The sequence below is a fragment of the Pollicipes pollicipes genome, unplaced genomic scaffold (genome assembly GCF_011947565.3).
Source record: "Pollicipes pollicipes isolate AB1234 unplaced genomic scaffold, Ppol_2.1 Scaffold_6138;HRSCAF=7277_pilon_pilon_pilon, whole genome shotgun sequence".
NCBI classification, from domain to species: domain Eukaryota; kingdom Metazoa; phylum Arthropoda; class Thecostraca; order Pollicipedomorpha; family Pollicipedidae; genus Pollicipes; species Pollicipes pollicipes.
The window spans coordinates 2,278,755-2,338,544 of record NW_023596818.1 but is presented as its reverse complement, the minus strand read 5'-3'; the positions used below and the strand labels follow the sequence as shown (position 1 = coordinate 2,338,544).

General features: G+C 57.2%; 3 protein-coding genes across 4 annotated transcripts; 2 read left to right on the top strand and 1 right to left on the bottom strand.

Annotated features, from left to right (window-relative positions):
- The first annotated feature begins 26,519 nt into the window (after positions 1 to 26,519).
- LOC119106053 (cytosolic carboxypeptidase 1-like) lies at positions 26,520 to 40,738 on the top strand. Its single transcript, XM_037229650.1, has 15 exons — positions 26,520 to 26,562; positions 29,310 to 29,525; positions 30,057 to 30,112; positions 30,509 to 30,576; positions 31,017 to 31,139; positions 32,151 to 32,253; positions 33,970 to 34,126; positions 35,602 to 35,708; positions 36,136 to 36,243; positions 37,553 to 37,591; positions 38,045 to 38,220; positions 38,455 to 38,542; positions 38,867 to 39,043; positions 39,504 to 39,679; positions 40,615 to 40,738. Exons 1-15 carry the CDS (start codon positions 26,520 to 26,522, stop codon positions 40,736 to 40,738), a joined length of 1,761 nt encoding a protein of 586 aa, XP_037085545.1.
- Positions 30,453 to 40,766, top strand: LOC119106485 (cytosolic carboxypeptidase 4). 2 transcript variants are annotated; one of them, XM_037230139.1, is made up of 14 exons: positions 30,453 to 30,576; positions 31,017 to 31,139; positions 32,151 to 32,267; positions 32,575 to 32,692; positions 33,970 to 34,126; positions 35,602 to 35,735; positions 36,136 to 36,243; positions 37,553 to 37,681; positions 38,045 to 38,220; positions 38,455 to 38,542; positions 38,867 to 39,043; positions 39,504 to 39,668; positions 40,218 to 40,336; positions 40,615 to 40,766. In XM_037230139.1, the coding sequence occupies exons 3-14, from the start codon at positions 32,182 to 32,184 to the stop codon at positions 40,736 to 40,738; spliced, it is 1,581 nt and encodes a 526-aa protein (XP_037086034.1). In that variant the 5' UTR covers positions 30,453 to 30,576; positions 31,017 to 31,139; positions 32,151 to 32,181; the 3' UTR covers positions 40,739 to 40,766. The 2 variants fall into 2 exon arrangements, with proteins under 2 accessions (XP_037086034.1, XP_037086035.1); XM_037230140.1 differs by having other exon boundaries at positions 30,455 to 30,576; positions 31,030 to 31,139.
- Positions 40,767 to 43,046: 2,280 nt separating this feature from the next.
- On the bottom strand, positions 43,047 to 53,724 carry LOC119106052 (ADAMTS-like protein 4). Its single transcript, XM_037229649.1, has 13 exons — positions 53,716 to 53,724; positions 50,097 to 50,301; positions 49,457 to 49,620; positions 48,870 to 48,980; positions 48,238 to 48,283; positions 47,729 to 47,858; positions 47,015 to 47,210; positions 46,264 to 46,302; positions 45,406 to 45,552; positions 44,845 to 44,934; positions 44,555 to 44,558; positions 43,742 to 43,942; positions 43,047 to 43,162 (listed from the first exon to the last, which is right to left on the bottom strand). Exons 1-13 carry the CDS (start codon positions 53,722 to 53,724, stop codon positions 43,047 to 43,049), a joined length of 1,458 nt encoding a protein of 485 aa, XP_037085544.1.
- Between the last annotated feature and the right edge of the window lie 6,066 nt (positions 53,725 to 59,790).

Genomic DNA, 59,790 nt, shown 5'->3' with positions numbered 1-59,790 from the left:
TCAACCTGTCTGGCGCACTGCCGTGAGACATGCGTACGTTACTATGGTGATGGCGACCGCAATGCAGCGATGTTTAAGTGCTCTTGTGAAGTCCACTTCTGCTTTGGCTCGATCTCGGCCGAGCGAAGGCGCTCCTGGGGAGGTTGGCGGATCGGTATTAGAGTGCACCCCGTGTGTTTTGGCGTTGGTTGGTTCCTTCAACGGTCACGTTGTTGCTCAATAACTCTTTGGAAGTGTGGAATTGAACTCGTGTCCAGAAAAGAAACGGCAACAGCAGGCATTGGAGATGTTTCTAAGCGTTTATCGTCACTCACCGTGACATCTCTTGAGCACGTGGCGCAGAGTCAGGCGCGCGCTGGGATGACGCAGACGTGGTACGGTAGTGTTGGTGGGGCGGGCCGTTTTCTCAGGCTGACCTGACCTGACCTGGCTGGCGCTGTTGCAGACGGCGTCGGACACGCAGAGCCTGGTGCACCTCACGGCCATCCTGCACGAGTGCCTCAAGGACAAAGGTAACACACGGACCCGGGAGCCGATCAGGCTGTAGATACCGACCAAGGTGTCGTGACCCTCGCTCCCCGTGGGAGGGACGAGGCTGTTGCCGTCCTCCCTTGAGGAAAGAGGGATGCGGTCGATGCCTGTCTTCCTTAGAGGGACGCGGCACCAGGCCGATCACCCGCGCCGGGAAGCTGGACGCCTCTTCGCAGTTTGTGCCACGGCAGTCGCTTGCTGCCGTGAGCCGACCGCTTGGCTGCTTGCATGTTGAACACGCGGTCTGGCTGAAGTCGCGCGGACAAGGCTGGGGCGCGAACTGCGCCGACCCGTGCATCTGTCCGTCGTCGGGCGTTATTTATGACGAATGCTCGGCTGCCCCGCTCAAAACATTAAATCGTAAACGGCGCTCAGGCAGATAAATCCGTCAGGGCAGATTGCCGTCCTGGCACGACGGCCGGCCGTTCGTTAGCAGCGCCATCTGTCGGGCCGGTCTCCCTGCCAGGCAGGTGCCGGCTGCAGCGGTGTCGACGCCGCTACGAGCTGCGCCGCCGCCGCCGGTGTCGTGTCGGAAACCGACGGAAGGCGGGCCCTCCGCCGCCGGCGGGTGCCGTCCCTGTCAGCGGCTCGAGATGCGGCTGTTTACGGCGGCGATTGGAGCGGACCCCAACGGCGATTAGTCGACGGAGAGTTATGCGTGCTTTGGTCGGGTGTTAGCGCCAGCTGCTGGGTGCGGTGTGATTTGTTTCAGGCCGTCTGTAACCTCGCCTCTCGCGATGGTACGCGAGCGCACCGCGTGCGCTTCTTCGCCATAGATTTTATCCTTCACACCGCAGTGACGTGACGTATTGGGGAAGTCCTGCTGCCGTGCTCTGCCGCCCTTGACGGCTGAGGAGCCCTCTGGGACGTATGCTGCGCTCGCTCCGCCGGGAGGCTCGGGTGCGGCGGTGTTTCGACCACTCGGCGCCGCCGGTCGCGTGCCAGGCACGGCCGCGAACACGCCGGGGAGTGCCGCGGCGGAGGGCGCGTCGCACGCACCGTCCCGGTCACGGGGCACGCCAGGCGGGGGAGGATGGGACGGGTTCGCCCCTTGATTGAACTGGAGCCAACGCCTCAGTCGGCCCGCGCGCCAGGATGGCTGAGTTTGCGCGGATTCTCGCCGGGTTTGTGATGTCTGCAGCACCTGAGTAAATCTCGAAAATCGTTCGGCGGCGATCAAAGTGACGAGAGCCTGGTGGGGCTTTTGTTTCTCTGATCTTTCGCTTGGCTCTTGCGCCAAAATATGCAAAGCTGCCATGGTTGGCACGGAGGGCGTCAATATTGACTAGATTCAACCCTATCCGTAAGAAAAGCGTGCCAACTGGTCTATAGTCGAGGACGCTGTGATGTAACGCATTAGGGGTAAAAACTCACGTCATGAATACACCGAGAGGACGCGTGTTCAGCGGCAGAGAGTGCTGCGGTCGACACCCGCTCGGTGAGTTGGGAGGTATCAGGTGTGGATGGGAGATTGACAACGGCCTGCAGATGGGCTGTCGCGTTTGGTGTAGGAGTTGCCGGCATGAAAAACAGAGATGCGTGTCAGTAGCATGCGGCGTTTCGCGAGCCGTATGCGTGTGAGTGTCTGTTCCGTCTACCTGCCGCCCGCCGTGCCCTGGCCGGGCCGGCCGAGCGGGCAGCAGTGACGGAGCGGACCGACTGCCGGCGACACCGCTGATCGACAGATGTCCATGATCGTCGGGTGACAGCGTACGCAGCGCCTTCATACGCCTCTGTGCACTGGCGTCTCGCAGGGCTCTGAATAGCGTTTGGTGCAGGACTGTGTTAATTTAAAGTTTGGACGCCTTCCATCGCTTTCGGAGAAGCAGCTGCCTCTGGGTGCCAAAGTTTCTGATGACTCTCCGGGCTTACCAGGATTTGGAGTTGAACAGCGCTTGTGGTGGATATCCATTGGACAGATTGTTGGAGGGGTTTGGGCCAATCAAGGTGAATAGCGATGAAGATGTTCCAGATGCGTGAATTGTGACAGTTGAGCCTGGAAAGCGACCCCAATGTTTGGACCTTCATGGAATGCCGTCTATAGCCTTAGGCATGCGTGTCGTTCCTTTTGGGTGTAACAACAGCAGAACGTCCTTGGAGAATGGAAGTTCGTTCACGTGCGGCGAAGTGCTCTCAAAATATCTGAAGCTGCTCTGTAGCATTCTTAACTTCACCGAAATAACCCCAGGCATAGTATAGTGTCCACTCAAGCTGTGTCCGACAGTGCTGTATCTGAGGTGTTTGTGTGTGACCCTCTGTCCCCTGTCTGACAGAGTGTTGTGGGGAGGTGTGCCGCTGTCTGTCGGAGGGTACCGAGGTGCTGGTGTCTGACCCTCCGTCCCCTGTCTGACAGAGTGCTGTGGGGAGGTGTGCCGCCGTCTGTCGGAGGCTGGCGGTACCGAGGTGCTGGTGTCTGACCCTCCTACGCCTGTCTGACAGAGTGCTGTGGGGAGGTGTGCCGCCGTCTGTCGGAGGCCGGTGGTACCGAGGTGCTGGTGTCGATGCTGCGCACGCTGGGGCCGGCCAGCCAGCAACACCAGACTGTGGCCGACGCCTACACCATACTGGCCAAGATTGGAAAGAAAGGTATCTTAAGTTCTCCACTAATGCACCAAATGCATTGCATTTTACATCTGTTTACATTCAGATCTCCTTTGTACGTACCTTACATTTAACGTCTACGCCAATTACCGATGGTGTAAGCTTTTATGATCTCTGTCACTTAAGTGAGAAACCTGGGATTGGGTCTCCTCTGTGGGAGAGAAATTTGGGATTAGTTTTTTTTCTCGAGGAATCTAGTTTGTCCGTGCTTCTGCCAGTGTGCTGCGACAATTTTATCCAAATTTGGTGGGTCTCCAAAAGATCGCACGGGTTTCGCAACAGATCGTATGACTCCGAAATGTGTTATCGAGTGTTTTCATATCAGTAACCAGTAACATGTTTTTGCTGGGCACTGCCCGTGCCAGCTGCGAAAGCGTGCTACAACTGGCGTATTCCTTGGGAGTGTCCCCGTGCAGCCCGCTCTGACCGCCGCGTGCTCTCCTCCCCTCGCCCCCTTCCCCCCCCCCCCCCCCCCCCCCCCCCATACTGACCGTCGCGTGTCGCCCGCGCCGTTGCCAGACGCGCGCTTCGCCGTCCGGTTCCGCCTCTGCGGTGGCCTGAAAGTGCTGCAGCGCGGCCTGCAGGAGGGCGCCGCCCGCTGCCGCGTGAGCGCGCCGCTGCTGCAGGCGCTCAGGCTGGTCGCTGCCAACGGTGGGTGGCCGGCTGCCGAGGGCGAGTGGCCGGACCGGCGGCCGGACCGGCGGCCGGACCGGCGGCCGGACCGGCGGCCGGACCGGCGGCCGGTCCAGCGGCCGAACGGCGGCCGGCTCAAGGGGCCAGGCCGTCTGCCGGTGACGCTGGGTGGCGCTCTGTCGGCACCCAGCCCGCCACAATCTCCCGGCCGACTGGGGACGGCTGGGGACCGCTGACCCAAGGGACGGTTGGAAACGACTACTGTGTTCGCTCGGCTACCGAACTTGTAGCGAAGCGTTGGGCCATGGGTCCCGAGCGCCGGTCATTAACGCGTTTGGTTGAAGAAAGCGGCTGAGACGCTTGCAACTTGGATTTTGATGCTGTGTATGGGCGGACGTAAAGATAGAAACAATAATGCGAATCAAGTGGCATTCCTTTCCTCTTCACCAGCGTGAGCGTGTTCCATCTCCGATCTCTCTGACCCGTACATGATCTCTGGCCTGTGTCCACAGACCAGAACTCAGCGGTGCTGGGCCGCGGCGATTCTGTGGAGGCGTTATGTCGCCTGGTGCCTCACCTCTGGAACATGTCCGGTCTGAAGCAACAGCTCGCGCTCGAGTGTCTGGCCAAACTGGTCAAGAATAGTGAGTACCGCGCCCTCGAGTGTTTGGCCGAAACTGGTCAAGGACAGCGAGTACCGCGCCCCCGGGTGTCTTGCCAAATTGGTCAAGAACAGTGAGTACCGCGCCCTCGAGTGTCTGACCAAACTGGTCAAGAACAGTGAGTACCGCGCCCTCGAGTGTTTGGCCAAACTGGTCAAGAATAGCGAGTACCGCGCCCTCGAGCCTGCTCCCGAACGGGTCAGCAACAGCGCGGGTTGTTTACCCTGGGGGTATGGTCAGTGAGGTCAGTAGCAGGGAGTGCCGTATCCACGATCAGGTGACCAAAGTCGTCCAGAACAGTAAGTGGTCCTGCCGCGGCCTGCAGGTCAAACTCGTCTGAAACAGTATCGTACACTCGGGTGTATAGCTTAAATTCTCGTGAACACTGGGACTGTACTCTTTAGGTTATGTTCAGAATCGTCGTGAACATAAGCCATCGCACAGCCCTACTGATGCCGTGGCAGGCGAGACTACTGGGCAACGGAACCCGTCGGAACACGTGCCCAACTCACTCCAGGCCACGGGGTAGTTTGGCAAGGGAAGGGGTTAGCAGGTAAGGTACTCGTAAAATACAGGAAATCGGTTTTCCGCATTTGGCCTACTTTCTTTTCAAAGTTGGGGGGCTGCAGCCCCTCCCCAAGTGAATAGGTACACCTCTGCCCTAGGCATGCACCCCGGCCCAGTGATCACAGTCGCTATCACCAAATGCACAGTGAGCCGTGATTGTACCAGCCGCTCAGCCTGCCTGTGGAGCCCAGCCTGCCCCCGAGCGGCGCGCCCGTCAGTACGGCCGCCACCCCGGCGGCGGTGGCGGACCGGCGGCCTGCTGCCGAGCCGGCCCGCCCGCGGCTCCGCGTGTGACGGCGGTGGTGGCGGACTGTCGGCCCGCTGCCGAGCCGGTCCGCCCGCGGCTCCGCGTGTGACGGCGGCGGTGGCAGACTGGCGGCCCGCTGCCGAGCCGGCCCGCCCGCGGCTCCGCGTGTGACGGCGGCGGTGGCGGACTGGCGACCCGCTGCCGAGCCGGCCCGCCCGCGGCTCCGCGTGTGGCGGCGGCCGGGGCGGAGACGCCGGGCGCCGCTCATTAGCCGGGGTTAGGGCGTGTGACGCCGCGGTGAGGGCGGCGGCGGTCCCGCCTGGCGGCAGCCGCTTGGCCCGCGGCCGCGGCGCTGTTTACATTGCCGCCGGCTTTAGGCTGCGGTCGGGTGAGAGGGGGGCCGCGGCGCCGTCAGGTGTCCCCCTCCATCCTCGCCGGCGTTTAATGTTTCTTGGTGACGCCGCTTCTGGCGGAAACTTCGCTTAGCAACTTCCAGAGGCTAAATATACCGCCCCAGGCACGCTGGGGAGCCTCAAGATTTGCGCAGTGTCCCTGTAGTGCCAAGTGCGAATCGCCCAAGTTTCCATTCTCCTAGCTCTCGTTTGTTTGAATTTTGACATCAGGCTTGAGAAGTCGCCACTTGTAGGTGACGGAAACATGGAGTACCCGTTCGTCTCGTGGTAAGCTAGTTCAGTTCACGAACGGCCTCGGAGCAGGTGCCTGGCGAGTTTCTCGGCGTGTCGTGTATTCCGAACGTCACCGTAGACCCTGTCGAGTCACCATGCCAGATACAAGCACTGTCAGGCTCTGCCCGTCCAGTGATGTAAAGTGCAGGTGGTAACCGGCCGTCACTGAGATGCACGGTCGGAGAGAAGCCCCAGGACGTTTGTGTTGAATAAAATCTGACCGAGCATCAGATAATGCAGGAATGCACTACCCGGGCGGGTTATCTGTCTGGGCAGTGACCGCTCTATTCCATGGCAAATACAAGAACGCGGATTCGAATACCCCATGACAAAATCGTGGCTGTTATAGGCCGTTCTCGTGTCACTTTGTCGAGGGTGCAGGTGATGGTTCAAACAAACGCGCGGGGGCACGAGCTTTGGACACATCCCGAGGCAACGAGTGCGGATTCCTCGATAGAGGTCGCCTCAGCACGCACGTGAATCTCACGCCAAGCAGACAGGCCGTGCCAGAGGGTGGCGCGCTGTACTGAGCGGCGATTCGACGACAGATGCGTCCCTTCCCCATCTCGGCTCTAGACCTACGGACGTGTCGGCTCCCGTCCCGTGCCCCCCCCCCCTCCCCCCGTCGTGTATGGCTCTCGGACCTCGGTAGGTCCCCCGGTGGCTTGTCCGTCACCAGCGCCCTCCGTGGCAGGGACGAACCGGCGCCGCCTGCTGAAGGAGAGCGTGCTGCCGCGCCTCCTGCTCCTGCTGCAGCCGCGCAACAAGCTGGAGAAGAAGACGCAGTACAACGTGCAGCGCGCCGCGCTGGGCGTCGTTTTCGTCCTGGCCGAGCTCAGTGAGTACCGAACGGACGGCGATGCCGGGGCGGCGTTGCGGACGCTTGAAGCACCGATCGCGCCTGGGCGCACCGGGCCGACTTCATGTACCGGCGACGACTGACCGCGGCGGGGCGGTCCGGCCACCCGCCACCTGCACCGACCAACGGCACCGCAGTCTCGGTCAGACCGGCGCTCGGCGGCGTCGCTGGGCGTCGAGCTGTGCCGATGCAGTCGCCGTCGGCTGGCTCCACGTGAGCTGCGCTCCGTACTGGACTGCCGGCGTCTCGGTCAGGGCCGCGCTCCGCACCGGACTGCCGCAGTCTCGGTCAGAGCCGCGCTCGGCGGTGGAGCTGGGCGCCGGGCCGCGACGGTGTCGTCGCAGTCGGCTGGCTCCACGTAAGCCGCGCTCCGCACCGGACTGTCGCAGTGTCGGTTAGAGCCGCGTTCGGCGGCGGTGTTGGGCGTTGATCCGTGCCGATGTCTTCGCCGTCGGCTGGCTCCACGTGAGCCGCGTTCCGCACCGGACTGCCGGCGCCACGGCCGCGACGCCTACCGAAGCGCCGATCAGTTCGGGAGATGTGCCAGTACTGATTTGGGAGTTTTCATGAGTGGCGTGTCGCACATATAGGGTTGACCCTGACCTTTGGTTGTAGTCGTAACCTCGCACTGTATCCACAGATTTCGTGTTTTCCGCTTTTCTTGGGTACCTGAAGTTCAGCACGTCTTGTAAGCTACGGTCGGTACATGAGGGTTCACAGCGAAACGACGCATGCCAGGATGCGTTAACTGGGAACAAATTGCCGTGTGCCTCCGGGTCTTCTCCGATCACGGAGTGGGCATGGCTTCAGTGTTTTTGGCGTGGGCTGAATGTAACCTTCGCGACCGGTGGACGTAGAATAGACTCGACTAGAAGACTAAGTAGACAGTAGAATTGTGACAGCACCCGACATGGCTCCAGCCTGTCGCTAAAGCGTGAGATATAGCGGGTCCGTAGCCGTCAGTCTACGCTGCACAGCCGCCACTCAGCCTCATGTCAGGCCGCAGTCGGCTGTCTTGGAGAGATCTCGCCATTCATGGCAATATAGCACCTGCCCATATCTGACGGGGCGTCCTGAGGCTTGGATAGGATGATTTATCACTTGGCTTAGCGGCCAAGCAGCGTCTTAAGTTTCGATACTAAAACAGCTCTGATTGCATGTGTGTGACATCCCTGTATTTCCTGACGTCATTTGCCAACGCGCTTCCCTGCGCCATGTCTACATTTGGCTAAAATATAAAGCTCGAGTCGGCATCATAAATAACTGCGCAGGAAAAACGCGCTTTCAGGACACTCAAACAAACACAAGTACACTCGGCGTGGCAGAACAGATTGATGCATCTCGTTTGGCACATAAGAATCATACTAGGTCTGGCCGAGATGTTGTTTAAACCATGCCTTAAAGGCCCGCGGTAGACTAAGTCTAATCTCAGGAGGCCATGAGTTCATGCCGCTGCAGATCGATGTCTGAATCGCCGTCTGCCCGAACCCGTGCGGTCTGGAGACGGACTAAGGCCTCTGTCCTGCTGCGCGTGACCTCCTCTGTCCTGGCCTTGTGTCGCCAACTGTTCGACTATGGCTCTGCGCTCACCAGATATGTTAAAGCTGGTTTCAGTAGGTAAGGCATGTGGTGCGCCGCAAGGTGACGGGCAGACAGTCACTTGAACATGCGAAGCACATCGCTTATGCGGTCGTGTTTTCGCCATCCTGTGGTGACCCATACACAGACATTGACAAGCTTTTGAAGACGTTCCTTGGGTCTGGCGTTGCAGCTACCATGGATGCTTATGCCGTACCCGAATACTGAGAGTGCCAGCGCTTTTAGTAGGGACTATTTCTTCCTCGAAGCGGTGTTAATCTGCCGGGGTCTTTTTTTGTGCGGGCTCCTGCTTTGAGCAGCCTTTCTTTGCGCCACCTGATAAATGCTCCTCGTGCATGGCATGTGCAAAAAAGAGGGATGACATTAACCACCGTTTGTTTTATACTGTTTTACGTGTTTTATACTCAGAGCCTAGAATTATTTGTTGCTGTGGCACCATGGCTGGCGTTTGCAAATATACGCGTCGAGACCAAAACGAAAAATGCAGAAACTGGACACCTACTTGATAAATAGCTGCGATTGCAAAAGCTGGTTTATGGTTTGAATGCGGGTGCACAAAAAGCGTCATTTTTATATTCCGACATTTTCTGGGCGAGAGTGAGATCTCAAAGGTCAGCATGCAGCGTGACGCATCGATATTGCCTTAGGGCTGTTTGTTCTCTTCGGTTGAATTCAGATCTTTCAGCCCAGATGACCCATTTCATTCTGTGATAAATGGGTAACCTCAGGGGTGCGAGAAAATTATAGTCAGGAGACCAACGAGAAAAAATACGGAAAAGGGCGATGATATGCCGACAGCTTTGGATGACAAGCTGCCAAGTAGATCAGTACGACGGACGAACTAAAAAAGCTGTCATGTTCACATGGATAAAACAGGTAAAACGGACCGAAAGACAATCTACTCCAGATCTTTTTGCGACATTTGTGCGACCAGAGTCTCACAGCGTGTCGTGAACTCGCGTATTTGTCGCGACGGGAAATCATGCGGACACCGTAACACCTGGACAGTAGGGAGGACTTAGGTCGCTGTTCTTATAAAGTGGAGACTTGGGAATGAGTTTGGCGTGTTCGATTCAGAGTGAGTTGCGACCAAACAGTTTGTTCGTGAGATCTCGGTGCGAAACGGAAGCCATAGTTTCCTGTCCGGCTTTATTTCTTGGAGCTGCGCTGTAGTGCTGTTAATGCATAGCTGTCGCCAAAACTGTCGAATAGATGTGCGAGTGAAATATTTGACGGCGGTGTGGTCTATGGCAATGCCGCTGATGTGGTGGTATGTCAGGGCTGCGTCAGCTTTTTGGGTAAATACGCTCACCCATTGCCCGTTGTTCATTTGTGGCCCGGAATCGCCATGTGTGGTATGTGGACACCTTGCACGCATGGGTGATGGTGTGCGCGCATATCGCGAACAAGGAGATGTCCGATGAGAATGAACGGGTGGCCGTAACCATGGCTGTCCCAGGAGACGGTTGCGCGCCGCTTGCGATGCTCTTTCTGTTTGACGTGCTGGAGAGCAAGAAGCATCGCGTATAGTTTGGCTGTCGGAACAGATTCCCTGTTGGGATGGTATCACAGCTGGGAATGGTGCTTAGCATGGGTGACTGCACAGCCAGTGAGATTGTCTATCTTGTAAACTTTTTGTGTTGAATTGCTGAAAATTCTGAGCCGTCGTTAAAGTAGCTGGAATCCATGTATTTTGTTTGGAAAGAAAAGAGAATAATATTGAGCAGATCATGTTGGACCCAAGAGGTTATCAGTAGACGGTTTGGTGGGCTGAATGTAAGCCAAACAGCCGGCTGATCAGGCTGCTCTGATGCGCGGCCAGTGCCGCTGGAGCAGCTCCGTGTCGCGGTTGACCGCCGGCTCGGACGCCGCACATGCTAACACGGGAGGTGATGGTCAGTCCTGATCGGCGCTCTGGAGCGCGACCAGTGCCGCTGGAGCAGCTCCGTGTCGCGGTTGACCGCCGGCTCAGACGCCGCACATGTTAACACGGGAGGTGATGGTCAGTCATTAGCGACGCTCTGATGCATTGATGACGTCATGGATCGGCGCTCTGATGCGTTGATGACGTCATGCTGAGTGTTAAGTAAGACGACTAGAGGCGTACACGGGATTTTTTCTTTCGTTTTTTGCCATGGAGGAGTGTTGACAGAGCTCGAAGATCTCACGCGCTGAAAACACAGTTTAACACTTGTAAAGCTGTCGGAAATTTGCGGACATCTTCATGCATGTAATAAAGTTGAAAATAGTGAGCGACGGGTCTCCCCATGTGTTGTCATTTATTCGCAGATACATTCATGCATGCAATGCGTTTTAAAAGGGGAGGCGCATCCCACGGGGGCCACTATGTTCAAATGTTGAAAACTCCGCGGGACGGGTGTGTTGGTGGATAGGCGCCGCAAAATATGCTTCATTCGTCGCTTGTACAGGGAAGTAACATGTAATCCAATCTATACGGCGCGTGCGGGAGATGTTCGAGGCACTCACACTGCTACCCGTGTACACATGTGAATAGCATCAAGGGCTTCAAGCGAAATTTTGTTTGCGCCCGCATGTGCTGCGGAGTCTCCGTCTAGAATGAGTGGAACAGGGGATTGAAGCTGACTTTCAATGCGACGACCAGCGCTGCAATCCGAACCAGCGATGCGTCAAAGCAGAATCAATCTTCGGAGACGTTTGGGACGGATGCGTTCAGCGTGTTTTTGCCTCGATGATCTGAAGCTCAGAAAAACATTAAGGGATTTGCAGGACCAGGCGAAAGGAATATTGCAGTGATCGAGACCGAAATGGAAGGAGACGACCCGGAGGCGTGCGTCTGCAGCCGACTAAAGCCGTCGCCGAGTTTTGAGAACAAATTTAAGACAGCGATGAGATCAGGTCCCTCTCTTCCCCGTTTGAAGCGTCTCTCAGACGTGACATTCAGTGGTCGTGTTCGACGGTAGAGCACCAAATGACGTTGCCATCAGCGAATAATAAGAACGAGCTGGCGGTGAGAGGGTGTCAAAATGTTCGTCGATAATGAATGGGATAAAACGGGAGAGACGGCTCCTTCGGAGACATTAGGCCTTACGTTTTTTTTATAGCAGAAACCATTGGTATGCGTTTAACGGGAAAAGGTGACGCGGCTAAGAGCCGATAGCGCCTTGCGTAAGGTGACCTTTGAACCCAGCATTGTAAAGTGCGAATATGAGTTGTGGGTTCACAGGTCATGCCGTACGCTCAGCTGACGCCCAAGGTCGCTGCCGTAGCGTGATAAGAGAGGCTGAAGGTCGACGGGTGTCAGTCTCGGACATCGTGACGTAATTGATAGTGTCACGATTTCAACGGAAACTACTGTGGTTTTGTGATGAAGGTCATTTGTGATGTCATGCCGTTGACAGACGCCTGGCAGGCACACCCTCTTAAAGTTTGTCCAAACAGCTTGTAAGGGTGGTGGGGCGGCGGCTGCCAGGGCTTTGTGTATGTTTCCCCGCTTTGGAGAGGGGAGCCATGACAGTCTGCCGCCATGAAACCAAAAAGAAATACGGGTCGACCATAGTTTATTAAGAGCCTTTAAGATAGAGTTATTTGTACATTTAGGCAAGAGATGAAAGAAGAGCAGTGCTTCTGGTGCCGGCCCAGTAAGGTATCACCGGCAGAACGAACCGGCTGCCGCAGAGTGGGGGCTGAGATATGCACCTTTTGGGAAACAGCGCCTCATTGTCTATAGTCCACACCCGGCTGTATGCATTAAAATCACCGGGGACTATGTACAAATGTAACTGTGAATTGAGAGGATCGAAATGGCTGTGAGCTTGTCTGTACCAGTGTCAATATATGTATCGGGCACTCACCATGTCCCATCCCCCGTCCGACGGGGCGCAAAGAATATATCACAGCTCGTATAGTGGTATTTAAGCGATGGCGTGTGCTTGAGGTCATCGCAGACAAAATATAGTTTCGTCGTGGCTGCGGTCACCTCCCGCGTAGTCAGGACGATAAAGCAGTTCCGTGTGTTAGAATTTAGGGTCGCGAGGAAGAAGCCGAGCCTCCTGCACTGCGATGTTTATCAGAGCTAGAACACAAACACCGAGCGCCCGTCACCTTCTGCGTTACGTCTCTCCATCCCGGGAGGCGTGGGTGCGAAGCTGGCGCGAGAACGAGCCCAAAAGAACAAACAATAAATGGCGCTGAGTAACGGAGGAAATGGACGACCTTGGCGGTCCCTGGCTTCTTGGCTGGACCCGGCCGTAACAGGCGGCAGGCCCCGGCCAGAAACACGCAGAAAGGTCATCTTACACGTAAGAGGGGGCGATAGCGGGAGGTAGAGCACGCCGGGGATCAAGGTCAGGCTCATCTGCCGCTGCGCCGATAGGGCTGGACACCAAAAGGCTAGGCTCAGGCGGCTGTGCAACACTAAGTAAAACTCATCAAAATGTACAGTTTGCGGTGTAGACACCTGTCGACTGAATCTTTGGATGTAATTCGTCAGGTACAATTTATATCAAGTAGAAGAAGCAGCATTCTTAACGGCTTTTGGTGTTTTTGGCAGAAACAGTGATGCATGCGTAGGACTTTCTTCACCTGTTGCCGCTTTCCCAAACGTAAAGCCGACAGCTCTGACGGCTGTGGCTTACTGTTTTACGGCTCTACAAAGAGCCCGCCCGTTCCGGTCCGTTGGGTAGGCCGAAAGTAAAATGGCCTCAGGGCTAAAAAAAAGTGCATCTCAGGTGGTTCGTTCGCGATGTAGCTAATAATTTTACCTGGTATGTGCTCTGAAACTAAAGCCTACACAACAGTTTGGAATAGCCATGTGTGACAGCTCAGAAGAATTCAGCGAACACCTGGTCGTCGGGTGCGGCTGCTGAACTCAACATTGGATCTGCGCGCTGTATTGACTCGGAATCATTCCTTGAAGTAGTTCTTGTATTTTGGTCGAGATTCTCATGATTCATTCATCCAGACAACATTGTGTATCTTTTGTATTTATTGAGACCAGTCCACGGGCAGTACAACGCTTCTCGTCTCCCCTGTTGACGATCCCTCCCACAGAGTATATTTCAGTGACGGTCAAAGCGCACGACCGCCTGTACCGTCGTCCCGGCTGGGCAGTTGGCCGGGATCTCCGGCAGGCCCTCCAGATTATACCGGGTTCACCAGTGGCTCTGTCATGCCCTCACCCGGCTCGGCAGGGGCTCCCCACCGCGGCGCCACACCCTTCAGAGTCTCAATCGCGTGCGCAGGGCCTCTCAGAGTTCGGAGGCTGCGTTTGACTTATCGAGCACTCAATTACACCCTCTCTGATTGGGTTCCTCGGCCTCTCCATCTGCGACGAATCACCCCGATGCCGTCGGAGGCTCCGTCGCGCCTGCACTGATTTCCTCAGGCGATGTTCCGAGGTGGCACCTGTTGACTGGAGGCTTCGTCGCCGTCCCGCGAGTCTCTCAGGGGATCCACCGTGTTTGCACCTATCCCGATGGCGGTGGACGCGCGGTGGCGGGGTGACGGCCGCCCGGCCGCCATCCGTCCGCGCTGTCGGGCCGGGCCGCTCGTGAGCAGCCTCGCTCCAGCGGCCGAGCCTCCCAGGCGGCCGCGGGCCCCCGCCGCCGCGGTCAGCCGCTCTTTGGCAGGCCGAGCGGCAGCCGCGCTCCTAGCAGCCACACCGGCAGCAGCGGCAGCTGCCGCCGCTGCAGCAGTCTCCGCGGGAGCAGCACTTGCCGTCCTTGCAGCAGCAGCCTCCCTTCTTGGAAGAGCACTTGCAGTCGGTGCATGTGCAGCGACCACCCTCCTGGCAGGAGCAGCTTCTTCCGCTAGAGCAGTCGCACCTGCAGCAGTTGCAGTCTCCGTTGTTGCAGCAGTCTCCGCGAGAGCAGCACTTGCCGTCCTTGCAGCAGCAGTCTTCCTTCTTGGAGGAGCACTTGCAGTCGCACCTGCTGCAGTCACAGTCTCCGTTGTTGCAGCAGTTTCCGCGAGAGCAGCACTTGCCGTCCTTGCAGCAGCAGTCTTCCTTCTTGGAGGAGCACTTGCAGTCGCACCTGCTGCAGTCACAGTCTCCGTTGTTGCAGCAGTTTCCGCGAGAGCAGCACTTGCCGTCCTTGCAGCAGCAGTCTTCCTTCTTGGAGGAGCACTTGCAGTCGCACCTGCTGCAGTCACAGTCTCCGTTGTTGCAGCAGTTTCCGCGAGAGCAGCACTTGCCGTCCTTGCAGCAGCAGTCTTCCTTCTTGGAGGAGCACTTGCAGTCGCACCTGCTGCAGTCACAGTCTCCGTTGTTGCAGCAGTTTCCGCGAGAGCAGCACTTGCCGTCCTTGCAGCAGCAGTCTTCCTTCTTGGAGGAGCACTTGCAGTCGCACCTGCTGCAGTCACAGTCTCCGTTGTTGCAGCAGTTTCCGCGAGAGCAGCACTTGCCGTCCTTGCAGCAGCAGTCTTCCTTCTTGGAGGAGCACTTGCAGTCGCACCTGCAGCAGTTACAGTCTCCGTTGTTGCAGCAGTTTCCGCGAGAGCAGCACTTGCCGTCCTTGCAGCAGCAGTCTTCCTTCTTGGAGGAGCACTTGCAGTCGCACCTGCAGCAGTTGCAGTCTCCGTTGTTGCAGCAGTTTCCGCGAGAGCAGCACTTGCCGTCCTTGCAGCAGCAGTCTTCCTTCTTGGAGGAGCACTTGCAGTCGCACCTGCTGCAGTCACAGTCTCCGTTGTTGCAGCAGTTTCCGCGAGAGCAGCACTTGCCGTCCTTGCAGCAGCAGTCTTCCTTCTTGGAGGAGCACTTGCAGTCGCACCTGCAGCAGCTGCAGTCTCCGTTGTTGCAGCAGTTTCCGCGAGAGCAGCACTTGCCGTCCTTGCAGCAGCAGTCTTCCTTCTTGGAAGAGCACTTGCAGTCGGTGCATGTGCAGCGACCACCCTCCTGGCAGGAGCAGCTTCTTCCGCTAGAGCAGTCGCACCTGCAGCAGTTGCAGTCTCCGTTGTTGCAGCAGTTTCCGCGAGAGCAGCACTTGCCGTCCTTGCAGCAGCAGTCTTCCTTCTTGGAGGAGCACTTGCAGTCGCACCTGCTGCAGTTACAGTCTCCGTTGTTGCAGCAGTTTCCGCGAGAGCAGCACTTGCCGTCCTTGCAGCAGCAGTCTTCCTTCTTGGAGGAGCAATTGCAGTCGCACCTGCAGCAGTTGCAGTCTCCGTTGTTGCAGCAGTTTCCGCGAGAGCAGCACTTGCCGTCCTTGCAGCAGCAGCCTTCCTTCTTGGAGGAGCACTTGCAATCGCACCTGCTGCAGTTGCAGTCTCCGTTGTTGCAGCAGTTTCCGCGAGAGCAGCAGGTCCCCTCCTTGCAGCAGTTGTCTCCCTTGTTGTTGCAGTTGCAGTTGCGGCATTTACAACGGCCATCCCTGCAGCAGTCTCCACTGGCGCAGCAGGTCCCCTCCTTGCAGCAGTTGTCTCCCTTGTTGTTGCAGTTGCAGTTGCGGCATTTGCAACGGCCATCCCTGCAGCAGTCTCCACTGGCGCAGCAGGTTCCCTCCTTGCAGCAGTTGTCTCCCTTGTTGTTGCAGTTGCAGTTGCGGCATTTGCAACGGCCATCCCTGCAGCAGTCTCCACTGGCGCAGCAGGCTCCCTCCTTGCAGCAGTTGTCTCCCTTGTTGTTGCAGTTGCGGCAGTTGCAACGACCATCCTTGCAGCAGTCTCCACGAGGACAGCAGGTCCCCTCCCTGCAGCAGTTGCCTACCCTGCTGCCGCAGGCTTCTCCAGCCTTGCAGCATTCCTGATCTGGAACGGAAGAGGTGGATGAGTGGGGCGCTCGTCGGGTGCACGCGGGCCGCCGGCTACCCGGCTTCTGTTTGTTATAAGTTCAGGACAGTGCCATGGTACTCTCGCGAAATGTATTACTTTGCGAAGAAACGTTCCGGCGGAGGTTGTGGTTTCTGGGGTTATAAGTTTCCAGATTTAAATATGTTTCTGGAAGAGAATGGGACCGCCAAAAGGTTTTCTATTCTTGTTTGCTTGGTTTAGAACACTTTTCTTGGCAGACCTTCGTGGACAAAGGTGCTTTCATATTTGGGAACACCATAATTAGTGTTCGTTCATTATAAGGACCTGCTTTCCCATAAATGTATGCATTAAAGACAAAGCTTTGCATAATTATTGCACCTTGAGAGCGAGTGTCTGTGAAAATGCAAAAGAGAAATGTTGTATAAATCAGATGGAGGCGGAGGGACCTCATGTTGGACCTCATGAAAATAGGAGGTAACCGCGTGCAGCGAAACAACATTGCACTCGGCAAGACCTTGTGAACATGGGTGCCACTTGCAGTAAACTAAGGGAGTCCAATCACCAAATGTTCTGTGACTTTACAAAAACGCCCTCACCAAGACTGAGCTGAGATTCATATCTTTGAGCTGCCGCCGTATGGCAGGTCAACGCAAAAGGCGAGATGTAATTAAATTACGCGAAGAATGGTAGACTGATCATGTTATCAGTTCTTAAAAAGTAGCCACATAGCTCGATGCAACATTCCGCATTTTTGTACACATTCGTGTGACAAAAGCTAGTGTTCCCATAAAAGCGTCAAGCCGCCCAAGAACATCGATTTTGTTCAAGATTTTCGGCAACCCTGCTTCACTCAGCCTGCCTGGATTGGGACCAAACATCAGGCAATGCACGGATAACGTGATTGAGCAGTATGTTCGTTGTGTTGCATACCGATTTTACTCACACACAATTCACAATAGACGTAGATCCGTTATGCGTAACTTTGTTGATCATGATTCGAGGTGAAGTCGTTAAATAATGAAATCAAAAAGCGGGACGTGGTAAAGAACAAGGAGAGGTAATAATTACGGAAGCGAACGACTTACACAATAGCTGGTAAGCCACGGAATCAAACATAACGTTTTTCTAATTGCAAACGCTCAGGGCTTATAAGAAGAGCTAAGGGAGGCGAAAGATGACGAGTTAAGAACTAAATCCAAAGCAGCATAGCGCGTCTAAGGCGAGGTGGACACACTTTGTTCCAGGTGTAGAAAACAAACGAGACAAAAAAATACATCGGTCGTTGCTGCTGGTCAACTGAATTTTGACAACAAGAGAACAAATTCTGCACCAATTTTCATGTGATTTAACACCAAACTGTCGCGACAGAAGCTATGACATAAGAATATATATATATATATATATATATATATATATATGTATATATGTGTGTGTGTGTGTATCTATATATGTAAATATCATACATAACAGGAAAGTACTAACGAGAAAAGTTTCAGAAGCTCATATAACCTATGGCCTTCATCTTGCGCCGCAGCAATAAAAAGGAGTGAATTACCAGGATCAAATGACTTTCTTCCGACCCTTGCAAGTTTTTTCTGATTGGGTTAGTGAGCAGAGCACAGCAGTAGGTATTCTGCCAAATTCACATAATGAAAACATGGCTACTCGTATTGCCGAACCAGGTACGTCGTCAAACGAATTAAAATGTTGGAGACCGACGCTTTTAGTAAACGTGGACTTGAACTCATTTATTCGGCTATTACAAATGACTCGAAAACGTTATTACCGACGTACACAAGTTGTAGGCCCCCAAACCTGGCTCAGCCAACTACACCTGGCGCGGCACCATCCTGCCCAGCCGTCAGTCTCGGCTAACTACACCTGGCGCGGCACCATCCTGCCCAGCCGTCAGTCTCGGCTAACTACACCTGGCGCGGCACCATCCTGCCCAGCCGTCAGTGTTTAAAAGCGGCACGGGGTGCCCGCTGTCTGTCATGCATCACAGCTTATGTCAGACTAAGATTCAGATATGTATAGCGTGATATAGCAAATACGGTGCTACAATTGATGCTCGAGCAAAATGTCAGCTGGTTGCAGCCGCGGCAGTTGCAGGCCTACAAATAGCCATAGGTGAGGAGGTCCGTTACTCCGTTATTTCCTGACGTAACGTGGCTGTCTGTTGACGTAACGGACTCGTTACTTTTCGGAAATTACCTGTGCCTGAAGTCACCTTAAAAATATCGGAACGCATTTTCATCTTAAGACATCTCTTCAAATTAGCTCAACCAGCATACACCACTTGTCTCTTATTTTATGAGATGTCAAAATATTACCTAATACTGTATAAAAGAAAGACTGAAAAAGGTGCAAGTAATGACAAACCAACCAAACATGGAGCAATAAAGTGGTTCATGTTGCTCACCGTGGAAAAAAGGTGATGTTTTTATTAGACCGAATTATTCAGATTTAAAAATGGGTTAACAATGTCATGTACGTGTATATCAATCCCTACATGGCTCGTATTCCGCAGAACTTGGCGCTGAAGTCTATAACAAGTGCATTTATTTGAAGCCATCGCTCATAGTCCATCTCGCACCGACAACGCGACCTGCATCGTAATTAGACCGCTCAGCGAGACGGCCAACATTAGCGAAGAAAATCTCCAAAATAAATGTTGCCTGTTCGGTATACGCTAATGCGCCGATTTCCAAGCGAACGCTAGCGGTACGCCGAGAACACCGCGGAATGATTAAGGGGCGCGAAGAATGGTGAACGATGCAGGCAGCCGTTTACGCACATGGTGTGCCGATGCTTACCTTGAGTGCACCCGGGTCGAGACATGTCGGTTGGCTGTACGGTGGTGGTGACTTCCTCGTCAGCTGCGACCGCCACGGATAGTATGCCAGAGGTCCGGGGCAGGCCTGCCTATATACTCATGTCCTTAGATAGCGTGCCGGGCGCAGCGGCGCGTCCAGCTTATCGCTGTTTGTGCCGGGTGCCACCGCGCCGGCCGTGTGCCGAGTGCAAAACGGCGCCCGGCGTCCGGCAAGCGCCGGCCGTGTGTCGGGTGCAAAACTTTGCCGGTCGTCCGGCAAGCAGGGAGCTAGAATTGCTTTTGAACTAGCGTGGGAGTGAAAAATTCCATCGCAAAAAGACCGTGCAGGAGTGAAAAAATTAATTCACAAAAGATGGAACTTATGAGTTCGTGACTGAGGCTTCAGCAAACAAAGACGTCTATTTCAAGTTGACATGGACGTAATATCATAAACCTGACAGAACTTTTTGGTTTTTAGCATCTTAAGCCGTCAAAGTGAAACAGAACACATAAAAGCAGAGTAATTTCATGACAGTGTAATTAATATAAACAATTATTAACACCAATAATTTGATGCCGGACTTTGCACTTCCCTTCCACAGCGCTTTAACACGAAACAAAGCAAAGGAATTCAAATAGCAGGAAATTCAACAAGCATAAAACACTCAAAGAAAAAAAATTGGACTCGTACACATCAGCCCATCACCAAGTCAAACACAATAGGCATACCTCTGGCTTTTATTAACATGGGGTCAGGGAAAACAAACATTTTGTCACTGTTTCTTACAAAATACCAATGCTTATTTCCATGAAAGTAGCCTATGCCTAACCTACAGAGGCCTTACATCATCTCATCCTGTATAACCTGTTTGTATCACAGCAGCAGTTGTGAGTTACTGATTCTTGCACATTCCTATTGCCACTTGCCATGGACTCCATCAACTTAACCCAACTTAGAGTAGCCCTTGTGATGAACAACATCTCAACTCGCCTATCTGTTGACAGCAGAACTTTGATAAAAACAGGATACCTAAGGCTAGTTTTTGGCTGGTTTCAGCTTGCATTTTTATTCAGTTAATTTGTGTATGCTTGTTGACATCAGACAAAGTTAAGAACACACAAATAAAAACACTTTAAATCACTTCGAACAACTTATTTTGATTGTTATGGTTAACCTATGTCAAGGGCAATGATGGGTATGCTCCACAAAACAATCTGTCTTCTCCAAAAGTAACATAACTTTTAGATGACCATGCCAGTATTGCTGCTTGCCTTTTCACCTGCAGCAAATGCATCCATTTGGGCTTTTTTATTCATATTTAATGACAAAGTTTGAGATGTTGGCTTTACATTTCCAATGGGATGGTCTGACTATTTATTACATCCTAGTATTTAACTCATATTATAATTGCTATGCAGCTTAGAGTATCCCTGTGTTAAAAACATAGTGCATATATACAGTAGTCATTTGCTGGTCAGCAAAATATGACAACTATAGAAAGCATCTGGTTAAAGCAGCCATGAGCGACCACTTCAATAAATTTGGGGCAAATAACCAATAATGTGGAACAAAATAAGCCCATCGCATGCCTTGTGGCATCATAATTTGTCTTATGACAAAACTCGATTGATTAAAACAGAAAATGGCTGACTCTGGCTACCAATCATGTGTTGAAAGCAGGCAAGGTAAGCAATTATTTGGTTCACAGGAGGCTTATTGGCGTCTTCCTGCCCCTCCTCCCCCCCCTCCCTCAAGACAAAAAGTCAGTACCTCTTGCATGGTCTGTTGGCAGACAGAGTCATCCCACTCACCCCCAAGTATAAATATCAATCGTGCCCACCAACCTACGAGATTAAAATGCGAAACAAGTAACAGGTGTGTATGATGAACATCTCCAGAAGGCAGAAATTCGCCACCCAACACTTCTGTATTAGCTGCGTCAGGTCTGTCCCAAAGCTCTGTATGGCGCATTACGATGGCCTTGTCAGGTAGCCTGGTGAGTTAGACACTGGAAAGGCTTAAATTTTTCATTATTGAGCGCCGCCATGAACCAAGAAACCGGTTAAACGGGGGTTTGACAAGGCAGAAATGGCGGTAAAAATAAGTTTCGTGTTTCAAATTGTCTTCTTCGTTGCCTGTGAATTGTTCACGCTTGGGTGCACATCAAGCATGTTTGGGCGGCTGGCAAATTAATCTAATTTATGTATGAAATACGTACAAGTTTGCAGTTGGAGCATCGTGCAGAGAAATTGGTCAACATTTTAGGCAACAGATGGTACCTCTTAAGGCAATCCAAAAGAAGGGAAGAATAAAGTGGTATCACACTCGTATGATACCAAGAAAAATAGAAGTAGTTAAATCAATATAAAGACTGATACTTTTCTGGCAAAATTTTGTAATCAGCTGGTTCGACTTAAAATCTGTTAAAATAGGTGGTCAAATAGTGATATTCAACTTGTAAATTTAATTTGGAAGATATTTCTTAAATCCTTCACTCCTGCATTTCGGGAGTGGTGGCAATTTAGCGGTTAAGTTTCCTCGGGGGAAAAGAAATACGTGGAGTAAAATTCTCTACCAGGCCTTGCTGGTGTTTGCACCAGGCTCTGCTTTCGTGGTGCGGTGGTGAGACGAAACAATAGGGGATGCGTGAAAACCTTGCATTTCGCACGCAGCTGCCGATTGTAATGCATTTTGTAAACAAACCAAACTTACTGCGTGCAAGCGGCTGGAGTCACTGGAGTTTTTGGGCTTGGAGGTACCTGGCGCCCTTGCTCTGTGCATACATAGACATGATTCAGATGTATGTGAGGCAGGACATAGCCATTTGTCCAGGTTCTGTGGAGCCTCGTTTATGCTTGGTGGTTTCAAGTGAGCCCGGTTTTGGATGACATCCGAAAACCTCAGAAAGGGAAATAAGGGTTTGGCATGTGCAATTAGACAATGTCAGGCGGGAGTGAAAAATTCACATAAAATATGGGGAAAAGGAGTGAAAAAATCCTCCTCATAAAGTGTTGCGTTGCACCCAAATTCGGCAATTCTAGGACACTGCCAGCAAGCGTCGGCCGTGTGTCGGGTGCAAAACTGCGCCCGGCTTCCAGTCAGCGCCGGCCGTGTGTCGGGTGCAAAACTGCGCCCGGCGTCCGGCAAGCGCCGGCCGTGTGTCGGGTGCAAAACTGCTCCCAGCGTTCGGTCAGCGCCAGAAAGCGATGTTTTCCTTAAATTAATGGTAGAGCCATACTGCACCTTAGACCGGCCGAGAGCTGGAGGGATCTGCTCGGTGTGTCCACATGTTCCAGCTATTGATTCATTAAATACGAACCTGCAGCAGCCTGTCGGAAAATCCCGCCACCAAACCCAGACGCTGCGTCAGTGCGGACGGCACTGACGCTGCGCCGCCCGCCGCTACCGCGCAAGAGAGCTCCGGCATCGTTGGTATGTGCCGTGTGCAAAATGTGGGAGATCCGCGACCGCGGCCGGAATTGCGACCGCTTTGGGCTCGTGAGTTGTGCCGGGTGCAAAACTACGCTCGCCGCCCGCCGCGTGTGCCGGGCGCAAAGTCGAGAACCCTCTCGGCCGCGATAATACGTCGGTGTAACACCGCGGTGTCGTGTGCACTCGTGCGGCCGGGCGCCGTGCGGACTTCGCCGCGTGTCGTGGGCAAGGCGGGAACGCTGGAGAAGGAAGCCACGCCTGATCCTGCTTATGTCGCGCGGTTGGGGTTGGCTGGCTTTGACCGCCCGCCGCGACTCTGACCAGGGATGGGCGGCGAGTCTGGAGGGAGCGGCCTTCTGGAAAGCGTACCGTGGTCGAATCAGGCTAATTTGACGCCTTTTTGATGCTGCATTCGACGTGCTTGGTGACCCGGCATGACAAATCTGTCGATAGTCTGTCGGTCACGGTTGTATGCGTTTTGAAATTTGTTTGGATGGCCTTGTGGGGTCGGCACCCGTAATTGAAAGCTTCTCAGCCCGTCTGGCAGCTTCTGCCCAATGCCTTAAACCATACACGCTAGCCACGGCATTGGCAGACTGCGCCGTGTATGTGTGTAACCAAAGTCGGATTCGCATATTTCCACGGGTGTCGATTTGTATTCTCTTGTGAGGGTTCTGCCCCCCCCCCCCCCCCCATGTTGAGTTCCCCTAATTTCGGCTTGTCCCCTCCCCCCAACGCTTTTGGCTGGAATGCTACAAAAAAACGTGGGTAAAGAATGGCCATAACACAAAGACTATCTTCTTTGATCTTTCTGCGTAGTGGCGTCCCGTACCAGTCTCACAACAAAAAGTCGTGACTGCCCTCACCACAAGATAAAAATCGTGACAGCTGAACGGATAAACGATACAAGAAACTTCACATACCTGGCGCTATAAGGCACGCAATTGTTTGTGAGGTTCAAGCGAAAGGCTCTGGAATAACCCAAGTGCTTCATGGCTAACCCCGTCCCCGTCCTCCACAGCCAAAATGCGTGCCGCCTCCCATGACCGCCATAGAAGAGCGCCATCGGCGTTCTAAGGTGGCCATAAGGTGGCGCCTTCACGTGCCGATCAGAAGAGACGCGTGCGCCTAGCGCCTGTTCCCTGGATCCAACCCTGTATGGCTTCTACACGGCTTAGATTAAAGTCCTTCATAAATTATACAAATAATGAAAACATATATTGCGTTTAATCAAAATAAAGTGGGCTAAATTCGGTGAGAAAAATGGAGAGGGTAGGTTGTCGGGCCTTGGGTTCGGCTCCCCCCCCCAGTAATTCACAAAAATTGACACCCCCGCATGTTTCCGTCAGTTTCCACGACGTAAGACTAATGTCTGAGGTTGAGTGGACTGTGTCCGATATGCACGTCTGAAATGTGAGCCTCGCAACCATTACCGTTGTATCTGTGCCTTGGCAAACAGGAGTGTTTGTGACGCTGGGCTTGTGGCGCAGATCGGCGGAGTCCGTGGTGCCGGGAGCTAGAATCGCTGTTGAACTAGGCTGGGAGTGAAAAATGTCATCGCAAAAAGACCGTGGAGTGAAAAAATCAATTAATAAAAGATGGAGCTTATGAGCTCGTGACTGACGCTTCAGCAAACAAAGACATCTACGTCAAGTTGGCATGGATGTAATATCAGGAACCTGACAAAACTATTTCGTTTTTTAGGCCATTAAAATGAAACAATACATTAGCACGCGCTCGGGTGGGGGTGGGGGGCAATTTGACCCCCCCCCCCCCCGAGGGCCTTTCCCGAATGGTTTCTGAACGGCGCGGCGTAGTTGCGCCAAATGTTGCATAGCTGTAGAAAATTGCATAGCGGATCGTTTGACATACAAATTTGAGATGTACCTTGTAAGGTCGCTTACCTATGACAGGTCAAAGTCAGCCCATGGTTTCAGCGAAGGCAATTTCTAGGGAATCGTTCAATCTGATACAACAACGGGGTGTTTGACAAAGACATACATCTCTGAGATGCTTTCTTAGACACCACAACTATTGAATGAGCAAATTACGTTGACCTAGGGTCAGGTATGGTGGTCAGACCAAGGTAAAAGCCAACCTGATTTATTAGTGTAAGGCTTACTGTATGGAATAGTTTCTGGTGCTCATTTCGAATTTATTGACAGCAGGAACCGTATCATACATCTTCAGTTGACTTCTTTGAGGTCAGAACAGGCCATTGACCTAAGATGACCCGGGTCGAACGTTTTGTTTTAGGAACACACTGCCTAGCGCAATCTTTGTCGCTTATCCAAGTGCAAAACGCAGAGCAGTCTTGTATCATTTTGGTCACCATGACCTTCAAAGGGTCAAACAAGGTCAGTGACCTCAAATGGGCTCGTGAACTTTTGCTTAGAGACAGTTGCCTAGGTTCGGGGGGCGATTTGGAGACCAACCTGGAATTTGACCTTGTTTGACCTTATTTGACCCGAAGGTTATGACCCAGGAAGCTGAAACCTTAATCTAAGCGAGTTCACGTATAGGTCAAGACACCCTGTAAATTTGGTGTATCTAGCTTTGTCAGTTCCCGAGATCTCAGAGGGGGGGGTGGTCAAATTGACCCGACCCGAGCGAAGGATATCTAGCCGGCCAGCCAGGCGCGTGTTAAAACACGGTAATTTCATGACAATATTATGAGCATAACAAATGATTAACACCAATAATTTGATGCTGCACTTTTCAATTCCCTTCCACGGCACTTTCAAAACAAAACAAAGCAAAGGAATTAAATAGCAAAATAACAACAAAATGTAACAAGCATAAGACACTCAAACAAAAAAACCTTGGAATCCTACACATCAGCCAAACACAATAGACATACTTCTGGCTTCTGTTAAGATGGGGTCAGGGAAAACAAACATTTTGTCACTGTTTCTTCCAAAATACCAGTGCTTATTTTCATGAAAGTAGCCTACGCCTAACCTAAAGAGGTCTTACATCATCTCATCCTGTATTACCTGTTTGTATCACAGCAGCAGTTGTGAGCTACTGATTCTTCCACAATTCCTATTGCCATTTGCCATGCACTTCTTCTGCGAATTGTCTCTCCTGCGAGTTGAAGTCTCATCCATTCCCTGCGAATTGTTCACGCTTGGGTGCATATCAAACATGTTTGGGCGGCTGGCGAATTAATCAAATTTATGTATGAAATACGTACAAGTTTGCAGTTGGAGCATCTTGCAGAGAAATTGGTCAAAATTTTAGGTGACAGATGGTACCTCTGAAGATAATCGAAAAGGAAGAAAGAATAAAGTAGTATCACACTGGTTTGATGCCAAGAAAAACAAAAGTAGCTGAATAAATGTAAAGACCGGTAGTTTTCTCGCAAAATTCTGTAATCAGCTGATTTCACTTGAAATCTGTTAATGTAAGTGCTCAAATGGTGATATTCATCTTGTAAGTTTAAATTACAAGGCATTTCTTGAACTTTTCACTCATGCATTTCGGGAGGGATGCAATTTGGTGGTCAAGTTTCCCCGGGAAAAAAGAAATACGTAGAATAAAATTATGTACCAGGCCTTGCTGGTGTTTGCACCAGGCTCTGCTTTCGTGGCGTGGTGGTGAGACCAAAAAAATAGGGGATGCGTGAAAACCTTGCGTTTGGCACACAGCTGCAGATTTTGATGCATTTTGTAAACAAACCAAACTGAATGCGTGCAAGCGGCTGGGGTTGCTGGGGTTCTTGGGCTTGGAGGTACCTGGCGCCCTTGCTCTGTGCATACATAGACATGATTCAGATGTAGGTGCGTTAGGACATAGCCATAGGTGTCCAGGTTCTGCGGAGCCTCGTTTATGCTCGGTGCTTTCAAGTGAGATCGGTTTTGGATGACATCTGAACGCCTCAGAAACGGAAATAGGGGTTTGGCATGTGCGATTAGAAAGCGTCAGGCGGGAGTGAAAAATTCACATAAAATATGGGGAAAAGGAGTGAAAAATTCCTCCCATAGGGTGTTGCTTTACACCCAAAGTCGGCAAGTCTAGGACACTGCCCTGGTGTCGGTATAAAGCCCGCTTATTGATGGTATAGTGCGGCTGCTGCCATGTGCTTGCCACGGACATGGCAAAGACGACGCTGGTTTCTTCCGCCGTGCCTACCGGCCCGTTCAGCTCCGGCTGGTGGGCATGGCACACGCCGCTGCTCTGATCACGCTGCAGGTGCACGGAGGTACCGCGTACGGCGCGCTCCTCGGCACGGGCATCCCCACGCGCGTAATTTTATGCATATCTGATGCGGCTATGCGACTTGACAGTGATTGGTGAGATTAAGTGTGAGATTTCTGAGGATGCGGTGCGAGCTTGGCATCGTGGTGGACTATCACGGAAAGCCTGCGTGTGCAGTAGCGGCTCGTGATTATCACGGAAAGACCTGCAGCAGCGGCTCGTGATTATCACGGAAAGCCTGCGTGCAGCAGCGGCTCACCACACCAGCGACAGCAACATTCAGGACGTCATTGCGTGCCGTCAAACACGACCGCCAGACGCCGAACGGAAAATTACTCCGGCGTGCTGTGAGGGTGCACCCGATCTGCACGCTCCTAGAGAAGCCCCATCGGCCCACTCCGGCGGCGCGGATTAAGGAGTGTGTCAACAGTCTGTGGCGTCTGCCACGAGCAGCCGTGACGGGCGCAACTGATAGTCGTGCCGTGTGGTGTCGTGTGCAGCCGGTCGCGCCGCAAACATCGATAGTCAGTGGAACAGGGGTCGGGTCCAGTGCGAGAACCCGGCGGGGAGAGGAGAGAGGGGGGACGGGGGAGAGGCGCCGGCGGACGGGAGGTGCGGGTGGACGGACAGGCAGAGCGGCGGGAAGTGATGGCGTCGCGCTTCGGAATTTCGGGCTTCGCCCCGACCCTGTTCCGTGCCTGTCGGTCTCGGTCTGGGACAGGGGTGAGCAGGCCACGGTGGATATGCAGGAAGTGTGGCAGTGCGTACTGTTTGTCAGCATGTAGGCACAGAAATGTTATCATTTTGGTCCGGACGGTACAAGTATCATCCAGGTCATCCAAGGAGCGCGCGTGAGTTAGGTGTCTCGCGGTGTTGTTGGGTTCTTAAAGGTTTTAGCTCCCCCACATCTGTGCCACCGAAGTTGCATTATCAGATTACACTGGGACAAACTTCAGCGACACAGGTTATGAAAACATTCCGTACTTATTCATGGTTTGGGCCGTTGAAGGATAACGCAGATATTTAGTTGGATGGGACAGTTATAATTGTAACGGTGAAGCCTGATTTTGCACTGATTGACAATCGTCGTCACGTATCATGTCTGAGGATCATATTGCAGGTAATGAGGTGGGACCATCTTTTGCCGACGGTATTGATCTGATGCATTCGGTTTGTCCGTCGTTGGAACGAAATTACGCGCTGGTTTCTTGTGAAACATGAGCGTACTGGGTCATGTGCTTCCAGACTGGTGGGCTCGAGTCTCCCCAACGGCGCTCGCACTTTTCAAACCTTTGGGAGAGTTCTGGTCGTAAGCAGCCATAGGATAGTTTTGGCGGCACTTTATGTATATATATATATATATATATATATATATACATATATATATATATACATATATATATATATATATATATATATATATATATATATATATATGAAGTGATATCGCACCACTATCCGTTTACAGCTATCAGCTGTTGACCACAACGTAGATTCGCGGAACCACGTCCATAACTGAAAACCCGTCAAAACAAGAGAGTCCAGACCTGTGCCACTTGCAACGCCCCATGGAAATTCTGCTGAAGCGGGCGACAGTAAGCCGTTTGCGTTGGTGATTCGCAAGAGTGCAGTGGAGGTCATCTGACGACTTTGCGACAATTGAACCGATCAGTAAATGCCATAAAGGGTAAGCCATGAATGCCATGAAGCAAGAAGATTATAAATTTGTTGTTTTACGTGAGTGAGTCAGCCCCTGTGTTGCGTTTAAGTGGGGGCGTATGTACGCGCATTCCCCCAAGTCCACCTCAGGGTGAAATATTTCGGTCATGGACTTTTCCCCCATTTGTTATGTTGTCTTGAAATTGCGCGTTTCCACTGCGTAATGTAGCATCCTCTGTGGCCAACCTAATGGCAAGAAGGACCTTTGAGAAGAAGAAGGCTTAAGAAGGTACGCCTAAGGGCTTAGCCCTAGAAGGGAGCTCTCACATCCCCGTCGTCACTTGCGTCCTGGGGAAAACGGACCTCTCGTTTAGCTATTTTTATTTTGTGTCTTCAAAAAGAACGGAATCCTAGCTACACACATATTTTCAATTTGGTCGTGGCCCGAGATCTCTAGTGAACAAAGGTGTGGTAACCGAGTGGACGGGCTTTCTACTACTACATGATGCGAGTCCCAGTCGCGTCACAGTCCATGGGTGCTGAGATGACCACCGAAGCCTCTGGCGCTTCGTGAAAGATAGTCCAATAACATGCACCGTGTGTCCTTTGACCCAAACGAAAAATAAAGTGAAGAAAGGATAGAACAAATGAAAAAACAAGGTGTCTATTTCCAAGACGGAACGACAGCGGAGCTGAACATAATTGTTGGTTTTCCTTTGAGGTTGAAGCTACGGCTGAACAAGATCCGTCCACCGTGCAAACGCCTCGCATACCACCTCGATAGGACCCTCGACCTTTATGTTGAGGCCCTGCGTTCGAGTCCTGGTTGCCCCAGGACCCCTGGGGCCATTGTGATCTCCGCAGTTCCTGTACGCTTCATGCAATGCAATAGTGTGCGACAACGTGCGTCACGTTGTTAACAAAATAACGTGGGCCAGATGAGCAGGGGTATGGACATTGACAGGAGGATGAGAGCTGCGATAAATGGAGCCAAGAACAGAACCGCTGGTCGTCTTTTCAAATGTAAACGTTAGGTGGGGCGGGTCCCGCGCCGCAGGGACGTCTCACCGGCCTGACGTTCCCCTCCGACAGAGCCCGGCCGGGAGGCGCTGATGGAGGCCAAGGTGTGCGAGGCCATGCAGTCGTTCCTCCGCTGCTGCCCGACGTCCGAGCGCCATGACCTGCTGTTCTGCCGCGCGGCCAACACCATCCTGCGCTGCGTGTCCAAGTGGAGCCTGCCGGTGGAGCGGCTGGAGAGCCCCATCAAGTTCACTCCGCCGTCGCTGCCCAAGCCGGAAGCCAGCGGTGGTGAGTGCCGAGGGTCGCTGCTGGATGTCTCGCGGTTGTCGCTGTGGGTGGGTGATGCCCTCACGCGTTCATCCGTATGTAGTCTGTTGTTGGGGGATGATGCGTCGTGATTTAGCCGTCTGATTTTTAACTTATGGTACATTTGTGAACAAGTGAGCGGTAATATGGCGCAGGTGCTTTAGGCGGTGCAGGTGCGGTAATATGGCGCTTTCCAGCGGCGGCCAACACTTGAAGGCGTTTTGTTTGCAGGTTCTTTTGGAGGACATTTATGCTGTGTCGAGGAACGGACAGCCTAGTAGGTTTTTAAAAAGTACGAGCTCATGTTGTGCGCTGTCTTAAAACCAAAAGCGAGCGGAAACTAGCCGAGTTTAGCTGCATGCAAAGTTTCCAGCATAACAAACAATAGCGACAGTGGCGCGGCGTCGCATGTAACGCTGCCAGTTGTGTCTCAGTGCTGGGGCGTGCCCACTGCCGTGTCGACACCGACCGCTGCGTGGCGGCGGCGCCCCTCACGCCCCCCTCCTGCGTCAGACGGCGCCGAGCGCACCGATGACGAGAGCGGTTCGGAGACCGAACCCGAGTCGGAGGCCGAGACCGAGACCGAGACCGAGACCGAGACCGAGACCGAGACGGAGGCCGAGGCCAGGCAGCAGCTGGTGGAGGCGCACGCGCCCGCGCTGCCGGTGCCGGTGCGCGCGCCGCCGGCGCAGCTGCTGCGGTGCGCGCCGCTGTTCCCGGAGCTGGCGGCGCCGGCGTCGCCGGGCCCGCCGCCGGCGGCGCCGCCGCCCTCGGCCGCCTCCGACCGGCCGCCGCTGCCGCCGCCGCAGGAGAAGGCGGCCGGCTGCCGCTGCCTGCCGCGCTGCCTGTCGCGGTTGTGCCGCCAGGGGACGCCCGTGCGGCCGGTGTCGCCGCCGCCGCCGCCGCCGCTGCTGCCGCCGGGCAAGTCTCCGCCGACGGCCGCGAAGCTGGGCCAGGCGTGGCAGGTGCTGCAGGAGTGGAGCGACCGGCGTGGCGAGGGCGACAGCCGCCGTCAGTACCGCGACATCTACAGGTGCGGGGAGGCAGGACGAACGCCACAGCGGGCCTACTCACCCGGCTCTGCTGTCCGCTCTGTCGACAGCCGGCGTTGGCTGTAAACTCAGTGGCCCAGGGTGGCGCAAGGCTGTGTGAACCCAGCGTGATCATTTTCAGGCACATGAGCCAGGAAGAGACGTATTAGGGCTGCGGTGTCCCGACGGAACTCCGATCACACGCTTTAAGTTTAGGGATATATTCGTTTATGACGTCCCCTGCATAGCGGGTGTTGTTCGCAAATATACCCTAAAGCGGCGTTTGGAAGCCGTTTTACCACATTCCCTCCTGACATCACATTGCTTGGTCTAACCGTCCTCACTCAGTGTAAACTGATCGCATGGCGAGTGGTGTGTGCAGCACCGGCGCCGGCGCCGCCAGCGGGCGGCCGGTCCGTCTGACGGCGGCGTCTGACCGCAGGCGTCTGGCGCAGAACACCCGCCACGTGGCGCCTTTCGTGAAGCTCGCCTATCCGGACCTGGTGGGCGCCGTCGGTGTCGAGGACAGGGAGTCGCTGGCCGTCTGCGACCGGCTGGTCTGTAGGTGAGGCGTAACATGAGCTGACGTGATCTGTCCTGCCTTGCCTTGCCCTGTCCTGCCCTGCCCGACCGTGCACTGTCGTGCCCTGCCCTGCCCTGCCCTGCCCTGCCCTGCCCTGCCCTGCCCTGCCCTGCCCTGCCCTCCCCCTTGCCTTGCCTTGCCTTGCCTTGCCTTGCCTTGCCTTGCCTTGCCTTGCCTTGCCTTGCCTTGCCTTGCCTTGCCTTGCCTTCGTCTTGTCGTGTCCTTTTCTGTTCTGCGTTGCCCTGCCGCGTATTGCCCTGCCACGCTCTGCTCTGCCCTGCCCTGTCCTGCCTTGACGTGATCTGACCTGACCGCGGTCAGAGCGAGCCGATGGCCTTCGGTGACGGCTGGGTCACGCCCGCACGAGATACCCACTCATCTGGGGTGATGCGCTTCAACGACGCTTGGGCCGTGCTGGCGGGCTGCGAGCTGTTGATAATGCGGCTGTCGTGGCCCTGAGAGCATCGCCGAACGACAGGCAGCCCGTCGCTGCTCCGGCGCACAGCGCGGCCGATATCTCCGGGGACTCTCGTGACGCGTGCTTGCCGCTGTTTGCTTTGTGCCAGAGTGTGTTCTTGCTGCTGTACGTGTTGTTGGTGCTGAGCTGGCAAAATAGTGGCGTGTATGGTGGGTTTGGCGGCTGCTTTGTTCTCGCCCGAGTCTTAGGCGTTATTAGTTGCGTACGATAGATGGACGTCATGTTCTCGCCTGTATCGCTCAGGCGGATTTATAATTAATAATACGCGGGATAACAGGGCAAGTGATTATTTCCGTGTATTGTGTTATGTATTGGTAGAGCCAATAGCGTAACCATGTGTAAATCTTATTGCATATATTGGATATATTACAACTGTGTCATGGGCCGCTTATTCATTCGTATGTCTAAAAACACGCAGTGCGGAATCATAAGCCTTTTGTCGCAGTCAACAGAGAACATTAGACGTGATCAGGCTGGACCGGAGTCCTCGAGTGCAGCCGAGCCTGTGTTCGCAGGAAGAAGGTGCAGGGACTGGTTGATGACGCGATGGGACAGCGGAAGGCGGACAGCAAGGTGGTCTACGACTACGACTTCCTGGTCCAGACATTTCCCAAGGCTGTCGGTGACGTCAGGTGGGTGCGAGGCCGGGGCTCTTTGAAGGCCGTTATGTCGAGGTTGGACGCTATCAGCATGAATCTCATGATCCCGAAAGACCAAGAACTGGGACTTATTTGCCGACATCGAGAGCTTTTGTGCCCCACGATAACTATGTAACGTATCTTTTTAGGTGGGACAGAAATATTCGTAGCAACGAGTGTAGGAAGAAGTGAATATTTTCAAAAGGAATTAATGGTGGCATACCGATATAAAGAGGTAGCATATGGCGCATGGTGAGTTTTACATCAGTTGTCTGTATGTCGGCTTTTGTGTTTTACATAGGTTACTGGATAATTTGGACGAGAAGAGGGTGGCTACGACTTTGATCGAGACAAACGAGAACTCCAGTCTCCGATTTGAGTCCCGCTTCGAGTCTGGAAACCTGCGGAGAGGCATTCGGGTACAAATACCTTTTAAACTCCCCTCTGATGTGTGTGTATGGTGTGGTGGGGGTGGGGGGGGGGGGGGGCTATTCATGTCTTCTGTTTAGATATGTTTCTTACTCTTTTTGTGGCCAATCCTCACGTCGCCGGCTCACGTCGATTGGGGGTCAAAGGAAACAGCGCTCTTGACTCGTGCTTCGCTGCCCAATAGCTGTGTTTATTGTCTCATGGTCCACGTTGACGACGAGGCCTGTGGTGGACGGCGTCCTTCCGTCAGTTAGCGGTCATGTGACGTCACGCAGAGCGCCCCGGTGTCGGTGGCCGGCCGTGTGTCGGGTGAGGTCGGTGTCCTGACGGTGCGCGGGGGTGTCGGGTGAGGTCTGTGTCCTGACGGTGCGCCCCTGGTGTCGGTGGTCGGCCGTGTGTCGGGTGAGGTGGGTGTCCTGACGGTGCGCCCCTGGTGTCGGTGGTCGGCCGTGTGTCGGGTGAGGTCTGTGTCCTGACGGTGCCCCCCTGGTGTCAGTGGCCGGCCGTGTGTCGGGTGAGGTCGGTGTCCTGACGGTGCGCCCCTGGTGTCGGTGGTCGGCCGTGTGTCGGGTGAGGTCGGTGTCCTGACGGTGCGCGGGGGTGTCAGGTGAGGTCGGTGTCCTGACGGTGCGCCCCTGGTGTCGGTGGTCGGCCGTGTGTCGGGTGAGGTGGGTGTCCTGACGGTGCGCCCCTGGTGTCGGTGGTCGGCCGTGTGTCGGGTGAGGTGGGTGTCCTGACGGTGCGCCCCTGGTGTCAGTGGCCGGCCGTGTGTCGGGTGAGGTCGGTGTCCTGACGGTGCGCCCCTGGTGTCGGTGGTCGGCCGTGTGTCGGGTGAGGTGGGTGTCCTGACGGTGCGCCCCTGGTGTCGGTGGTCGGCCGTGTGTCGGGTGAGGTCGGTGTCCTGACGGTGCGCCCCTGGTGTCAGTGGCCGGCCGTGTGTCGGGTGAGGTGGGTGTCCTGACGGTGCGCCCCTGGTGTCGGTGGTCGGCCGTGTGTCGGGTGAGGTGGGTGTCCTGACGGTGCGCCCCTGGTGTCAGTGGCCGGCCGTGTGTCGGGTGAGGTCGGTGTCCTGACGGTGTGCCCCTGGTGTCGGTGGTCGGCCGTGTGTCGGGTGAGGTGGGTGTCCTGACGGGTGCGCCCCTGGTGTCGGTGGTCGGCCGTGTGTCGGGTGAGGTGGGTGTCCTGACGGTGCGCCCCGGTGTTGGTGGCCGGCCGTGTGTCGGGTGTGGTGGGTGCCCTGCAGCGCTGACCGGTTCGGCGCCGGTAGACGGCCGCCCGCGAGTATGACCTGGTGATCTGCCCGGACGTGGGCTCCAGCCGGCATCAGCAGTGGTTCTACTTCGAGGTGTCCAACATGCTCGCTGGCGAGCCGTACACGTTCAACCTGATCAACAACGAGAAGCTGAGCTGTGAGTACCAGGCAGGTAGGTGAGACGTGCCGGCGGAGCCGCCCCTAGCGGCGAGGGGTGCAGGAGCGGGGGGAGCGTCACGGAGGGGAGAGAGGGAGTCAGGAGCGGGAGACGGAGTACGAAGAAGGAGAGAGGGAGTCAGAAACACGGAGAGGGAGAGAGTCAGTAGTGGGAGGGGTGTCACGGAGGGGAGAGGGAGTCAGGAGCGGGAGACGGAGTACGGAGAAGGAGAGAGGGAGTCAGAAACACGGAGAGGGAGAGAGTCAGTGGTGGGAGGGGTGTCACGGAGGGGGAGAAAGGGTGTCGGGAACAGGAGACGGACCACGGAGAGGAAGAGAGGGAGTCAGGAGCGGAGGGGGTCACAGAGATGGGGAGTCAAGAGCCGCAGGGGAGAGGGGAGACTAAAGCGGGAGGATGTCGCGAAGGGTAAGAGAGAGAGAGAGAGAGAGAGAGAGAGAGAGAGAGAGAGAGAGAGAGAGAGAGAGAGAGAGAGAGAGAGAGAGAGAGAGAGAGAGAGAGAGAGAGAGAGAGAGAGAGAGGGGGGGGGGGATCACGGAGTGCAAGAGGGATGAGTCAGGAGCGGTAGGGAGTGTCACTGAGTGAAATAGGAGTAGTCGATAGCGGGAAGATGTGTCACAGAGTGAAAGAGAGGGAGTTCGAAGTGGGAGAGTTGAGTTTCGGAGTGGGAGAGAGGGGAGCGGGAGGGGGTGTCAGGGAGTGGGATAAAGGTATTCAGGAGCGGGAGCGGGGTTACAGAGTGGTAGAGAGAGGAAGTCAGAAGCGGAAGAGTGTCAAGGAGTGGGGAGTGGCCAACAGCAGCCATATATCGAGTCACGGAGAGTGGGGAAAGTCTGGAGTGGGAGGGGAATCAAGGGAGTTGTCGGGGCCCGGTGTGTGTGTAGGGGGGGGGGAGAGATAGCGTTGAGAGTGGGAAGAGCGTTGTGGACCGGGAAAGCGGTCGGAGCGCTTTGTGTTGCTTTGAGTGGCTGTATAGATACGTGCACGTTAGATGCACGTTGTGGCAGCCCCTTGCAGGCGTGCGTGCCTTATCTCTATCGGTGTGAGTTAAACATGAGTGTATGCTTCAACCTTGTTGTCAAAATGCATTCTACTGACTCATGAACGACGCGTTAATACTTCAGAAGCATGGTCGCAGAATGCAAGTCAGTGAAGAGACTTTGTGGGCGAATGATTCCCAGCTGTCGTGTAAGCTTTGAGCTCTTACCATGGCGTCACACGCCATGGCGAGCCACGCCACACGCGCGCTCGTAGTCGGGTCCTGGCGCTCGGTAGCAGCGGAGGCAGCCGGCTGGCGGCGGCGCCCCGGCGGCGTAGTCGGGTCCTGGCGCTCGGTAGCAGCGGAGGCAGCGCCGGCTGGCGGCGGCGCCCCGGCGGCGTAGTCGGGGTCCTGGCGCTCGGTAGCAGCGGAGGCAGCCGGCTGGCGGCGGCGCCCCGGCGGCGTAGTACTCCAGCGGCGGCTGGTGTTGCAGGAATGCGGCCGGTGCTGTTCTCGGTGAAGGAGGCGGTCCGGGGCCGGCCTCACTGGGTGCGCGTCGGCACCGACGTCTTCTACTACCGCAACGCCTACCGCCGGCCGGCCCGGCACCCCAGCAAGCGGCAGCAGGTGCGGAGGTGGCCGGCGGGCCTTCTGGTGCGGCCACAGACGGGTGCATACCGGCGGCCGTAGCCTCTACCGGACCGTTGTTGTGCCGCTGGTCCAACGGAGATCTGGGTCTTGTTGGGGGGCCAGGCTGGTAGCCCGCAGCAGTCATCTCATATAACTTAGACTCTGTTGTGTTTTGTCTCCAGAGCTGGATGTAACAAGTTCTCGTCTCGTCTATCCACGCATAGCGTATGAATCAGAATATCGTGACAGGTTAGGCAGCTGAACGTCTGGTCTGTGCGGGTCGGATGTTGTTTTGTTTGCACGAGACCACGGCGCATGGGCAGCGCCGGCGTGCTGTCCGTCTTCTGAGCACGGCGGCTCGGAGACCCGTCTGACCCGCGTGTCGTCGCCTGTCCAGGGCAAGCAGCGCGTCTACTGCACGGCCTCCTTCACGGTGACGTTCCCGCACACCGGCGACGTGTGCTACCTGGCCTTCCACTACCCGTACACCTACACCAGGCTGCAGGTGGGCGCGCCGGCCCGCCGCCGGTCCTGCCGCTGCGGGGGACGCCGCGGGGGCGCCCCGCGGTCCCGGCTGGAGGGGCGGGGAGGTGCGGGGATGGGTCCGACGTCGGCTGCTGTGGCCGGTGCGAGGCGGCGCTCATTGGTCGGCCTCCTCGCTGACTGAGGTCACCAGCGCGTCGTCGCAGTGTTCGCTGTCACGTGGTGGGTACTGGGATGTGTTGTGGGCGATAAGCGAACGCGGGAAATGTACGGGTCATGAACTTGTCAAGTGCGTCACCAACGAATGGCAGGTCGAAAGTACTTGGAGATGACAAGGCAGGATATACCGCATTGGTTCTTGATCTGGCAGCTACGCTGGGTGGCTTAGACGTTTTCCAGTGCACAGACTTTGTCTGAATTTTCCTTAGGATTTGTGATGATACGTCCTTCACAGTTAAAATCACTGGATCAGGTCACATGGAGTTAGGATGTATCGGCGCACGGGATAGTTGCGGTGCAGCGATGGGTTAAGGTGGGCAATCTGAATATTGATTAGCATTAGGGTCGAATGTGCGGTCCATGCCACCAGCCAGACGAATTTTCGGCCATGTCAGTATAATTTTGTTTATACAATGCCATCGAAGGAGTGCAGTTCCTTTTCCAAACAGTAAGCGCCCAAGTTTTTACGGATGCGTGACGCTGTGGCGAAGGCCTTTGAGGGCCGCGTGAAGAGGCCAGTGTGATATAGTGCATATGACTGGGCAATGTTTTCAGAGAACGATGACGAAATAGCATGTGACGTCATATGAACATGGCATAACGTCATATGGACATTCCTTCCTTGAAAACCGTGATCATCACTACGCATACAGTGTCATTTATGGCTGGAGTCACGTGACGGGGGAATGTGCGTGATGCGGAGCTGTAGCAGTGACGTCATTGCTACAGGGAATATGTGTTAAAGGAACGAGAGAATCATGCCTCGCGAAAGAAGCCCACCAAAAAATGCGTCAGAACGTGTGCATGCAGTCATCATCAGGTTTTTCACGACGACGAAGAAGCTAGCAGCTTCTGTCCACTTCAGGCTTACATCAAGAGCAGTCAAAGTACGCACTGACAGTAGTAGATGTTACTTTCAGCCGTGTGAGTCTTCTTGAAATTACGGTTATGCTTGCGATCAACGCGTTCAAAAGGAGTGGAATACCTGGCGTTTCGGAGACATAAGACATGGCTCCGCTGGTGAGCTTGAGGGCTTGTATGTGCCGCTAGAGTACCCGAGAGCTGCGAGCGCCTGGAGGTTTGACTTGACCGGTGGTGCTCGCCGCCGGCAGACCATGCTGGAGCTGCTGGAGGGCGCGGTGGAGCCGGAGGTCTGGTGGCGAAACGAGCCGCTGGCCGCCGACCTGGACGGCAACCCGGCGCCGCTGGTCACCGTCACCGGCCAGACGCTGCAGCACAAGGTCGGCAGCCACCGCCCACCCGGCCGGCAGGCAGGCAGGCAGCTTACCTGCCGGGTCTCTACGGTGACGAGTGGCGATGGTGACGGCGCTCTGCAGTTTCGTCGTCGTGCGGACGTGATGACCTGAGACCAGTCGAGTGCTGCGTGGCAGTTGGACTTCTAACCGGCTTTCTCTCCTGACATCGTGTCAGTGGTGTGACGTCGGGTCTAATTTGGCTCGGCAGAGGGCTCAGCACGTGCGGCACTCCCAACTGCTGGGGCAGACCCACGCCCTGAGCCGGCCGCGGTTTGAGCCCCCCCTCCCCCCCCCCGCTCGACCCTCGCCACCGCCGGTCTGAAGGTGTTCCCCCACCCGCCGCCGCAGAAGGAGGTGGTGTTCCTGACGGCGCGGATCCACCCGGGGGAGAGCGGCGCCTCCTGGGCCATGGAGGGCACGCTGCGCTTCCTGCTCAGCGCCGCCCCGGAGGCCGAGGCGCTCCGCGACCGCTTCATCTTCAAGCTGGTGCCCATGCTGAACGTCGCCGGCGTCGTCAACGGCTGGTGAGGCGACCGGAGCGGAGCCGGAACGGGCCGTCACGCCGGAGGGGCTGGAAAGTGGAGCCAGTTGTGGTTATCATTCGTGAAAATTAATGATGTCAGGGTGCGCCGTCGTAAAGTATGACTTTCAGTGATGTGAAGTGCAGAGTTGGAATGCCGAAATGTCTGTGGAGGGCTTTTGGACGAGCTCGCCGACCTGACCCTGACCTGACCCGGCCGCTGTGACGTCACCGCCAGTCACCGGTGCGGCCTGACGGACGAGGACCTGAACCGGCGCTGGAAAACGCCCGACCCGCTGCTGCACCCCGTCATCTACCGCGCCAAGGTCAGCCGAGCCCGCCGGTCGGTCGACGGGCAGACCCTCCCCTCCCCTCCCCTCCCCTCCCCTCCCCTCCCTCCCCTCCCCTCCCTCCCCTTCCCTCCCCCTACCCTCCCCTTCCCTCCCCTCCCCTTCCCCTCCTTTCCCCCCTCCCCCGGGCCGTCCACCCTGTGGTGACGCTGGTGGGTGTAGCACTTCCATGTGTCGGTAGATGATCCAACAGGCTGACGTCTGCGTGCTCCCAGTGATGGACGGTCGGCTGCTGGCCGGCTCCGCTGCTGCCGTTGCGTGCGACATGCAGCGAACCATGAGCGCCGTGTGCTGCGGCAGACCCTGATGGAGTACTCGACGTTCGTGCTGAAGCGCGTGCCGTACCTCTTCTGCGACTACCACGGTCACTCGTGTCGCAAGAACATCTTCCTGTACGGCTGCAGCAACCGGCGCTCCTGGCTGCCGGCCGACAGGCAGAGGCCCGACAACGACGCGCTGGTCAGCTGCCTGCCGCAGGTGAGCCTCGGCTCCGGCCGGCGTCCGGCCGAGGGTGGGGACGCCGCCCAGCAGCCGGCGGAGTACGGCGCTGGTGGTGCCGTCCAGCCGTCGGGGACGGGACGACGTGGCAAACTTGGGTAGGCGTGATTGGGATGGCCTTTACGCTCTACGCTGTCTCAGGCGTCGTATCCGGGCCGCATGAAGGAACGTGCTCTACCTGTGCGAAAGCGGCGTCCGGTACGTCGGAGTGTTAGGTGTTGTACCCTGCCTATCTCGAGATATGTATCAAGTTAATTTTCGTGCACTGCCTCCTGTAGCTTTTTCCGTGGCAGGTGGTAAAACGGGGCCCGTCCCTCTGGCGGGACTTAAACTGCCGCTGTACCACACGCTGTGCAGTGACCTCGGCCCTCTGCCAGACACTGTACCATGACCCCGGCAGTTTGCCAGTCACTGTACCGTGACTCCGGCTCTCTGCCAGGCGCTGTACCGGGTGGCGCCCGCCTTCAGTCTACGGTGCTGCCATCTGACGGTGGAGCGGTCGCGCGAGACCACGGCTCGCGTGGTGGTCTGGCGCGAGCTGGGCGTGCAGCGCAGCTACACCATGGAGAGCAGCTACTGCGGCTGCGACCAGGGGCCGTACCAGGTGACGGACCGGTCGGCGGCGACCGTGGCGCCCGCATGCTCTCCTGTCGGCCCTGACCCGGCAGGGCCCGGCCCGACCGGCCGCACCGACGGGGAAAGTGTGGAAGGTGTTTGACCGACGTGATTGAATTCTGTTGTCGTCGGCAGTGCTGGGTGTCTGGAGTTGTCATCACTTGTCCCTAGTTCCCGTGATTTTGTGTACGGCAGTGAACATGTGCGTGCATCCTCCATGAGCGACGCACCGTTTGTTTTCCCCACGTGCCACCACTCGGTCGTTAACGTTCGCGCCTCGCTGCACAACCAGTCCAGCGCTGCTCAGGCCGCTGGGTGTCGCCACTGTCCACATTGTGTTCTGGACATGACCACCTGCACCAGTGTCACCCTTCATCTCCTGCAGTCGTCACCAGGTGTCAGTAGCGCTGTGTGACGGCGACGGGTCAGTGTCGCCCCCGCCGTCCTCCCCAGCAGTCGTCACCAGGTGTCAGTAGCGCCCCGTCCTCGTGTCCGCGTGCTGTCCGCGCTGGTCTGACTGCGGCGCCGGACGCGACAGGGGTGCCACCTGTCGACGCAGCAGCTGCAGGAGACGGGCGCTCGGCTGGCGGTGGCGCTGCACCTGGTGTCGGTGCCGGGCGACCTGGCCGCCCTGGAGCGGGCCAGGAGCACCTACTGGTCCGTACCGGTCCGGCGCGGCGCGCTGCCGCTGCCGGCGTGTCGCGTTGCACGCACTTGGCGTCTGGTGATAACGGATAGACTCAGTCGTTGCTCGGGTCAGTGCGTGAGGCATCTATTGCAGTTTGATGGTCTGCACTGCTGCGCCTAAAGAGAAGTTGTTTGCGTGTTGTTATCAGTTTTGGTTGCGATCGTGTGTACACCGCGTTGCCGCGCATCGCTGTGGAGTCACGCCTCCTGTCCGGTGGGACACGTTCACTGCCACGCTGGTGTTCCAGGTGGAGGCCGCAGGAGGATTTCGAAAGGGAATTTGCCATGAGTTCTGCCACCAACTCCGACGTCACCGAGTCGGATGACGACACCGACGACGTCACCTCGAGCACGGTGACGTCACTGACCTGATCCGCCCCTGGGCCGGGGCCCGCCCAGTCCGCCGGGCCCGCCCAGTCCGCCGGGCCCGCCGAGTCCGGAGAGCGGACGCCGAGCGCGCCCCGAGGCGGGACGGCGCCGCCCGCCCCGTCGGCTCGCGGCCGGTCCGCCGACGCAGGGTCACGGCTGGTGCCGGGCGCGCCACCCCGGGGACGACACGCTGCCATTCCACGCCATCTGTAATACCGTCGGACTTGGTGTGCCCTAGAGTGGTGATAACTGAACCGTTGTTTCGTCTTGATCACGCAGTTAGCGGAGCGGTGTCAAGCGTCTAGAGGTTCGACGTGACCGGTGGCGGTAGTTGCCAAATACGGGCGCTTGGGGGTGTACGTAACACTGCCTACGTTGTTTGGCTGTTTTCATATCTGCTGGCCCTCGTTAACAGCTGGACGTGATTTGTGTTGCGTGTTTAACGACCTGTTGGTGCGGATACTACCTCGCTGGCAATAATCCCGAGCTGGACTCGGAGCTGCAAATGTCGCTGCTGCAACTCACGGTGGGCTTCCTTGGTTTCGCGATTTAATAACAAATCAGCCGGGTAGACGCGCTGCCAGAAATGTAGCGACGTCATCATAGACGAGATATTACTGACCAATCTAACAGCCAAAATATATGCACCACGTGATTTTTTCCACTGCGTACGGTTGTGGGCTTTTCTTTAATCCGGTTGTGCAACTGAACGCGGCGTGATCCATGTGATACGATTGCGTGGGTGTGTTCAGTTTCGTGGCGTTGATGAGGCTTCCGTGGTAGGCGTATCTCCGTCCATGAGGGCTGTCCCGCTGTCTGTGATGCGTGTTGTCAGTGCGACCCGCCCCCTCGGGTCAACGGGTGGTGACCCGTGCCCCGACCCTCCAGACCGGCGCCGCGCGCGCAGCCGACCGGCCGCCGCGGCCCGCCGCTCCCGCCGTTCCGTGCCGACCCGGCCGCGGCCGCTGGCGAGTTTGGCGTTGTGTTTGCTCCGTTACGCGGTCGTCGGAGACCCGGTCGCTGGGACGGCTCGGACCTGGCTGCGCGGAGGGTGTGAGCGCGGCCGGCGTCCCGGCCACCTGGACCGGTCGGGGCCGGTCGACCGAGGCAGGGGCGGGGACGACACGGGGTACGGGGACCGGTCAGCCTCCGCTCGGGCCGTGGTCTGCTGCCGTCAGCGGCGCCGCCGGCCGGCAGACTGCCGTCCGCCTCTCCTGCCTGTCCCAGTCTCAGTCTCAGCCCTCGCTCCCGCCAACGTCCCGCCTCCTGTGGGTGCTCCCTACTCGGCCTTCCGTCAACGTTGCCAATATACGTTCATGATTCGATTTCGGTGCTTGTTTCGGGATAGCAGCGGCCGATGCGGAAGAGCAGAGACCAGTGAGCTGCCTCCGTCCGAGCCGCTGTCGTGCTTCCCGGTTCGTTGCGTCGGTTCGGTCATTCACCGGGCTGTACGACGCGTCGTAATCGGACTAACTGACTGACACAAGGAGTGACCCCCAACGCGGCGGCGACCCCACACATTTCTAATGTAGGCGGGTTACCAAATGCGGTTTTATTTTGCCTACTGAGCCCTTCAGACGCAGTTGAACTAGAACAGTGAACTAGAATGGGTTGCGGCCGTTCGCTTAAATAATGTATCCGTGTTAGGGCCGGGCGCCCAAGCTGGAGTTTCACTCGAGACAAGGCGTAAGTGGGAGAAGCACGCGCCGCGTCACGCGCGCCGGCTACGTCCCACAAACCATGCGCCTTCGGCTGAAAACGGCGAGCTCCTCTAGAAGCGGGTGGTTAGTGGTCCATCCTCAGACGGCCCCCACCACTGCACTACACGGAAGGGCGGCGGTGGCGCCCGTCGCGCTGGTGGCAGCCCGCTGGCGCCGGCAGCAGCCTATCTGGCGCCAGGTGGCAGCCCGCTGGCGCCGGCAGCGGCCTATCTGGCGCCGGTAGCAGCCCGCTGGCGCCGGTGACAGCCCGCTGGCGCCGGCAGCATCACGCTGGCACGGGTGGCAGCCCGCTGGCGCCGGTGACAGCCCACTGGCGCCGGTAGCAGCCCGCTGGCGCCGTCTGACACCGGCGACAGCCTGTCTGACCCGGGCCGCGGCGCGGGTCAGACCGAGCCTCGGCGGTCCTTCGCTCCGCGGGTCGGACCGCGTCCGAGGCCCGGCCCACACGCGATCCTTTGACCGGCCGTGTCAGCCTGCTCTCGACCGAGAGTCTCTCCGCCGGCCGGCCGGCCCCGCACCCGGGCGAGCCTCGCTGGCCGCTCGCTAGATGGCAGTGTGTCACTATTATCGCAGGCCGCGCTGTCGCCACCTCAGGTGCCCTTGCCCCGCTTGCAAGTGGCGCAGCAAGCGTTTCTGTAGTATTTATACTTGCAGAGTCGTGCCTGCTGCACTAGCAGGCAGTTGTTGAACCGATCCGTGCAGGAGCCTGTGAAGAGAAGGCGGTCAGTGCATGGGGTAGCGGCACAGAACGCCCTGCCGACAGACTGTGGATCGCCCGCCTCGCCCTGTTAAGTACGCAATCTTGCCACATACGCATCATGCTGACGTACAGAACACCGCCAAAAATCACGTTCTCAGCCATACCTTTCTATGCCTACCAGTCTGTAGCGAGCGCTAACAGCGACGACTGGTCAGTGCTGTCTTCCGTGCGTCGTCAAAGCCTTAGGTCCGTCCGCCCCCCCCCCCCCCCCGAATCCATCCTCAATCTACCCTGACGTCACACAGCGCCCACCTGCGGTCGCCGCCGGCGCGGCGCCGCCGGCCTGCTGGCTCCTGTGCTGCTGGTCGCCGGCCGCCCGCTGCCGGTGCTTGCGGTGCTTGCGCTGGCGCGGCCGCAGGCGCCGGCCAGCTGGCCGCGCCACGCTGGGTGACGCCACGGGAGGGGTGACCTCCGCGGCGGCGGGGGTGACCTCCGCGGCGGCGGGGGTGACCTCTGCGGCGGTGGGGGTGGCCGTTAGCGGGGGCGTCGGCGGACCGGCCGCCGGCTCCAGCCGGTTGTCGGGGCGCGCCGGCCGGTCGTGCGCGATGCTGTTCGCCACGTCCTGTAGCTCGGTCGAGGTCGCGTCCGAGCCGGCGCCGACGGCGCCATCCGACGGCGTCGGGGTAAACGAGAAGTTCTCATCGTTGACGCGCGGTATCGCGTTGACTTCGGTGTCGACAGCGTTCACCCGCGTCGTCTGGTTGTCGAGGCCTTCAGTGGAGGAGACTAAAGAAGACACAAGCGGACAGTCAAGCGCCACGCACCAAGCGAAGGTAGCGAACACCTTGCCGGGCTGCATATGTACATCAAGCTGAACACAACAACAAAGCAAGTGACGCGTGAACACGAAAAAGCTGTCCGTATACACAAGGCACGAGCTCACTGCACGCTTTAGCCATGAAAGTGAATTTGTTTAATTAGTTAGAATTTGGACATCGTTCAGAAAGTTTGCTACGACGCAGTGATATTCACAGTGAAATAAGCAGAAGGATGCGATGGATGTGCCTTGAACGTGCAAGCTTTACGCGGGGTGTGGATGCATTTATATGGTGGCTGTGCACTGTCCGGAAGGGTGGAGTTCAACACAGCAAAGGGAGGCGTTGGCATATGCGTGCGGCTGTGCAGAGAGAGCGCAACACATGACCAAGGACTGGCCGGGCCGACAATGGAGCTCAAAGAATCAACGTCCAATTCACACTCCGAAGAACAAGACCTCCTAAAGGAAAGGAGCGGCGTCCACTTTACACTCCGAAGAACAACACCTCCTAAACGCACCAACAGATGTCGGCATTGAATACCTCACGCAGTTCAGTGGGACAGATAAACGGCACCACCCACATCCCTGCCGGCCATGGGGTGCAGCGGCGCGGGCTGGCGGCTTGCGCCGGGTCCGTACCGTGGCGGGGACAGTCAGCCAGCAGGCAGGAGCGGCGGCGCTCCGGCTGCTCGGCGCCCGGGCAGGACGACTGCGGCGCGCCGTCGGCCGCCAGGCAGGCGACGGCTCGGCTCTGCCAGCCGGCGCCGCACGAGGCCGAGCAGGCGGCCCACTCGGAGCCGTGCCAGCGGGCGGCGCAGGCGTCACCGCCGCACGGCTGCTCGGCGGCCGGCCGCGCCGCGCCGCCGCACGCCGCCTCCTCCACCACCGAGAACTGGCCGCCGTTGGAGCGGACGCAGGCGACGGAGCGCGTCTGCACGCCGGCGCCGCACTCGTGAGAGCACTGAAACACGCCCACCAGGGTCTCGTGAGGTGGCGCACTGCGTACCAGGGAGGGGGGAGGGTGGAGGCGGGGTGACCGGAGGGCACCGAGTACTGAAATCATCTGCTGTGGGGATCGCACGGTACTTACCGGACGCGGTCAAACGCGGTGCTAAAATGCAGCAGCGCAGAGAACTGAATCAAGGCCGTCATCCGGTACTGAAGTACGGCAGCCGTCGCTGTCGGAAAATCGCAACACCCGGTGCAGAAACAAAGGCAGAACACAGCACTGTTCAGAGCACTGGAACACTAGACTACAGAGCACACCACTCGGAGAAGCGATGCCGCGGATTTGGATCGCAGTAGAATCCATTGGACGGCAGCTGAGTCGCATACTTAAACCCCACACCCCGACCACAGTACGTCCGCACCGTCCGACCGGCCGCCGCGCGGCCGCCGGCTCCCGCACCAGAACCCCGGCGCCGCGGCTCACCCTGCTCCACGGCCCGGTGAACCAGGTGCCGGCGCAGCGGCGGTCCGTCTTGCAGGGCCGCGTCTCCTCGGGCCGCCGTTGGGCGTCACAGTTGCCTCCACACGTCACCTGGCGCCACTGCACGCCCTGGCCGCACTCCACCGAACACTGCGGCAGGCGCGACGGTCACGCGCGAGGCGATGGCGAGCGCTGTGTTCGCGGTAGGTCAGTGGGCTCTAGAGCGGTCTCGTCAGACTGCGGAGATTTCCAGCCAGGCAAAGTGTCATCAGCAATGTTGCAAGCTGCACAGCGACCGCTGGTTCTGCGCTATGGGAGTTGGAGAGGCTGAAGTAACGGAATATTTTACGAGCATAATGCTCTCTTCGGGCAAACACAACTGGTTTTCTTATGCCTTTCTTCGTCGCAAATTCGACAATCTGCGGAATACCGGCATTGGCAAAAAGATATATAAAACGGTTTCATGACAAGCGTTTGACTTCGCTGTTCGTGGAAAACATATAGGGATTTAATCCGCATCATGGGGTGTCCAAACCATTGCGATGTTCCAAAAATTGATTGCTATTTTTTAGTCTATCTCACCCCGGCTCTGCAAAACACAACCTCAACTAATGAATTCAAGTCATGAGCCATAAAGAGCGTACAGATATATTACGGAATGAGACGAACATAGCTTAGAAGGCTTATACCCGGCCTAAGCCCGCTCGCCTGTTTGCTCCACTCGGCGAACATCCAGCCGTCGGTGTCGGCGTCGTTGGTTGTGGCATCGCCGTCGTCGTCGCAGGCGGGCCGCCGGCAGGGGGCCGTGTCGCGGGGCCGGTCGGACGGCGAGCAGCGGGCGCCGGCCGACGAGCAGCTCACCTGGCGCCGCCGCGAGCCCCAGCCGCAGCTCACCGAACACTGCCGCCAGGGGCGCTGTCAGCGGCGCCGGGTAGGCGGCGCGGCCTCCCTTCAGCGGCGCCACCGCCCGGCCGGTGTGCCTATTACATGTGTGGCGCGCGCTTTGAAGTTTGCAAGTGCCAGCTATGCCGGTGAGTCATGGCATTATGTTTTGCGATGATTTTTCGAATCCGAAAATATTGGATCTGACTCATCGTACAGACAATGGCCCTGGGCATAGGCTGGACATCGGGAGCTCAGTCGAAGCTCAATCAAAGTAAAACGGTAGTCAGCCGTCAGACAGCAGAGCACAATCTCGTTACACGTGACGTGACGTCATCACAATATCCTCGCCGGACCCCGGGCGGCCGTCACGACTAGCTGAACTCCATGCCACACAACTCCCCGACTCAAAGCCACATGACTCAATGGACTCCAGGCACCACGACTTGCCGGACTCCAGGACGTCCAAACCATTAGGCTCCAGGCTATATGGCCCCATGGGCGCTGAGCCACAGGCATCGCTGGACGCCAGGCCACACGACCCACTGGACCCCGGACTCGCCGCTGCTTTTCCAGGACAGCCGAATCACCGGACTCCAGGAGCCAGGACTCACCGGAATCCAGGCCAGAAGACCCATCGGGCTCCGGACTCGTCACCGCTGCCTCTTCAGAACAGCCGACTCACCGGATTCCTGGCGCCACGACTCGCCGGACTCAACAGCCGACTCACCGGACTCCAGGCGCCGATCTGCCAGAGGCCGACCGGGCACGGCGCCATCAGGCAGGTCTGGCTCTCGGGCGCCGGCGGCTCGCCCGGGCACAGAGAGGGCGCCACCTGCTGACCGTCGCTGACGCAGCGCAGAGAGCGTGTTTGTCGGCCCGAGCCGCACGTGACGCTGCACGCCGACCAGGCGCCCGGCTCCCACCTGAGGAGCAACGGGGATCAGAACACTCCCAGCCAGCGAGGTACGTCTGGCTCCGACCTGAGTATCAACGGGGGTCAGAACACTCCCAGGCAGCGAGACGCGTCTGGCGCTTGAGGGTGTCACCGGGTCTGCATCCACAACCTGCTGCGACTCTCGGTAGTCTGACATTTCGATGAGGTCGTCGCAAGCCCGCCTCCAGTTTTGATAATATTCGGTGTCGAGTTCATCATCATCAACACCCTATTCTTGCCTTCCGTCTACACCACTTGGGAACACAAAACCTTGCGTACCCCATCTGATTGCCCTACCCATGGTCCTCTGTCCGCCTCCACCCTCCTCATTCGCGGCTCGTTGTTGTGAGGTACTATGGCGTCTTCTGCCTGTGTTCCGTCGGTTCGGTGACGCCGTGTTCATCTCACCTGGCCGGGCATGGACTGGTGTCGCAGCCGGCTGTGCGTGGCTGCGGTCGGCCGGCTGCCTGTGTTCTGTCGGGTTCGGTGACGCCGTGTTCGCCTCACCTGGCTGGGCAGGGGCTGGTGTTGCAGCTGGCTGTGCTTGGCTGTGGTCGGCTGGCCGCGTCACAGTGCCGGTCCGGCGCCAGCTGCTTCCGCTTCCTCTTCATGCACACCACTTCCGTGGTCCTGGTGCCTGCGGGTGAAGACGAATGGCTCATCGGTTATGTCCCTCACAGAGGCCAGAGCCGCTGGATTTGTCAGTCGTCATAAATATATATTTCTGCTGTTCACATGAGGCGCCACTGCGTTCATTAAATCGCACTTTCCCCTGCAACCGGGTTAATCCCAACGCTGTGAGTCAGCTCTGACGCATCGTCTAAAAACAACCTGCAAGCGGCAAGCAAACCCTTTTTCGATGTCATAAATATTCAGTTTGATTCAATTCGAAGGTAAACAGGTCTGGCCACGCGCTCGGCCGTGGTCTTGCGTCATCTCACACCCACGGCCAGGCCATCGCCAGCGTCGCCTCCTCCCCGCCCCTCGAGCGCGGGCCTCGTCGGCGCCGAGCTCACCCCCGCCGCAGGACTTGCTGCACTCGGTGTAGCCGGTGACGACCCACTGGAAGCGGCGGCGGCGGCGGCGGCGGCGCCGGTGCCGCTTGTGGCCGGCGTGCTCCGCTCCCGGGCGCGGGAACGGCACCGCGCTGCCGGCCTGCGACGACTGGTACAGCGGCGAGACGAACCCGCCTGCGCGCGGCAAGTCGGGTCAGGTCGGGTCAGAGCAGGTCAGGTGCGATCCACCGCACCCACGGCTTTCAAAGATGGAGGAATGCCGTGGAAGTCCACTGGCGTGTGACTAGCCAGCCGCCGGGAAGCGGGTCGAGTGCAGCGCCGTACACGGTTAGAGGTAGAGGGGAGCGGGTTAGGCACACAAGCGGGAATACAGGCTGAGTGGAAGGGAAGTTCCATAATTCAGAGTTACGGCGGTGGATACAGCGCGGATTCTGCCCCGGCCTTCACCTCAATATCTCTCTCCCCCGCCGTCATTACCTCGATCCCCTTGGCCACCGACTCATCATCGGCGCTCCCGACTGATCCCTACCCGGCACGGAACCCCCCTCACCGGCCGGGCGGGCCCTGGCGGTGTCTCTGGGCCGCGGCTGGTCAGCCGGCCGCCTCAGCAGGGTGTCAGCCAGCGGCGGCACCTGGGCCACGCCCGTGTCCGTCGGCAGCCGCGGCAGCACCGACGTCAGCGACGCGTTCCGCTTGATGGCGTACTCGTACTTGATGCCGCGGTTGGCCTGCCGGTACAGGATCTGACGCGGCAGGGCGGTCAGTATGCGCGCCACGCTATGGGTGATGGAGAGGAGGGGGCGCTTTCTTTTTTAGGTCACCCAGTTTTTAGTTCAGGCGGCCGCTGTTGAAATCTATCAGCGGAGGCGAGGTTGTGTGGACGGACCTGGTGAGAATACGAATGGAATGATTGCGCAAAAAAGGATGTCTCCTCTAGGCATAATGAAAAGGTGGTCACTTCCTTTGCGTTGACAACGTAAGCATGTGGCCTCAACTAGCTGGAGTGTGAAAAGCTCGCGTTTATACCGACAAAGAGCTGCGACTTCGTCATGCTGGCAAGATACGCAGCGATTTCCAGTCTTATCAAGCCCAAGTTAGCAGAGTCTTTACTCTCCCAGAACGACTCTGATAGCCGTACCAGAAGAAGACGTTAAATATCAGGAGGCAGCGAATCAGAGCGCCCAGACCGTTCCATGCCAAGGTCGTCGGCAAGACTCACAAAGATGTCGACGGGTTCTGTGATTGGTCCCTGGGCGGAGATGAGCTCGCCGCGGGCCGGCTGGCGCTGGTAGGCGAAGCTGGCACCGGCGCCGCCATACGAGCCCGACATGTCGATGTTCCAGTCGCCATTGATGATAAACTTCCCCTTGCTGTCGCGCAGAGCTGACAGCGTGCGTGCGAGGAGTCAGAGCACGCAGACTGAGAATGCTGAACTGTTTCAGTGCCGTAATGGCGTGGTGTTACAACGCGCTCCATGGGCACTCAACGAGCTGAGAACCGTAATGACTGATTATAAGAACGATCGATCAACAGGACTGAGCCTTGAAAGATCAAAGGAAGCATATGTCGGGCCGGACCGCGAACTCTCTGGTCACGTCAGTGCAGCGGCTCAAGCCACAAACACCGCGGGGGCCAGGCCGCGGTCAGGTAGCACGTGGCCCATATGTGCCGCGAAGCCCAGCCAACTCGTCCCTCACACAGGGCCCGTTGAGCTGTCTTCTCAAATCCGGCGCCCCATCAAACACGATACTAATCTCGTAGCGCCGGCTCGCGGGCCCATGGAGCGCGGCAGCTGTGATGCTGACTGTTGCCCGCCGGACGTGGGAGCATGGGGGGAGGGGGACACGGCCGGTGCGTACCGAGGTAGTTTTTCGTGGCTCCCAGCTCCTCGATGCGGATGGTGCAGGCCCCCGCCGGGATTTGCACCACCAGGCGGTAGCCAGCCTCCAGGTACGGCTCGGTGAAGATGCCTGAGATAATTTGGCACGTGCTGTTGTTGCCACCGCACTCGCCGCAGGCATCCAGCACGCGGCCGGAGCCGACGACTCCGTCACAGCCGATGTGCTGCGGACAAACGAACAACTTAAGCTTACGGCACAGACGACAGATGGCAGGTAAACGGGTTCAGCCCCGTTTCAAGCTTGATTGGGTAAATTGCCAATGCATATGAATAAAATATGAGCTCGATACGCGTCTATCACATTGAGATGCAGGTACAGCCAGCCCGTAAATGCACTGAATTGTGTGCTTCATGCCTTGAATGGGTGAGTGGGGGCGAAAGGAAGCTAGAATGAAATAGCGTCGGCACCGGGACGAGTTCCATGATCGAAATATTCCATTTGTAACATTATTGTGATTGCATTCGACTAATGGGTGCACTTCGAACACGGTCTTTGTCAGCATCAAATTTCCAACATAATGATATTATGATAGCAAGAGCTGGGCACATTAATTGAAATGGCCTTTGAGCCATGTATTAGCTGGTCGATCTCATTCAATGCAGGTGAGCCATGGAGGATGTGGATTTCATAACCATTCGCACCATCAATATTACCAGTGTCAGTTGAAAACATGTTTCTGACATTTCAGCCAATTTCGGAATATTACGTCTTTCAGGGTGTGGTGCCGACCAGGGTGAATTATAACGAGCTGCATTCCAAACATAAAGTCCGTTTAACTGTTGCGAAACAAGCACGTGACGTGGCGCGTGCCCCATTTCAAGCTAAAATATAGATGCCATTTGTTTAGGGCGTGTCTGTCTAGCTGGCTGTCTGGCTGTCTGGCTGTCCGTCTGCCTCGTTTCGCGTTCCTTTGAGCCCGGGCCGAGCAGCGGGTCGCTGAATAGTGAAACTTGGACACGATGCGCCTGGGCACGGGGCCACGTGCTGTGGCAAGTTTCGTGGGGATGTGGCCGGCCGGCGGCACGGGCCACGTGCTGTGGCAAGTTTCGTGGGGATGTGGCCGGCCGGCGGCACGGGCCACGTGCTGTGGCAAGTTTCGTGGGGATGTGGCCGGCCGGCGGCACGGGCCACGTGCTGCAGGGTGGCATTTTGGCGCATTGGCTTTGCACGGGTGGAGGGAAAATGTGACGCACGTGAAATACTCGAGCAGCCAGGCGAGACAGGCATCTCGGCAAGCACGGTTCTAAGCGGCAAGAGAATGGCACGTCATGGTAGGAGATGGACTGGGGGGTCTCTTGGTGCTTGATGTGGGTTTTTCGCGTGCCACGTGCCACGCGCACAGAAGTGGTCAAGGTTGATTTTCCCAGTTTTTTTAAAAAGAATTTCACGTTGCATGCTATATCCCGATATTCCGACGACCAGAGCGAGAGGAGGCACGAAGCCAGCTTCAAGGCGTCGACCAATGTACCGTTTGTAATTAATGTCCCAGCACGAGTCTGTGCGATGTACGTTTGCGCCAGGAGTCGTCGGGCAGTGGAATGTCGGCATCCCGAAAGTGTTGCTGCGTGTTACAACCTGTCGTCCAAAGTGCTGGCAGGGATGTGATGAAATGGACAATCAGTGAATCATGCTACAGACCCTTCGTAAACTAAAACATTATAGGGGACTTCTTTACTGTTTGGGAACAATTAGTTTTGATCCCACTCGAAAACATTTCCCGAGCTCGCATATGCGTGGCCCACGCGGCGAACACGGCCGAGGCCGTCAAGGTGACCGTCGCATAAACCGATACTAATCCCCGTACTGACGTGCAAAGCGTCGTTGGGTTGCGCTGAATACGAGGATCAGCACCAGCCCAGACTGCTGCAGTCCCGCCCGGGGGAGCTGGGCAGCACAGCAGACCCGTGTGGTGTTGGGCAGCAACAGCAGACCCGTCACCAACAGTGTGTCAGGTCACCGCCCTGGGGCACCTGTGTCTGACACAACGCCCGGGCCCCGACAGCAGCCGCGGCCGGCGGCGGGCGCGGCGGGCGCCGGCAGCCGGGGTCAGGTCAGAGGCGCCGCCGCTCCCCAGACCCCGCTGACCTCGGACCTCAGGACGGGTCACGGCCTGCGGCGGGTGCGGCGGGCGGCGGCCGAACAGCGCGATGTTCCCTCGCCTCACAACGTTGGCAGAGCAGGGACATCAGCGTCCGTCTCAGGCGTGTGAAACGGCTTGCCAAATGGTCCCACGGCCGGTCGTGCTTCGGCAGAGAGAGTATGCGCCAACGTCCGATAGCTGTCATGCTTCAGCTGATGAATGGTTACAGCATTTGCCGCAGGACGGGCACCAAATGCGAGTGGGGCGCGGGATATCCAGCATACCGTGGTGAATACGATACGGTTGTTCGGAGCCGTACGTGAAACGTGACGTGACCGGTCAAATTACTTTGCAATAATGTACGGGTGAGCCCGCATCGCACGCACGCACCGGACGCAGGCGGCGCGGCGAGCAGCGCACCCGCCCGCGCGGAGCCCCGTGACGCGTGTGGCCCGGCTGCGGCTCGAACCAGCTCCGCATCTGAGCCAGTGAGCAGCCCGAGGGAACGTCCAGCTCCTTAATCCGTCACCATGCTGGGCACGGCCGGATTTCGGCGATGTCGGTGGGCCGCAGTGACGAGCTGCGCTCGTCTGGCGCGCCGGGCCGATGACGCCCGGGCGGCGACTCCTGAGGCGGCGCAGCGGCGCGCGCCGTCCCGGAGAGCGGCACGCGCCGGGCCGCGGCATCCATCCCGGCTGGCCGCCTGATCGGGATCAGGTGGTCCACTCACGTGGCCTATTGTCGGCCGGGGTGACGGCGCCGGCCCGGCTGGCGCGTGCCGCCGGCAGACAGCGGGACGACAGAGACGCCGCCGCCGCCGCCGCCGTCGCTGCGACAGCCGACCGTGTTTGGAGTCGCCGCGCGGCGCGCGAGCGGATGCCGATCTCAAGACTAGCCCATTACGGTAAAACGTCTCGACCATTATGTAAATCGGCTTGTTTGGGCCGCGGCTGCCACCCTAAATCGGCGGTGTGAGATTGGAGGCGGTGCCCGCCGCCCGGCCGGCGGCACGGTCAGGTGACAGATGCGCCACCGGGGGCATTCCAGACACGGGTGGCGCGGCGCTCAGCGGCGGAGGCCTCCGACTGGACACCTCGCCGGCAGACCGCGTCGCGGGAGCCGGCCATGTCAGATGAAATACCGGCACGAAGGCAGGTGAATGGCTGGTGTCAGATAAGTTCCCGTCAGGATGTGTGTCTCGGGAGACCGGGGCAAATCACACCCTGAGACGGGCCGGGCCGGCCGGTGCGAAGCTCTGGGTAGATTTGTCTTTAATCTTGCAGGTGGCGTGCTCTCTTAGGCCACTCAAAGTCGCTGCAGAGTGATTGTCCACCGAAGAGACAAGGCATCGATCTCTCTGTACTGCTATGAGCTCTCCTGGATACCTGAGAACTAGTTCATCCCATTGCATCTTATACAATCAGAGCATGCATCAAGAAGCAACAGCCATAATCACCGCCCCCGTCTTGGGGTCAGGAGTCACCCCTGCTCCCTGACCTTCTCCATGACATCAGCAAAGCAATGCTTCCGCGCGGAGAGCCTCCAGGAAGTCTGGGGCCACTGCCCAGTGGACAGTTCTCCTGGAAGCTGGGCCGCCCCCGCGGCGCCGGCCTCGTCACACGTTGAGCGCCGCCGAGCTGGCCATATAGGACGGCCGGCCGGCTGATGGTTCCGATAGCGCTGACGGAGGTCCCCTGACACTGCTGGCTATGGCTCGCCTGACGCCACGCCGGTGGCCTGTGAGGCCAGATGGGTGACGGTGACTGGACCGGACCACCGGACCGGACCACCAGACCGGACCACCGGACCTGATTACTGAACTGGATCGCCGGACCGGACCACCAGACCGGATCACTAGACCGGACCACCGGGCCGGACCACCGGACCGGACTACCAAACCGGACCACCAGACCGGACCATCGGACCTGATTACTGATCTAGATCACCGGACCGGACCACCAGACCGGACCATTAGACCGGTTCAACGGGCCGGACCATCGGACCGGACCACCGGACCGGACCACTGGAACACGCCACGGGGTGGCGTATGTGGAGCGGACCGCTGCCGATAGGTGAGCCGCCAGAGAATTGACGGAATAGACGGTCAATCTTGAACAGAACATTCCATGCTATTCCATGTCAACCGCCTGGAAGTTGCGTGCAGTCGCAATGAATGGTGCAATAAAGGATAACACACTGGAGTCCGTCGGCGAGTAGCCACTGTCATTCAGCGACCAAGCCACAGTGGCATGGCACGGCACACATTAGCACTGTGGTGTATAGTTGCCACAGGTCACCGTTTCTCGGCCATTCATAACTCGATAGGTGGGGTTAGAACATTATGGTAATGTTCCGGGAAGACCGACACATCCGGAGCCCCAGCACTGGGAGACAAAATGAGACAGGCCCGGCACATTTCCGGCTGTGGTGGGACCTGATCGAGCTCTGGTGTTTGTGGAATCTCTTCATCGAAAACGACCGACGAAACCATGCAGATGAAGCTGCGCGTTTGAACCAGCTAAAGGGCCGACGAGACAAGCTTATCAGATCAGCAGGCCAGCAGACCAGACCAGCAGACCAGGCCATCAAACCAGCAGACCAGATAAACAGACCGGCAGACCAGACCGGCGGACCAGACCGGCAGACCAGTACACCAGACCAGCAGACCGGGCCAACAGACCATACCAGCACACCAGCACGCCAGACCAACAAACCAGACCAGTGAGCCAGACCAGAAAACCACCTGACCAGACAAGCAGACCAGACCAGCATGCAGATCGGACGAGTGGGGGTGGGTCATGGGTTCCCTGGCGTCGATGACTTTATTTTGTTGTTGTTTGGATAGGCGCTCAGATTTAAGCGTTCAGCTTTTGCGCCAATTCACTCATCATGTCATCTGCTGCTTCCTGTCCATAATCGAAAATAAACAACAAACAAACAAACTAGCGGAAAATGAATCATCAGACCAGCGGGTCGGGCCAAACCAGACCAGGCCAGCGAACCAGACCGCGGGCCAGCGGTGTGGACGGCTTCAGCGGAGCAGACGGGTCGGCGCGGCGCCTCGGCTGACGGTGCGATAACACCGGGGGCCGCGGCCGCTGTCGGCACGCGTGTCTCGGTCTGACGGGCCGATGAGCGGCCGCCGCCAGCACGCGTACATTCCGGCCACATTCGACCACATTCCAGCGGCAGCAGCGGCGCAGGGGCGGGTTGGGGGAGGGGGCGGGGGGCGTCTGAACGGTAGCAGTGCGCAGCCGAGCTGGCCGCGGTCGGCGGGGTGGCGCGTGCCGAGCATGCGTGCGCTTCTAAAACACGGGTGCTGTTCTCCACCTGCTCGCTCGGAACTTCTCACTGCAGGCTAGGCGGCTGGGTGAGCAAGTCTTACTTGCCTACTTGCCTACTTGCTTTAAGCTTACTGGAACTTTAACAAAATCGCAACCTTCAGCGACACGACCCGACCCGGAAACGAGAACAACAATGGTAGGATAACAAGGATAGTAGGGCAACAAGGACAGTGGTATTTCAATGACAGTCTGTCAGGCCTGCTGGCTTCATCCAGACTGGCCCGTCTGGCGGAGCTCTCAATGACTGACGCCAGATCTCAGCAGCTGACCAGAAGACGTGAAGCCAGTTGTACGGTGTGGGTGGATACCCCGGCTGAAGTCAAGAGCGGGCCTTAGCGTCGCCGGACCATTAGCTCAGCCGGTGACGGGGTGAAAATGGCCGCTGTCACCTCCTCCGAGACCGATCTCAATCGCTCCCTGTGATTATTTTCCACCCAAACTAATCGCGTCCTTCGCAACAGCTCAGTCATAGCTGCCAAAGCATTAAATCACCGCAAACTCATGTATTTCGTCGATCAAATTGTCAGGCATGGCCAGGTTTATGGCCAACCATTTTTCAAAAAGTTGTTTGTAAACTAGCTGGCGAATGGTAAACAGCGGACCTCCGCCTGTTAACCTGTCATGAAAGGCCTCCCCCAGCGCGTTGATCAAACCCATTGGTATCGGCTGCCAAAGATACCTGCCGCCATTCACTGAGTTTTAGACATCATCCACGTGATGACAACTGACAACGTTCGCGCCTGTTACAGCTGGCCCCGCGCCGGATCAGGCGTTTTAGCGGCTGATCACATTATACCTACAGCTTAAGGTTAGGGATGCTTTGTTTAAACGTGTGGTTTGTGCTGTCGATGCTGTCGCCTGAAGTCTGGGAAGTCTGGTTTAGTGTACTAGTCCGGACCAGAAGTCTGGTCTAGTCCGGACCGCAGCCCCACGGAACGGCAGTGCTCGCACGAGCGGCCCAGTGTTCTGGGTGAGGTCGCGCGGGCTGGTGTATTGTTTTGCCCGTTGGCACCGGACACAGGCTGTCCGCCGGGATGAGCGATGGCAGAGGGATGGCGACGAGTGTAACAGGTGTACACGCGCCAGGATCGACAACGCCATTATCCCTGGCCAGCCTTGGCAGCTGGTGAACAAGAGGCTCGATTATGTAACGTCCGTGATCTTGCCCGCCGCGTGTCAGGGGCAACGTGAAATGTGTGCGGGATTTCAAAAGCGAAAAAGCGCCGAAACATGGTTTGCTTACATGCTGGCTCACTCTGATGTGTTGACGAGCGTGCCAGTAAGACGCATGGGCCATGACAGCGTTTAAGGTCGCCGAACTCACAAGCGGAACAGCATCACCGCCGATACACCATCGCTATAAATGGAGCCATCGACAAACTTTGATATGCCGCAGGAAAGAAAACCTAAGAACGTTTCATTTTCCAGGTGTATTTTCATGCATAACAGAGCTAAAGCAGTACAGCGTCGAGCCGCAGGTGCCGCTGACGTCTTCATGCGGAGGCGGCCGCTCTTTTAATCGATAAGAGAAAAGTCAAAGATCCTCAGAGCTGATGCCGATATCGATGCAAGTGAAAAATGCAGAGCTGTCATATAGCGTGCTACTGTTCTGCTGTCACAGACGGATTTGGAATTATTTTATGGTCAGCTTACGTAGACAAGTGGCGTTTTTCCTCCAGGCGTTTAAGCGTGCACCGGTGTCGTTTGCAACATCATCGGCTTTCAACTTTGAGCAGTGTTGTTTACAACGACAAATATACGTACTTATCTTATGCGCAACTAAATGCCCACCGCATCCTTCGCTAATATATTACTTCAACTCCTGTTTGTACACGTGATGGCGATGAAAATGCCAAAGGTTTCAACGCTACAAGAGGCATATTAAAAACCGCAAAGAAGAAGCGAGGTACTGCGCAGAAAGACAACTCGCCACCCACATCGGACCCATCCTTCCAGCGCCGAAGCCTCGGTACAGCGCCTGTCCTAGGGGCGGTGCTGACCGCCCGAAGTCGGCGTTGACGCGGCCGGCGCGGTCACCGCTCCGCGCCTGCAGCTGCTGACAAATGCCGACGAGCGCGTGCAGAGCGGGCGCCGCCGCTCGAGCCGAGCGTGTCGCGGCCGGCCCATTAGGCTGTGCCCAGGACCGGGCGACAATGATTAATACGGCTGTCATCGGCGGCGGGGCACGCCCTGGCTAAGACAGCCGCGCCGGCAGGCCCACCCAGCCGCGGCCGGCCCGGCCTGTCCGAGCCCCGTCCCGGCCCCGTCCGGCTCCGGGTGGGACGAGTGAGCCATCGGGCGGCGGCGGCGGCGGCGCTCCCCCCGCTGTCAGCGAAGTGGCGCGCGCGCGGCGCGTGGCGCGGCGCCGGCGCCGATCGGGGCGCCGTTGAGCCCGGCGCCGCGCTGAGGAACGGGGCAGAGGGGAGCCTCCGGTGAAATCGACCCGGCCGCGCAGCATTTCCCCACAGAAACGAAAAGTTGCCACAGATTTAAGCCTTGTGTGGTCAAGCAATCTCTGCCTGAAACTCTGGGCACGTTTTTAGCGGTTGCTGGAAGTTAACGAGGAGCGCCATGACCCACTGATGAGGTTCGCCAAACGAAAGCTTAGGTCACCCCGTAATGGTCCATACCTCACAAAGTGCAAAAATTGGTACCTGGAGCATAAAGCTCTGTTCGGATCAATGTAAACGTTATGGGCCTGGTGTCATTCATCACCAAACACAAATGGTGTAATAAGCTGCTTTGCGTACGTAATGAATGGTGTTGTAAGCCCATTACTGGTGTACGGTACGAACCACCCGACCCAATAATACCCGTGATCTAGTACCGAAATATTCGGAACGAGAAGCCAGACCTCGCTTCCGAACGGGAGCCGCCACAGACGCCAGGCACGCGACGACGCGCCGCGTGCCCAGCGCGAGACGGCTCCACAAAAAGCCCGGCCCGTTCCGTCCTGGGGCCGACACCCAGCCGGGGAGACACGATACCGGGCAGGACGAGCGGAGCCGGCCGGTCGGCCGCGGCCGCCCGCGACAAACAACGTATTAGTCGCGGCGGCGGCGGCGGCGGCGGCGCGTCGCTCTCAGCACGTGTCGGTCTGACAGGCGACGGGGAGAGCGACCGGGGCGGAAGCGGGAGCACGCCGCGGACGGGAGTACAGGCCGCCGGCGCCGACCGACAGCCCCCTCCCCCTTCCCAGCCCCCTGCTCTCCGAGAATAGCATTTGACGAGGTCTGCCGGCCGATGTATCGGCCACCCTGAGTTAGGTCGGGGTTGGTTTCGACACATGCTCATCTCAGGTTGAGTGCTGGTGCGGTGCCCCTGTCTGGGGCCCCTCCCACTCTCTTCCACTCCCTTCCATCCCCTCGGTATGAATTGTGTTGGGCCACTCGGTGATTACATGCGTACGCCCGTCGTAAAACCACGAGTCCCACCGACAGCCAAAGCTCAGTCAATCACAGGTGGTCAGCGGAATTCACTAGACGTCCATAACCCAGCTGGTGGTCATCACAGCCTGGGCTGGGCGCGATCCCCCGGTTTGTTTGCCGCCCGCTCGCCGCGGCTGCTGAAACGGCTGGCGGTGCCGGGTCGGTGGGAGAGCTGACAGACGCGCCCTCCTCGCAGCCCCAGCCGTGCAGATCTGATCTGATCTCCTGATCGGATCTGATCAAATCTCCCGCTCCGCTGATCTGATACCGATCGACGGGGCCCAGCCTCGGGCGCGGATCATCTGCCAACTCGGGCCGCGAACTGATGGTAAAGGATTGCCCGCCGGCCGCGCCCTGCTGGCTCGATGAGTCCCCGCCGACGAGCGCGCCAGATTTCTGGCGCCATCAGAACTTATAACGCGCCTGTCCGCTGGCGGCGTGTCAATAAGCTCGCGCGATGAAATAGTGGGTCGGTCGGTCGGGAACGGGCCGCGAACGGCGCGGTGAGGGCGGGGCTCTGAATCATGACATTGGCGGATCTAGTCCCTATCGACTGACGGTGACGACCGCAGCGGCTCGGACCGCGCAGGGGTCTTCAGCCGAGGCGGCGCGCCAGCCAGAGGGATTTCCGCCTCCGAGAGTCTCGTCACCCTCTCTCTCTCCTCTCTCTCTCTCTCTCTCTCTCTCTCTCTCGCTCCTCTCTCTCGCTCTCTCTCTTCTCTCTCATCTCTCTCTCTCTCTCTCTCTCTCTCCTCTCTCTCTACTCTTCTCTCTCGCTCTCTCCTCTCTCTCTCGCTCTC

Bases quoted from the DNA above. Each gene is read 5' to 3' on its own strand.
- LOC119106052 (XM_037229649.1), bottom strand. The intron at 48,981-49,456 runs GTGAGTCTTGCC...CTGCCGCGTCAG, and splicing joins CAGAACCCGTCGACATCTTT to ATCCTGTACCGGCAGGCCAA. The intron at 46,303-47,014 runs GTGAGTCGGCTG...CCCTGGCGGCAG, and splicing joins AGATCGGCGCCTGGAGTCCG to TGTTCGGTGAGCTGCGGCTG.
- LOC119106053 (XM_037229650.1), top strand. From the start codon at position 26,520: ATGGCACACGCCGCTGCTCTGATCACGCTGCAGGTGCACGGAG. The intron at 26,563-29,309 runs GTACCGCGTACG...CCCCTCCGACAG, and splicing joins CACGCTGCAGGTGCACGGAG to AGCCCGGCCGGGAGGCGCTG. The intron at 32,254-33,969 runs GTCGGTGACGTC...CGGCGCCGGTAG, and splicing joins TCCAGACATTTCCCAAGGCT to ACGGCCGCCCGCGAGTATGA.
- LOC119106485 (XM_037230139.1), top strand. From the start codon at position 32,182: ATGGGACAGCGGAAGGCGGACAGCAAGGTGGTCTACGACTACGACTTC. The intron at 38,221-38,454 runs GTGAGGCGACCG...CGTCACCGCCAG, and splicing joins GCCGGCGTCGTCAACGGCTG to TCACCGGTGCGGCCTGACGG. The intron at 39,669-40,217 runs GTGACGGACCGG...CGGACGCGACAG, and splicing joins GCGACCAGGGGCCGTACCAG to GGGTGCCACCTGTCGACGCA.